We start from the raw sequence: 65,293 nt of genomic DNA on the forward strand, positions 1-65,293 counted from the left end.
CCCCCTCTCCCCCCAGACCTCACCCCCAATCCCCCAACCACCTCCCCCACCCCCCACCTTCCAAAAAAAAACAAAAGAGTCAATTTTCCAAATTTTCGTGACATTTATATTGAGCCCAAGTCCATGCCACCTAGCCTTAGGTTGGGCCTATGTTGACTTAAGGTGGTGTCTGGATTAACTGATCAGCTAGCATTCCATTCTTCGGAGACATCCGATAAAATTGAAGCTAGCATTCCATGTCACTCAAAAATGATGGGGGAAGAGAAAATATTTTTTTTCAATAAATGATGAAAATTTTAAAAATATGATGGTCAGGAAATTAATTGGGCTGTTAGTTTCTCACGTAAATTGTCAATCTTCACATACTTCATTGGCTCAAGCAATGAAATAACCATTAATAGGTTAACTGGTGCCTCTTTTTTTTTTTTTTGCATCAATGAAGCTTATTTAAAGATAAAAAATAGAAACTAAAATTTATCATACAACACTGAAGGCTTTTTTGAAATTAAATTAATTACCATTCTAGGGCTTGGATCTTAAAGTCTGAACGGTCCAAAATTGGAAAGTTTTGGAATTAACTTGGTATGAATACTAGTCCAGCTTACAATTAGGCAACTATTTGTGGCATGTCAATAGAAATCAATCTCCACACAAGTTGGAATGGAGTTCTTGATTCCTATTAGATATGGGAACTGAAAGCATATATAGGTGGTATGGAACTTCCATAAACTTCCAATAAAAGTTCAGACAGATGGATTAAAAGAAAATGAGGGAAAGAGATAAGAAAGAAAAAATTGTGGAAAAACTTCTTAATTTCCAAAAACAGACCTCATGGTCCAAACTGAGCCTAATTGGAACCCTTATTTCCTCTCTTTTTGAGACTACAACCAAGTATATATAGAGGCTAAAAGAGCTCTTCATCAAAGAATAAATCATTGAGGTAAAATGAATCAATCAACTCCATATCAATGTCGTCGAAGCTGTTGCTACCCTCTGAAACAATAACATCTGCATGGTCCAACTTCGAAGTCGATGGTAACACCGATGATGGCATGGTTGATTTGAATTTGGTTAGATCATCCTGTGGTGGAAGATATTCTGATGAGGGTAGGTTGTATTCTTGTTCTATTGAGGGAAAGGGTTTCTTGTGTTCTTCCTTGCTTGAGGGGAAGAATGATAAGAAGAGAAGAGGCTCTTGTTTGGTTGTGGTGTTTGATTCAAAGTTGAGTAGAACACCCTCTTCAGCTGTAGTAGAATCCAAGATGCATGAAGCCTGATTGAGGACATGATCTTGGCATGTGTGGTGGCCTATGTATTTTGTCCAGAACTTTGGGGGTGTATCTTCTGTTCTTTGAACTTGTTTGGTTGCTTCACAACCTTGATCTAACTTGTGGGTGCACCTGAAGTAGCACCTGTTCATCAGGACAACCTTGATTAACTTATTTTCAATCAAATCAAGTGCATGACCTAAATTTCCAAAAGTGGGTGCAACTCTCTCTCTCTCTCTCTCTCCAACTTAGCTAGTAATGAGGAAAATGAAGACCTTAGATGCTTGGCATTGAAGATCTCTTTCTGCCCATATTTTCTCCAAGCATAACCATCTTGAATGGGCATAGAAGTAATCCTGGTCCATGTCTCTTGCATGTTTCTACAAATCAAGAAATCATTAATAAGCAAAACCTGTTTATATAGCTCAACTAAATTAAATAGGGTACTCAAGTGCACTTGATTAAGCCTTCTCTTGAATAAGATGCCCTAATTAATAACTAGTTCACTGATCACTACATTCTGTATATATTAAAGATGAATAATGGATGCAATTAAGATCACCTTCTCTTAGATCCCTTTCTACATTGATCCTGACAAGGTGAACTTGCAGGAACCTCACCGGACTTAGTGTAACTCAGTATTGCAAGAGCCTCAGTGAACGATCTCAATATCTTAGTAACCAGATCCTTGGCCATGGCTGAGTCATGACCAGATCCAGTGAGCTCATGGAGGACTAGTTGAAGTTGGGTAGCAAATTCACGACCCCTAACAAGTTCTTCCATCATCTTTTCCTGCACAGTATGATTATGAGTAGACTCCATTAAAGTCTTTCTCCAGTCTCTAGCTCCCTCCCTCTCTCTTTCTGTTTCTCTCTACTTCTCTCTCTCTCTCTCCCTCTCTCCCTCTCTCTCTCTCTCTCTATATATATATATGGCTTCTTTTTCTTATAGGAGAGACAATGGATTTATGGATTTCAGTCTTCAGAAGTGTGCGGAAAAGTCACGACCATTATTAAAGAAGGAAAAAAATTGTTCTTTATTCCTTTTTTTTTTTTTTTCGAATTTTTTTATTATATTGGGGAAGACTGAAGAGGAGGAAGTGATGAAGGATGAAGGAGATAGATTTTCCTTGGTAGATGGAAAATAAAGTATTTCATCATCAACAACAACAACTCCTCCATTAATATCGAAGTAGGAACCTTGTCATTCTAAGTCAATAGCAGCGCGTACGTGAATCTATAAAAATCACTTCACGTACGTACAGTTTCCCCTTCCTCGGCTTTGCATGCCTTACCTAACTTATTAGGGTTCAGAATTCAGATGTTTAGCTTGTTCTTTTAGTTCTTATACTTGTTTCTATATTCCCCTCTAGAGGATCTCAATTTACCAAATATATATTTATATATAGAATTCCCATCTAGACCTTTGACCTCTTAAGTGTTCCTCTATGTAGTGGTCTCAACCACTTTTTATCGATCGAAATTTAGTTGCTATTGGGTAGTCGTCAAGTTCTTACAACTCAGAATCACAGCTAAAAAATGGAATCTCGAAGGATAGTTTGGAAAATACAAACACCTACGACGATATTTATGAACCCAAAGGAAAATGGATTATTTTGTTTCTTTATCCATGATGAGTCTTGGTAGAAGGAACTTGGCCTCCTTCCAAATACTAAGGCCTTTTTTTTTTTTTTGAAATTTTTTCTTGATACTTGGACTGCAGAAACTTTTTTTTTTTTTTTTTTTTGATGAATAAATTTATACATGAACTTTTCTTCTATTTGGGCTCAAAGCGAAAGAAATTAAATAATTCACAAATAAATACCCATTTAATTTGGATTTACAAATATCTTTCTAAGTTTTGAAGTGTCCAAAAAATCCTTCAAGATTCTATTTCTTTGACTCCGTGCCCAAGTAGCAACAATATTTCAGATACTTTCTAGAAAAACAGAAAGAAAGAATTCAGATACTTGGCTTGGATCCCAGTATCCCACACTATTCTACAAAGTCATAGGATCAAGGGAAATAGGGAATTGGCTTGATAATTGATAATAATTATTCAACTAGAGACAGTGATTAGTGTTGTCTCTACATTGCAACTTGCAAATGTGAATGTCACACAATCCGTCAACATTTGAGACTTTCATACCTTGCCCTCCACAGACCACCGTCCACACTTCTCAATAAAAAAAAAAAAAAAAAAAAAAAAAAAATGTAATATATTAAGAATCCTCAAAATGAAGAGGAAAGTGTTACAATGCATCGACCACGAAAGCAGAGATAGAAACAAAGAGATAACTAATCTTTATATAACAAAAGCATGATGGAGCCATCAATATTAAATCTTTATATGGTTAAAAAAGAGGATATTTCCATGAGACATGAAATATAGTAGTTGGGATTCATCGCCTCAGACTAAAAGATGGATGATATTCTTGATCAGCCATTTTCTCACTTCTAGAAGCCACGGTCTTACCAGGATTCCATTCCTTATTAAAGATTGTGATCCAAGCAACGACCCAATAGATTTCGACTGATAAAGCTTCTTTGAAAAAAAAAAAAAAGAAAAGAAGAAGAAGAAGAAGAAGAAGAAAAAAAGATGGAAAGACTGACTTAATGAGTTTGGATGTGATTTCTTTGTCCTCGAGAAATTTGGGACATGGTTCTAGAATTCGGATTGGATTGATCAGTATCAATTAGATTGAAATGATATTGCCTTGATTGATCTTTTAAATGCTCTTGAGTTTAGAAAGAAAAAAACTTTTTTCTCCAAATCTGACGTTAAAATATTGGTTTTTGATAGACAGTAAGCTTGGTTTGACCATGCTCTGATTTCTTTGTTATTTTCATAAAATTGTCATTTTAGCTCAATTTGATGAAACATAACACCATTTAAAAGGTCCTGAATAATTTATAAAAAAAAAAATCAGGTTAGAATCATTAAAACTCATCTTTTTACATTATTTTTTTTTTAAATAAATAAATTTATTAAAATTAGATAAAAGAAAGAAATTAATATTACCAAGCAAAGATGCCACCAAAAGGCACTAGGCGCAAAACAAAAAGGAAAAAAAGGAACAAGAACATTAATCGGAGAATCAAAACTGGATCACCCTTATTTTAGTGACCTTCCATATAACACATCTTATTTTTCAATCAGTAGGGTGAAGAAAATACGAGGCAAACCTTATTCAGAGACTCTTCTTTACATAAGGAAAAATAAAACCGAACCGGTAACACTCCAATAAGGGATTGATAAGGTACTCTTAAAGAAAACCAATAAAAGCCCAAAATCGATCAAACTGAAACCAAGCAATTCCTTAAAAGCCTGGCTTTGATTCAGGTTGGTTCATCCATTGAAACCAGACCAAACCAACCGTTTGACATCCCTGGCCCTGAGTGTCGTGGATTCATTAACAAAGTTAAAAGATGAAGGGGTTTGGGGATGAAAGTCCAAAATGGGCTAAAATGACGAATGGATATGTAAATGGGCTTTAGTTTGGACCTGAAAATTGGCCTCTGCTCTTTACCAGAAATGTTATCAAGAGCTTGAAAGTGCATCTTGATCCATTTGCCTAAAAAATACCTCCCCTCCCCCTCCCCCCTTCAAAAAAAAAATATATATATTAACATATATTGAACTTTTGGGTGTTTTTTTACCTATTTTAAATTGAGAGAAAGTATCTCCTCCTGGTATTTGTCTCTCTCCTCTCCTCCTATAAAATGATATTATCTATCTCTTATGTGAAAGGAGAGAGATAGATATAGGGAGGTACTAGCTTCTGCTATAGAGCTGGATAGGAAACTTAATCCTAAATATATATTACAAATTAGGTTATTCTTCTCTGTTGCTATATCTAAACTTAATCCTAAAAATATATTACAAATTAGGTTATTCTTCTCTGTTACTATACCTAGTAAAGTATAAGCTTACTATTTGCCATATGGTAATACATGGATGATCAGTTTACGTGATAGAAGATTAAACAAGCATTTCATTGGTACAATTTCAACTTCAAAGAAAAAAACAAAAAAAATTACAAAATATATAATTTGTGTGTATTAAATAGTGAAGAGTTATTCATGGGATGGAAGACCTCTTAAGCATTGTAGCCTCCTTCTTGCCTGATGTGGTTAATAAATCTTCCTTGAGATTCTTTTATGCCAAAAAATAAAATAAAATAAAATAATTAATCACCGGGCGTCATGGTTGGGAAGCCAACATGACGTCAACCCCATTTGGTAGGCTTCGTAGGTAGCACTTGGGTTGTTTTGGTATCCGAATCTTGATAAAATGCTTCTTTTGGCATTGGTCCCAATCTAATATACCATATTAAAGATAAAGTTCAAAATTGTATAATATATTTCACGATATCTTGCCATCCTCCACAGTCCACACCCACATTGGAAAAATAAAAATATTGTAAATTCTTTGGCCAACAAATTCAGAAAGAGATGAGTTTAGAGAATATTGCGATATGGTCATCGAGTCTCTCGATATTTATGGGATAAGAATACATAATTTTTATTCTGTCAAACCTTACACATGCAGGAGCTTTGTGCACTGGGTACGCCCAATTGACTTTAGGGAGTCCCCATTACATATAAAAAAAAGGAAAAATACGCTTCTTAGTTGTGCACCCGTGAATCAACACCGGTCCAGTAGGGAGGGGTGGGTTTTTGAGTTTCAGTAGGTTTGGGTCCATCATTTCACCGCCTTCTATGTGCCTTCTATGTTTGCACGTAAAGATTGCAAAACTAGAGAGCGTTCATCCCCCTTCTGACACCTTGATTGAAAACACTTTTCCCTAATCTAATCTAAGGTTGTAAATGGGTCTGATTTTGAGAACATGGCTTGGTTCCAAACCTAAACGATCAGGACTCAGAATCAAAACCGACCCATTTATCTAACTGATTTCAAACTTGAGAATCAGAACCGTTTAAAAATGGGTGGGCTGGTTCTGGTTCTGGTTCCTAATCTGCACCAGCCACTATCTCCATGTCTAAATTCTAAATTTTTTTTACATAAACATACAAATAACCAAATATCCATTCTTTAAGTATACAAATAATCAAATATCTATCCATAAAGATTGATTTGCTTTCATCTACATCTTCTTAACACTTGGATTATCTCATTTTGGATTTCATTAGGACAAAAACTTTGATAGTGAGATGCCATTCAAAACTATAAATAAAATCAGACTATTATCCATAACTTGATTGTTCTTGTTAATTCACAAACTTAAAGTAGGTAAATAAATCCAACAATAAAAATAGATTGCAACCAAATATATATAGGCTGAAATAACTCTTAATCATAGAATGCATTATTGAGATAAACAGAATCAATCAACTCCATATCCATGTCGAAACTACTGGAAGAGCTGCAGCTGGTACCCCATGAAACTACCTCCCCATGGCCCGATTTCGAAGTCGATGGTAATGCTGATGAAGGTATGGATGATTTGAATTTAGTTAGATCTTGTGGTGGAAGATATTCTGATGAAGATGGGTTGTATTTTTGTTCTATTGAAGGAAAGGATTTCTTGTGTTCTTCCTTGCTTAAGGGGAAGTATGAGAAGAAAGGAGGATCTTGTTTGGTGGTGGTAGTGTTTGATTCAAAGTTGAGTAGAAGACCCTCTTCACCTGTAGAATCTATGCTCATTAATGAAGCATTGAGGACATCTTGGCAAGTGTGTTGGCCACTGTATTTAGTCCAGAACTTTGGTGGTTCATCTTCTGTTCTTTGAACTTGTTTGGTTGCTTGACAACCTTGATCAAATCTGTAGGTGCACCTGAAGTAGCACCTATACATCAAGAAAATTGATTAGACACACACATTCATCTCTCTCTCTCTCTCTCTCTCTCTAGACCCTAGCTAGCTAGTAATGAGGAAAATGAAGACCTTAGATGTTTGGCATTGAGGATCTCTTTCTGCCCATATTTTCTCCAAGTATAACAGTCTTCAATGGGCATAGAAGTAATCCTTGTCCATGTCTCTTGCATGTTTCTACAAATCAAGAAATCATCAGTAAGGAAAAATGTTTAAACATTAGAAATCAAAACACCTAGTTACAAAATATATCCTCTAAAAGTTAGAATCCCTCCCCCATCCTAGGCATTGATTAAAGAATCAAACAAGAAGAGATACATAGTGTAAGGAATTAGATCCATTAAAGGGCTTAATATTGTCATTAAGGATAATAAAGTCGGTATGTCTCAACTAATTTAAGATCTGGCTAGGGTTTGCTCAACTCAACTAAACCTCATTAAAACTAAATGAGGTCAAATCCACTTGTATAAACCTCATCTCAACTAAATTAGATCCAGTAATGTTGATGATTCTACTAAAGGTTTACTACTCCAAGCTTAGTAACCAACCTTGCACACAAAAAGTAACCAATGGCAACCAAAGCAAGCAAAGACCAAAAAGATGAATATATGTAAATGTTTTCAATCAATTACTAGTCACTAATCACTACATTCTATAAATTAAAGATGAATAATGGATGCAAGATCACCTTGCCTATCATGTTTCTCGAAATACTTGCACAAATAGCTATATCAAATAGGAATTGTCTCAATGATCAGCAAATAAGGAGATTGGAAGGAAATCAACAGAATTATTTAAACAGAGTTCCCCGGAGTATAATCCCTAGGAAGTTAGAGAAGAAATTAAAAAATAAACAAAAAAGTAGTCAAATTTCACGGGAAGGGGTTCGGTGGGTTTTCGACCATGCATTTTAGGGATAAAATTAATAGGGAGAGAACCAAAAGGGTGGGTATTATCAATGATTCGTCAAATAAGGGGCGTGTGTTGTTCAATTTCTTCCAAATTTCAATTCGAAAAATGATTTCTTCTTCATCAGTTATTTCAAAGGTACATTTGTACAACAACCCTTCCTATCTGATAGAAATGGATCCTATGATCTTAAACCAATCTTATTTAAGATCGCAAATCACAAGTTTGTCTATGAAGAAAAGATAACCATTAAAAAATCATTAGTAAGCTACCTATTTACATATTAGAAATCAAAACACCCCTCCCCCTTCCCTTGCCATTATATATAAAAAAACAAGAGATGTAGACAAAAGAGTATGTCTCAAGATCTAGCCAGTGATAGCTCAACTGAATTCAACTGAACTAAGCTTTTATTTTAACTAAATTAGGTCGACCTTCCAAGCTTAGTAACCAAACCTCCCAAGACTGAAACCAATGGAAACTCAGCAGCAAAAACGAAAAAGACAAATATTTTGTGTCCCTGGTCCCCCACTAAGATGTCCGTAATTAAATTTAATTACTAGTCACTAATCACTACATTCTAAAGATTAAAAGATGAATTAATGGATGCAATTAAGATCACTACCTTTTCTTAGATTACTTCCTACGTTGATCCCGGCAAGGCGAACTCGCTGGAACCTTGCTGGACTCAGTGTAACTCAGTATTGAAAGAGCCTCCATGAACGATCTCAATATCTTAGTTACTAGATCCTTGGCCGTGGCTGAGTCATGACCAGATTCGGTGAGCTCATTGAGGACAAGCTGAAGCTGGGCTGCAAATTCATGACCCTGAACAAGTTCTTTGATCACCATCTCCCGAACAGAAGCTAAGTTTCCGGCGAGCGAAGACTCCATTAATGGGTTCTTTTTGGTATAAGAGATACAATGGCATGATGGATTTTAGTGTTCAGAAGGGTGGAAGAATAGCCAAGACTTTATTAATAAAAAAGTTCCCCCTTTTTATTTTGGGTGACTACAGCCCTGGTCTTAGATATCGATATGGGTATCGGGTGATATCGGTCGGGGTCTATACTTGATAAATTTATTTTTTATTTTTAGGATAATTTTTTTTTTTTTTTCTTTTGGTAAAATACAAAAAGTGTTCCATGATTGTGATCATAATCCTAAGACAAGCTAAAATATTCGAACCCACAACCAACCGACTTGAACAACTATAAATTAAAGATATATTCACCACTATGTTAAAAATCCAATTGTTAATTTTTAAGATAGTCATACCCATTTCAATATCATACCCTAAAACCCATGACTACAACTCCAATTAATTTAGGAGTTGGAGTTGGAGATGGAGATTGGTCGTCATGGTTGGGAAGCCCATATGACGTAGGCTTAATACGTTGTATTATAGCGTCAGCTTTGTCGGTGGTGGGCGCCGTCATCCCTTCTTCGCTCGAGGAATCCGGATCATATAATGTACGGTTCAGATAACTGCTTGGCTTGGGTCCCACCATCATATATAAAAACGTGTACATTTTTTTTATAAAACCGATAGGATTAAGGAAAATAGGGAATTAGATTATAATATAATGTTAATAATTAAGACGGCGATCACCGACTCTGCATTGCCAACGTGCTAATATTAAAGTCACACAACCCGAGTACCCGACAAGATTTGAATTTTGGTCTCGTCTCGCACGTTGCCTTGCCTTCTACAGTCCACTCCTTAAAAATAGATCAATCTAGGGGCGTTTCAAAGGTTAAGGTCATGGTTTCAAGTATCAATTTCTGTATTGAACTGCAATTGGTAGGGGTGTCAAACCTTAAACCGAATTGATAAATTGGTTATTTCAAGCCGATAATAGTTTGGACTAAATCAAATCGAAGTCTATTGGTTTGGTTTTGGTTTGGAGTATTGCAACCTTAAAATCAAACCGAAGGACACCAAAAACCGGATGAACCTAAAATCAAATCGAAATCGAAATCGGTTCAAAACTTAGACCGAAACCAAAATCAAACCTGTAAGAAACCGAAAGTAGTCCAAAATTCAACTAAAAAAAAACAAATGTTGCATAGTTTTGTATATATTAAATTGATATAAGAAATCGAAGACAAACTGAAACCAACCCGATTATAAATCGATAAAAGAAACCAAAGACAAACCGAAACCAAACCAAACCGCACCAAAACCAAAACCAGAACTTCCTTATTGATCCGGTTTCGATTTCAGCATTCCCAAACCGAAACCGACTCAACCCGGTCCAAAATCGAGTTGGACCAACCCATTGACACCCCTAGGTATCGGCTAAGACCAATCCCTGACCAATCCAAATCGGTCATCAGTATCGTTTCAGGGGTGAAATAGTAAAAACTTAATATTTTTTTTTAAAAAAGCAGGGGCAAAATTGACTGATACCACCAATCCAATCCGATATGGATCGATATTGATATTAATATCGATAAATACCAATACCGTCCCCTAAATCCTTGGTTAGCGTAGAAGGGAAGGGAAGAGAAGGGAAGCATGGTTTCAACTTTCAGGTATTGGTATGGTATCGATTGTATTAGTCATATTGTATCTGTATTAGTATACTTGATTAATCCAAATCGGTTGGTTACCTTATCTTTTTAGGGATAAAAGAGTAAATAGATTGTACTCTTTTTGAAAAAACAATAGCAAAAATGATCGATACTCACCGATCAGATCCTTGTAGGGAAGAGATGTAAGAAAAGAATATGACAATAGGTATGCATGAACTATTGTATAGGTATGTATGGGTCTTTTCATGTATATACATGTGTACTTGTATGGGTCCTTTCATGTATACACATATATACATTGGAATTTGAATTTCAAATTTGAATATTGTGTAAAAAGAAGCAATCTCTTGACCTGTCGCCAAGACCCGACCCGACTAAACCGATCGGGACCGACAGTTTATAGACCGACCCGGCCCGGACCGTTTATTAAACGTGTCGGGCTTGAGCCCGGCCCGTTTATAAATAGTCGGTCTCGGTTTTGCTACTTGGACCGTAGGGCGCCCGACCGAGACCGACCGAATAATGCCCGACCGAGACCGGCCTATTATGCACCGACTTGGCCCGACCCTTTAATGATTGTAAAATACCTATTTTACCCCCCAAATTAAAGAATAAAAACTAAGAAGTAAAGACATGTTCACATTTTAAATAATGGTTATATTTGGTATCATTTATTGATTTATTGTCATTTTTTTGGGCTTGCATGAGTGGGCCGGAATATAATAGCACATTTTAAAGAGGGCCCGTTTAAAAACCGATTAAAGCCCGTTTAACATTAAACATGTCCGTAGCCCGGTTAAGGCCCGACTAAAACCCGATTAAGGTGGCCCGATTATAGCTCGAGACCGACCGACCGAATATAAAGTGTACCATGCCCTCAATAACTAAGCCCGATTAGTTAAATGGGCGGACACGGTGTAGCCTTTGAAAGTCTTCAAGCCCGATTAAGCCCGACCGAAACCGAACCGGCCTGACCGATTGACACCCCTACTCCACACCCACCAGGAGTATGGCCTATGCTAATGCTCCTATGTATCTATCTCTCTCCTCACCATGTGAAAAGACAACTTTGTCCCTCGTTTAGAGGATGAGAGAGAGAGTTGTTGTCATAACCCTTCCCCACCCCTCCACACCCACCAAGAGCATGTCCTACGCTAGTACTCCCATATATCTATTTCTCTCCTCACCATGTAAAAAGACAACTCTACCCTTCATTTTGAGGGTGAGAGAGAATTATTGTCATAACCTTTCCCCATCCTAACCCCATCAAGAGCTTGGTCTACGCTAGTGCTCCCATGTATCTATCTCTCACCTCACCATATGAAAAACCAGCTCTACCTCTCATTTAGGGGGGAAAACGATAAACACAAACAAATACTCTTGATCACAAAATCACTTACCAATGAAATAGTTTTAATTTGCTCAAGTTCCTACACTTACGAAGGCTTGTGGAGCCTCAAGAATTTTCTTATTATTTTTATATTTTTTACAAAATCTAAGAATTAAAATATATATATATATATATATATATAATATGACAAGACATCATCAAATTTTGTCAAATTTTGTTCTCATGCACTAGGAATCCAAATCTGATGTTAAAATATTACAGAATACTTTTTTGACCATCCTTTGACTTTTCTAAGGAAATGTGTGTTATTTTCATAAATTATCACTTTAGCTCACAATTTTGTGAAATTGTTTTTGCTCAATTTTCTTTTGAAGGTAACACCGTTTGAAAGGTCCTGGTTAGTTGAAAAAAAAAAAATCAGTTTAGAATCAAAGGGTGTAAGTCTTATTAAATTCTGAAGAAAATCTATCATTTCATTAAAGTAAACTAAAAAATAAGAAAAAAAATTTTTCTCGGGGAAAGATTTGTTCTCCGAAAAAAGTTTCCCACCCCTCCTGAGTGGGAAAATAAGCTAGTAAAGGCATGAGAAGTGATGAAATTGCATGTCTTGGGATGTGATGTTTAAACCCAAATTTGAAAGTTTTGGCAATCAGTGAACTATTTATGGCATCTCAATAGAAATTAATCTCCACAACTTTGGATGGAGTTCTTGATTCCTATGATAAAAGTACGAGAGAGAGAGAGAGAGAGAGAGAGAGAGAGAGAGAGATGTGCAGAGATTGCTTCTTAAGCTCCAAGGAGAGGTATTTGGAACCGTTATTTGTTCTCTCTCTTATAGGCAACGACCAAATACATATATAGAGGCTAAAAAAACTCTTCATCAAATAATACATCATTGAGATTAACAGAATCAATCAACTCCATATCCAAGTCGAAGCTGCTAGAAGAAGAGCTGCTGCTGCTACTCCCTGAAACAGCATCCCCATGGTCCGAATTCAAAGTCGATGTAGGCATGGATGATTTGCATTTGATTAGATCCTGTGATGGAAAATAATCCGATGAGGATGGATTGTATTCTTGTTGTATTGAGGGAAAGGATTTCTTGGGTTCTTCCTTCCTTGAAGGGAAGGATGATGAGAAGAAAAAAGGCTCTTGTTTGGTTGTGGTGTTTGATCCAAAATTGAGTAAAACACCCTCTTCAGCTGTAGAATCCAAGATGAATGAAGCCTGATTTAGGACATCTTGGCAAGTGTGGTGGCCACTGTATTTGGTCCAGAACTTTGGTGTCTCATCTTCTGTTCTTTGAACTTGTTTGGTTGCTTGACAACCTTGATCAAACCTGTAGGTGCACCTGTAGTAGCACCTGCACATCAGGAGAATTGATTAGCTAGCTAGATATACACATTCATCTCTCTCTCTCTCTCTCTCTCTCTCTCTCTCTAATGAGGAAAAAGAAAGAAGACCTAAGATGTTTGGCATTGAGGATCTCTTTCTGCCCATATTTTCTCCAAGCATAACCATCTTCAATGGGCATAGAAGTAATCCTGGTCCATGTCTCTTGCATGTTTCTACAAATGATCAAGAAATTATTAGTAACCAAACTTGTTTACATATTAGAAATCAAAACACCCAAATGGAAAATATCCTCTAAAAGCTAAAACCCCTCCATGATTAACTAATTAGTAGTCAATAATCACTAAAATCTGTACATTAAAGATGAATAATGGATGCAATTAAGATCACCTTTTCTTAGATTGCTTTCTAGGTTGTTGATCCCGAGAAGACGAACTTACAGGAACCTGGCCTGACTCAGTGTAACTCAGTATTGTAAGAGCTTCTGTGAACGATCTCAATACCTTAGTTACTAGATCCTTAGCAGTAGCCGAGTCATGACCAGATCCAGTGAGATCATGGAGGACAAGTTGAAGTTGGGCTGCAAATTCACGACCCTGAACAAGTTCACCGATCACCTTTTCCCGAACAGAAGCTAAGTTTCCGGCAAGGGCAGACTCCATTAATGCCTCTTTCTCTCTCTCTCTCTGTGGCTCATTCAACCTCTACATATATATAGAGGGGCAAGAATTTCTTAATAAAAAAATATTTTTTTAAATCTTGTGGCCATTTTTTATTTTTTTTGGTAAAACATGTGGCCATGTGGGTGGTAGGGCCGTAGGGAGACTGAAGGGGAAGAAGTGATGAAGGAGAGAGCTATCTATCCAAAAATATGCGACGTTGGAGAATCGTCATGGCTAGCTAGCCCACATGACGTAAGCCACGATTTCGTAGGCTTCATACTAGCACTTCAGCGTCAGCTTGGCTGCCGATTGGCCTTTGGCTTCGCCGCCGCGGCCTTACGTGTTCAGAATTCAAAAATACGAGTAGGGCCCAAATATATACTGCTTGTCATGGTCCCACCATACCATATTAAAACGCGAATGTTAATGTCAAACAAACGTATAATAATTAAGTCAATTTCACACCGTTGGTTGAGATCATCTTCAGCGACTCTCCAACCAGACAATTAACAATTCCAGGAGTTAATAGTACAAGAGAGTAATGTACGGAAATGAATTAGGATACGTATGAATCGAATTCGTATTATTTTGACTATTCAAATATTGTATCCTTGACACGTGTAATTTGGACCTTTCTTTCATTGACAAGTATGACTCATTTTCAATGCATATCTCTCAGTTGTCTTCTAAGTTTTAAAATCAAGACTGGTCAAACCCAAAACCATTTTTGTATCATTCGAGAACAAAGTGGATCGGATCTTAGTAGACAAATCTACTCCTTTTTTTTATGATAATTTTACTCTTAACGTTACCGATGGAATGAGATTGAAAAGGTCAGGATCGGAGATCGATACCATTTTGGTTCGACCAATATTGATCGTATGTTCTATTTTTTAGAACTGCAGTTGTCTTAGCTCTATTTTTACTCATTCTCTAGAACTTGTCAAATCTCCAAGAACTCTCAAAATCATAAGTTACGTAACTATTACGGAAGAGTTAGTGGTCCAATCACGTGACCCTTGCACCAATTCAGGGCCAATGGGAAACATATAGAGGAATCCAACAAAAGGAGTGGCGAGGTAATCCTTTTTTTTCCCTTGTGTGTGAGTGTGGACAATTCGATTGGACAGAATTCTTTTTCCCCTAATTTTTTATTATTAATTGATATCTATTCAAATCAATAGATTATATTCGAATTATTCGAATTCAAATCCTAATTGATTAAAATTTTGGACTACCCAATATCCAATATCCAATATCCAATATCCAATATCCAATTTCCATTCAGGCGATTCACACAACGTCATGCTTGCGAAGCCCACATGACGTATACCCGCATTTCGTAGTGGCTTCGTATAATATTTGTTGGCATGGGTACCACTGTTACCAATTATAAAACTCAGAGAATTAATGGGGGTAAGGGAATGCCTTAAGATAATGACAATGATAAAGATAATGCTAATGATGAGGCCATTAAGTCTCTCCATTACAATTTGCAAATATTTTTTATTATTAATTTTTTGATAAAAACAATTTGCAAATATTAATATCACAGAAAGCGACAAACTTGGTTAACCTTACCCTCGCCTCCATGGTACAGAGTAGAATAAAAAAAGAAAGAGGGCTTGCATGGGCTATATTTCGTATCATCTGTATTTTTGTTTTTGTTTATAATTTATTTTAAAAAAATCATTAATAAACAAAATTTTTATTTAAAAAATATTAAAAATATTGATAATCATAAGACATAATAGAATATGGAATGAGAAATCATTTGATAACTACCTACTTGTAAATAATTTTTATAACATGTTCTTAAGAAATGGATTCCAACTAAAGAAATTTAGCCTTTAATGGACAAATGGACCCAAAGCTCATATATAGTTTAAATAATGGGTGTAGGGTTTTTCCCATTCACCCATCTTCCATCTCAATTCATTTATAAAATCATGAAAGAGAGTATTATGCTAAAATTATTATTTTTTTATTATTATAAAAAATGAAGAGTATTTTCTAATCTAACAGCATAGGGGAACATAGATTGAAATCTTCTATAGCTACACACCCTGTGGCGCATACCCAATGACCAAGAATGTCTTGGATTGTGCTTAAATGCTTTGAACTACATATTTGAGCGTTCATGTTCGCTAGATGTGTACTACACGTTTTGTAACACTAAAAAAAAGCCCTAATACACTAATTTCAGCATTGTAAGAAAGTATTATATCATTCTCTATTTTTAACATGTGGGGAAGAGGAAGAAGTCATGAAGGAGATAGATCTCATCTGCCTAGGGAAGTCAATCGTCAATCCTTTCATCAATAACAATTCTGTCTCTATCCATTAACATAAAAGTTGTAGAGCAATCGTCATGGTTGGGACGCCCACATGACGTTAATTCCTATTTCGTAGGCTTATTACGCACCACTCCAGCCGTTCAACGTCAGCTTTGCAGGTGGGGTCGGACTTTCGCGTTTTGTAACGTACGGTTCAGATACTGCTTGGTCTGGGCTCCACCATATAAAATACGCACGTTTTATAAAACTCAACATGGTTAATGGGTAATTGGGGATTTACCCTTAATATAATATAATAACATTAATTAACGGCCAACCGCCAGCATATTGGCTAATCTTATTGTCACAAAAGCGACAAGATCTGAATTAGTTTCACACGTTGGTTGACCTTGATTTGCCATTCCCGGTCTATACCATAAGTAGAGGAGAGATTCAAATTTAAGATGTATATTTGAAATCTATTTGTATCATTATTTTTTTATTCAATCAAATTATATTCGGGTTTTTGAGAATTAATTATGCGATTCAATTAGATAATCAATTAATGATTTTAAGAATTAAATTAGGGTTTTAGAGAATTAATTATGCGAAATTAGATAATCAATTAATGATTTTAAGAATTCTTAAACTTTAGAAGGTTTAGAGAATAATAAAAATAAGTTAATTAGGGAGAGAAATGTTTGGATTACATAAGTCAGAGAGTAAACGGATAGTCAAAAATCTGAATTCAATCTATATCCGCTTAGGGGTATTCGAATCCAATCTATCTGTTTAAGGGTATCTAAATCCAATCATATCCAATACTATCCATTTACATCCCTAATTCAAATGCACTCCCCCCCCCAAACTATACTCACCTTCACCGAGACATCAAAAGCAGAGGTGATCGTTCAGAGCACCGAAGATCATGGCAGCGGCAGCATCAGCATCAGCGAAACAAACCCTAGCTTCTCCTTTAATTCCTCGTATAAAGCCAGAACTCCATCTGGATCTAATTTCTTCACTAGCCCCAACATGAGATGATTATAGACAATTGAGTCCGGAGCGAAACCCTTCTCAAGCATCTCATTTTTCAGTTCTACAGCCCGATCAACCTTGTTGTTATCCACAAGCCCCTTCACAAGAATGCGATAAGTAGTAGGAGAAGGATTAAAAGGGGCATCATTGATAAGCTGCTTATAATGTTCAAGAGCAGTATCAGTTTTCCTACAATCACAGTAGGCGTTAATGAGGAGATTGTGGGTGACGACGTTAGCAGCGACACCAGCCTGAGTGATAAATCGATGAAGCGAGAGGAGATCGGAGTATCGAGATTGGCGGAGGAGAGCGGCCATGACAGCGTTACAAGTAAAGATGGTGGGTCTGCAATTGGAGTAAATGGAATGCCGAGTGAGGAGTGCGGCTTCATCCAGGTCGTTCTGGCGGATGAGGGTAAGGATTCGGTTGTGGAGGTTGAGGCGATTGCCGGTGAGGACAGTGACGGATTCTGGGAGTTTGGGGGCATTAGGATTAGGGTTAGGGTTTATGGGACGTTGTTGGGGCTGGGTGTGACGGAGGGAGTTGAGAGGTGGTTCTATTCGGAGGCGGCGCTTGCGGCGACGACGCTCGGCGGCACGGCGAAGCTCATCTGATCCGTCTCCATTATATGATTTTCTGGTTTTTCTCTGTTCTTCCACCTTGTTCGGCTGAGAGAGAGAGAGAGAGAGAGAGAGAGAGAGAGAGAGAGAGAGAGTTACAGTTAAAACCTCTTTCATGGTGATTAGAGCACTTGCAGCGGCCATGGTACCGGATCGAGCTTTGAAACCGAACAGAGTATTTGGAAGGAGAATTGAAACCCCCCACCGAGGGTTCAAAATCAGGATTTCAATACAAGAAACGAAGTGCGGAAGAATCGAAAAATAGATGATTTGGTCAAAGGCGACGATGGTGGGAGCACTTGGAGGGTCACGGAGGTGGAGAGTGAGATCTCCGGTGGGGGAGGAGGAGTGGTTCGGTGAGTTTGGGGAAATTCAGAAAAAAAGGCCAAAAACGAAAGAGAAGAGAAAGAGATACTTAGAGCAAGGGTATTTTGGTATTTTAAATAAAATATTATTGCTGACATCAGCATATAAGGTATATTCTTTAACAGTGACTGACGGTAGGGGGTCCGAGGCTAATTTGGTGAAAGAGAGGGGGTGTCCCTCTAATATTGGAATTCTCCAGGGGGTGGCGTTGTAAATTACCCTAAAAATAACTAAGATAACTTAGAAATATGGATTAAGAATAAATTGTATTAATTAGGGAGAGAAATGTTTGGATTACATAAGTCAGAGAGTAAACGGATAGTCAAAAATCTGAATTCAATTAATATCCGCTTAGGGGTATTCGAATCCAATCTATCTGTTTAAGGGTATCTAAATCCAATCATATCCAATACTATCCATTTACATCCCTAATTCAAATGCACTCCCCCCAAAAAAAAAAAAAAAATCTTATGAGCAAATCCGAACCATTGAATGAAATGAAAGCATTATTTAAAAATCATGTGTCAAAATTGCGACCATAATTTATTTGTGTAACTCCCTTGACTTGCATTGCCCATTTTCTTGACAATGGTAGAATTATTCAAATCTTTAAACTTATATTCATTTTTTTGGTTTTACTATTTTTTTAATAGAATCAAATTCAATTCAAACTCAACACATAAGTAAGAAGGAATAATTAATACTTCTCGATTCCTAAAGTGCCATCATGTTTGGGAAACCCACATGACGTAAACCTCAATTCGTAAGCTTCATACGTAGCACTTCATGATTTTGGCATGAGGTATGTCAATTTTTATTTATTTATTAATTTTTATTTTTTACAAGAAACCCATCTTATAACGTATGGTTCAAATAATTGCTTGGCATTTGGTCCCACTATTACCGTATTAAAACGTGTACATTAGAGAATTGCCTTGATACAATAATAATGATAATGATCATGATGGAGGTGATTAAAATTTGTAAATATTAATATGAGAACAAGATTTGAGTTAAATTTCACACGTTGGTTGACCTTACCTTTGCCCTCTATAGTCCACTCCACACTAAAATTCGGAAGGGAAGGATTCTTTTGACGTTCCCCAAATGATGAAGAAGCACAAGTCACAACCACTGGTGATTTGGAACTATGGTTTAAAATATCAAGGTTGGTCTTGGGATTGGAAAAGAAATATTTCAATTCAGATTAGCCTGGATAGAAATATCCCTTCTTGTCATTGAAAAAAAATTCAAAATTCTTACCTTATTACCCTTCATTTCTACTGATCCAATGATATGGTATCAACTAAGAAATGTTACATTCGAATCCAAAACAATTGATTGAGATGAAAGAATTGAAAGAATTATTCGTAATATGCCAAATTTGGGACGAACTGAAATGATCCGGAAAAAAAAAAAACTGAACCAGGTTATGGATTTTTGTTTTTGGGAAATCGGCACAAAAAAAAAAAAAAAAAAACAGAAATCAACTGGACCTTAATCGAATTAGACCAAAACTGAACAATCCGTTAATAATTCGGTTTTAATTTGAGCTGGTACATGCATAAAACCAATTCAGCCCAATTAAAACCGGACATTTGACAACTCAAGATGTGATTTCATTAACAAGAAATGTTATCAAGAGCTTGAGACAGCATCTTGATCCATTTATCTACACTAAACAGAAATTAAAACAAAAAAGAATATAATGGAGAATTAATAGTTTCTGAATCACCATCTAATATTGATACTCAAACCCATAACACAAGAACCAACAAACAGATTCTCTAATTAATTTCCCAAAATTGATTTTTGGATAGAATCAACAATTATTTATCTCAAATTGGTAAATGAACTTAAATGAGGTACATAAATCCTAACTAAAAAAAAAAAAAAAGATTGCAACCAAATATAGGCTAAAACAACTCTTCATCATAGAATACATCACTGAGATAAAATGAATCAATCAACTCCATATCCATGTCGATACTGCAGGAAGAGCTACTGCTACCTCCTGAAACAACATCCTCTTGGCCCATCTTGGAAGTCGATGGTGATGCCGATGTCGGTGGGGATGATTTGAATTTGGTTAGAGCCTGTGGTGGAAGGTATTTTGAGGAGGATGATTTGTTCTCTTGTTCAATTGAGGGAAAGGATTTTTTTTGTTCTTCCTTGCTTGAGGGAAGGATGAGAGGAAAATAGGCTCTTGTTTGGTTGTTGTGTTTGATTCAAAATTTAGTAGAACACCCTCTTCAGCTGTAGAATCCAAGATGAATGAGGCCTTGAGGACATCTTGGCAAGTGTGGTGGCCCATATATTTGGTCCAAAACTTTGGTGTCTCATCTTCTGTTCTTTGAACTTGTTTGGTTGCTTGACAACCTTGATCAAACCTGTAGGTGCACCTGAAGTAGCACCTATACATCAGGAGAATTGATTAGACACACATTCATATCTCTCTCTCTCTCTCTCTCTCTCTCTCTCTCTACCCTAGTAAACAATTAGGAAAATGAAGAAGACCTTAGATGTTTGGCATTGAGGATCCCTTTCTGCCCATATTTTCTCCAAGCATAGCCATCTTCAATGGGCATAGAAGTAATCCTGGTCCATGTCTCTTGCATGTTTCTGCAAATCAATAAATCATCAGTAAGCAAAACTGTCAACATTTTAGAAATCAAAACACCCAAAAGAAAAATTTCCTCCAGAAGATTGATTCACTCCCCCACCCTTGGCATTGGCCAAAGAATAAAAATGGAAAAGATGCAAGTCTTATCTCAACTAAATGAGGATAGCAAAGAGTATGTCTCTATCAATTTGAGATCTAGTGATAGCTCAATTCAATTCAACTCGACCAAACCTTATCTCATCTAAATGGGGTCAAGTTTACTTGACTGATTATTCAAATCTACAAATTCCTCCTTAATATCGATGACTACATCTGCCCTTTAATTACTCAAAATAGTCTTTTTTTTTTGGTAAAACTCACTATAGTCTACACCTTAGCAAATTTTCTTAAATTTTTAATCATACATTTTTTCCCCCTTTTAGTATAACTTTTATTTTTTCAACGAGTGTAAATACTATTTTTTCATATGTATACTTGACAAATATGTAAGACATTGATAACTTTTATAATGATATAATGTTAAGTCACTTTGAGGACAGATCTCAATGCAAGCTCCATTACAATTTAGTGATTATAATTTAGTGGTTGTGGGTTTGAATTGAAAAACAACTTTCTTACAAAGCAAGGGTAAGGTTGTGTACATTATTACCCTTCCCATACCTCACAGGCTCGCAGTGGCGTGAACCTCTTCCACTGGGTATGCCCTTTATAATGTTAAATTACTTTTAAATTATTTTAAAACTTCTGGGAATCAGAGATCAAACAAAAAAGGTTAAATGTTCTAAATACTGCTATAGAGGTGCCATTTAGGCAGCCTATTAAGTAAGAGATGAAGACTACATATATATGCAAGATTACCTTATCTTAGCTCGCTTTCTACTTTGATCCTTCGAGGTAGGAATTTCCTCACTAGTCCTCCGGTGATTCCAACAAGGAGAGCTTGTAGGAAACTTGCCGGAATCATTGGAGCTGAGTATTGAAAGAGCCTCCGTGAAAGACCTCAATATCCTTGTTACCAGATCTTCAGCAGTGGCTGACCCTCTACCAAATCCGGTTAACTCATGGAGGATAACCTGAAGTTGGGCAGCTAATCCACGACCTTGAACAAGTTCTTCAATCACCTTTTCCTGAATAGAATGTAGGTTTCCAGCAAGGGGAGACTCCATTGCCTCCTTATGTCTCTCTCTAGCAATCTCTCTCACACACCACCTCTATGGCTTCACTTTTTTTTTTTTTTTTTTCTTTTATGAGAGAGACTATGGCTTGATATATAGATTCCGGAACAGTGGAAGTGTTAATTAATTAAGACTTTAATGAGAGAGATTGTCTAGTAAGTGGGGAAGAGGAAGATGCATGGAGATAGCTAAATAATGGCCGAAGTCTTTCATCAACAACTCTAACTCCAAATTAAGGGTGTCATGTATGGGAAGCCCACATGACGTTAACCCATTTCGTCAGCAACATGGTACTTCTACGTCAATTCCCCCGGTGATTGTCTTTTAACTATGCTTGATTTTTGTGATGTATATGGTTTAGATAATGCTTGACTTCGATGTCACTGATCGTATTAACACACGTTTTCTAAATCCATAAAGTATTAAAGGAATTCCCTTAATAATAATAATAATAATCATTCACCCATCTACATTGCAACTTGCAAATATTAAGATCACACAAAGTGACAAGATTTGAGTTAGTTTCACACCATTGTTGACCAAAATGTACAGATGGACAAATTCTTGACCCCCGCGAATTTTGGGTCAAGGGTTTAGGTGAAGGTAATGACTTGTTACTAATACCCATGATTAGAAGGGAAATAAAGAAAGTCAAATAAGTATTAAGAAAATTTTTTAAATCACCACCTAACATTATTGTATAATTAACTCAAAAACATACAAAATCTAGTCATTGAATTTTATTTTTCGATTGCAACCAAATCCATTTTATTGAAAATGAAATAAAGATAACCTCTAAAAAATAAAATTATTAAATACAATAAGAGTTTTAAGTAGATTACATAATCATGATATCAAAAATTTCTTACAACTACGAGAGTTGTAGAAAAATATGTTAACTGATCAATCATCAAAAAAACAAATTTTAAGGAAAAATGTTTTATGGATGACTGTTTACTACATATCTATCAGCTTTCATTGATCTTAATCATACACCAAAATCTACTTAGTTAATCATACACCAAATCAACTTAGTGAAGCTTCAATCAAGATCAAGTGAGGTCATACAAAGCCGAATTGGACCTCGCTATATCCTTCCTTTTTTATGGTTCTATAAATATGTGTGTGTGTGTGTGTGTGTGTGTGTGAAGCAAACGATACAGAGTGTAGCAATGAGGTGCGACAAAATGGTTTTGAATATGGGAGGGCAAGAAGGTCATTTTATATGAGAAGAGAGGGTGGTAGCATGCCCTTCCATGGTGACTCAAGGAATCTTTTTTTCATAATTATAATTATGGGTTAGGGATCACTATCTTGTCACATGGGGCAGGGCCGAGCCACACCACTAGGGAGCATTCTTGGCCCTAAATATTTTATATGGGAAAAGAAGTTTGAAAGGCACTATGACCCTTAAACCCACACATAATGGAGTGAAATGACCGCTACAACCCTCATGAAAGATAGAAATCCCACCACTTTTGATGCTTCCATACATGCTCCCAATGTAGGGGCCACACTGCATTGGCCGAGGGGCATTCAGCCTGCTCAACCCCTAGCCTGGAAATCTCAGCCCACCCTATTCCGAGCTTGAAAATCGCAGTCTTGGCCCATCTATGTGATATAAAAAGCCCAGACCAGACCATGCCCCCTATGGGCTGGGCTGGGCTGGGCTTTCCCGGGCACCCGTAATTGCAGGTATGTGGGTATCTCTATTCTCAAGCATTGCGAGCTTTCTTCTTCCGCTTTTCATAGTTTCTGTTTTAGTCCTTTAGGGTTTCTGTGAAGGAAGAAGGTGAAGAAGAGAACACGATTTTGCTCGCGCGTTGACTTTCTACCTAGCGTCAAGCTTCTTCATAACCGAAGCTTCAATTCAGCTACTCCGTCGGCCAAATACGACAATGTTTCGTTTACTCTGCGGAAGAACTTCTCAGCTCCGATGGGTTGGGGATTATTCATCTCGTTTATGTTTTCTTCAAACATCATCTCTCAGATTCAATTCAAGCGCGGCAAACGAATCAACTCTAACTTCAGATTTTCTTATAAATTCATGTGGGCTGTCCCCAGAATCAGCTCTCAGAGTCTCCAAAAGCATTGATCTCAAAACGACAGCCAAAGCAGATTCCGTCGTTGCCCTTTTCAAGGACTATGGATTCACGCAACCCCAAATCTCCAATATCATTACCTTCAACCCAAATGTACTAAGAGTCGATCCTATGAAAAAACTGAAGCCCAAGATCGAATTGCTGCGTGATATGGGGATTTCAGGTACCAACCTCGCAAAGATCCTTACCAGATACGCCAATTTCTTGACGGCCAGTTTAGAAAGGGAACTTGTCCCTAACTTGGAGTTCATCAGAAGTTTCATTGACACTAATGAAAGATTTGCTATTACTCTGACTCGTTTAACGTGGTGCACCCGTCTTCCTGAAATAATGACGCCCAACATCGAGATCTTGCGAGATCATGGTGTAACAGAGTCCAACATTTCGAGGCTAATGTTCCTTCATCCTCGACTATTGATTTGGAAATCTGAACAGTTTAAGTGGGCGGTTTTGAGAGTCAAGGAAATGGGTTTGGAACCTTCGAGTTCCCCTTTCATACCAGCCTTCCGGGTACTATCTGGTATGAAGAACCCTACATGGGAAGCAAAGTTAGCTGTGTTCAGTAGTTTTGGATGGTCGAGTGACGATATTCTTTTTTTGTTCCGGAAGCTACCCACTATTTTTGGCCTTTCAGAGAAGAGGATTGGGGCCGGACTGGATTTCTTCATGAACAAACTGAATTGGACGATTGCTGATATCATGAAGTATCCTGGCATATTACAATTGAGCTTGGAGAAGAGAATTTTTCCGAGGTTTTCTGTTATTCAAGTTCTGCTCGTGAAGGGTCTAATGAAGAAGAAGAGTATCGGCACGGCCATGAGATTGACCGAGGATAAGTTCCTGAACAAGTATGTGTATAAGTATCTACATAAGCAACCCCATCTGCTGAAATTGTATGAAAGTAAGATGGGTATTCTTGAATCATAAGGTGATTTTTAAAATGTTTCACTTTATAATTAAGAAATTATCTGCATTTCTCATTCATGAGGTCACTTCCTCATGTTAAAAATTTGGTTACAATCTCGTAACTTACATTCCCGGAGTACAACTTTGAATTCGACCGACATTCATGATCTGGAATGAAAAAATCTCTCTTGAATTGTGGACAACCATAAAATGTACTGTAGCCCATTAGGAAGTCTATCATATGACCAAAAGTCTATTTCACTGTTAATAACTGTGTGATAACTTATGTGAGGAGGACATTCTTCTGAAGCTGCACTGACATTACTTAATTTTCGGTACTTGAATGTTTCCCAACTGTTCTGGTTCATTTACTGTTATTGACTCTGTGAACATAGTAGCTAATTAATCCCGACGTGTTACATAGGACAGATATTGTATAACTGTTCGGTTTTCTGCAAATTTTTCCATCTCTGTGTAAATAACTGTAAGCTATTGTTGGGAAATCTATCATATTCTTATGTGAGGAGGAGATTCTTCTGAAGCGGAGGAGCTGACATTTTTTACTTCTGGTGGTGACAGTTGCATTATATTAGTGTAAGATCTTTGAACAATATACCCTATCATGTTAGCTAAGTGATCAGTCAGATGACTCTGGCCTTTGAAATAAAGTAGAAAGGACACGTTGTGCATTTTCTCTTGTGTTATGGCTTCAACTTAGTGTTATATATTTCAGGGAGAAGGAACCAAATAAAGGATGTAATCTGAATTTTTCTGTTTACCATGTATGTTGATGCCAATTACTAAGAGCTTTGAACGTAAAGAAACTATTTTGCATTTTGAAGGAAAGCCTTTGAAGTTTGAAGACTAAAGTGTCCTTATTTGTTAATTAAAGATTGTTGAACTGCATTGGACGCCCAAAATCACATTTGGAGAGGAAACAGCTGGCGGCATGGCTTTGGTTTTTTTATTAGATGAATGTCAATTCTTTGATTTCATATGTATCTCAGTAAGTTGACAGCACAATTCTGATGGATGCTATACTTAAAGGTTTAGGTACGGGTGGTTCCTTCCCCCCAACAAACAGTGATGCTAAATTATTTTGAAGACATGTAGCTATTATGAACAATATAATGTGGACTCCAGATTTGTTGCAGTAAAGCAGATGTTCCAAATAACTCTGGGTCGTACAACCAAAATGCGACCTACTGAACTGCATCTCAAGTGGCAGTACAAAGCATGAAATGATGAGGTTTCATCCTACATGTTGATAAATAGAACAAAGTACTGCAACATATATTAATATTGTAAGCTTGCACTTCCTTGTGTAGTTAATACTTTCTTTCTGCTCCAGAGTGTAAAAATTTTAAAAAGATGTGGTCCAAAGTTGCTGGAATTTGTAATGGCTTCAATCTTGTGTCTTCCTAGTCTGAACAAAACTGAGAAAAAGGATTAAATTTAATCTATTGAATGCTTCAATTCCATATTTTTTTCTTATTTCTTCCTGAACTGAATGAAATTGATTGAAAGGCGGTGATTGTGAATGGTTTCAAATCATTATTTGGTATGCAAATTCTTGTGAAATCCTACAATTGGATTGACAAGTATGAGATGATACAGCTAGAAGCTGAGGTTAAAAATAGATATCATGGCTAGAAACCTAGAAGCAAAGAAAGTTTAGTTCTTCAAGCACCTTGTGGAAGTCAAGTTACTGGGTGTTGTCAAACTTTAAGGCTGTTTCTGCTGAGTGAGTAGCTAAATGTCTGAATTATTAACAAATGAAATTCTGAAGTTTGAGAAGCTCTCTAAAAAGGTTGGGTTTAACCCATTATACTACTGCATGAATTGGAGCAGTATAATTGTTGAAGACCCAATCATTCCTTGGTCTCCAAGACACCAAATGACTGAACCTTGAATTAGAAGCCTTTTACCCTTCCCCTGAAACTGTTGGCTGATCCATCTTGGAAAGAGAACTGAAATGTTGTCTGGAAGTGCCCAACTAATCTCTCTAGAAGCAGTACCTTTTATCCAAACTTAAGCTGCAGGAGAGTAGGTATGGAGGAGATGATACTTGCTTCAGCAGTCCCAAGACAGAGAAGGCAATATATAGCAACACATGTCCTAGGAGATTAGATGATCAATGGTGTGATACTGTCATTCTATTTATTTATTTATTATTATTATTATTATTATTATTATTATTTGAGTTTTTTGTGTTTTCTCGTATTGGGACCCTATCACTTCGGGTTTTCTTGTCTAGGTTCATTTTCTAATGTCTTTAAATTTCTCAATTAAAGCTTCTAGACTGACTTGTTATTCAAATTTCGGCATAAAAAAATGATTTTATATATGTTGCAAAACATTTCTTAGAAGGAAATCAATCACTTTTAGCATATAAATATGTCATACTGCTGAGGCAATCTTTGAAAGCCTCTATAAGGGCCAGAGAACCAGAAAATAGCCACGTGGAAAGGAGGTAGAGTTTTGAATGCCCAGCATTAACTCTAATTCCTGAAGAAAAGAGCTGCTATGATTCATGATACCTCTCCAAACAATTTTATATATGTTGCAAAACATTTCTTAGAAGGAAATCAATCACTTTTAGCATATAAATATGTCATACTGCTGAGGCAATCTTTGAAAGCCTTTATAAGGGCCAGAGAACCAGAAAATAGCCACGTGGAAAGGAGGTTGAGTTTCAAATGCCCAGCATTAACTCTAATTCCTGAAGAAAAGAGCTGCTATGATTCATGATACCTCTCCAAATACCTGTTACATATGAAGAGTTAAACAGCTGAGTTTCCCTACTGTTTTACATTATTCTCACATTTCTCTAATCTGGAACTCACCTCTAAATGGTGTAATAAAATGAACCTTCTTTCAATAAGTAGTAGAGAATGGGACTCATGTTTGTATCTTAAACAAGCATCTACGTTTTGAAATTTCTGGGGTTTAAAACAACTAATTCACAGTTTGTTGTTAATGAGGTTACAAAACAGAGAGTTTTAACAGATTTCTCACTTTGACTCTATTCTCTTTATTTTTGGTGGTTAAACAGATATATGATTGTTATAGTGGGTAAAGGCCGACCCCATTAAGTTGGGATAAGGTTTTGGATGTTGCTGTATATTAGTGGGTAAAGATGCTAAAGGTATATCTGGATTTCAAACTTGTCCATGCCAGGTCAGTGTACATGGAGCATTGCAATCTGGCATACTTCCTAGTTGATTTTTCTAACTGACAAAAAAATCTTCAGCCTTGCTGCAGGTTTCAAAGTTTGTTTGCTTAAACTTAGTGAGCCTTAGTGAGGTACAAGAACTTGCAGATATCAGATTCCCTTCCTAAAGCCTTCTATAACTACCCTGACATACTTTAGTGTTTGACAATGTCTGTATCCCTTTGCTTGTTTGTTGATAGAAAGAAGCTATACAAGGCTGGGCATGAGAAGAGGTGAAGGAGCTAAACAAGGCTATGCAGGAAAAGAAGTATCCTGCTTCCATATCATCCAAATGTGCCTTTGGGAGTAGCTCCTGTTACACATTTCCTTTCTTCTAAGGTCAAACTGTACCATGAAATGGGCAGGTGTTAGGCCCTTGTGCTCCATTAATATCTTAAAACATCCTAATGTGATTTGTGGGTTTGCTCTGTGTGATCAAGAAGTCGATAGAGATTATGAAAATGATGTATTTTGAATGTTAATAAAAAATTACAGTTCTTTATAATCATTTGAAATGCTTATTCTAATGCTTTTGTTTCTTCTTTAATAGCCTGTTTGGTTCTGTTGCCATTACCATTGCAAATGTGGGTCTCTAACACTAGTTGGTTGATCACTTTGAATGAGAGATGGTTGTTTGAATCCTCTGAGATCCTTAATTTGATTACAATTCATTCTATTTAATCATTTACCTATTTGATTGAGTTCTGAGGATCATCATCAACTTGTTTGCTTTTCCGGTCTGGTTGTGAAATTTCCCCATTGATTTTTGTCTTCAGTCGCCTTGCCTTTGTTGTTCCAGATAGTTCCAAGTTCAAGATCATTTCATGTTGTTGGGGGGGGGGGGGTGAGGGAGAGAGAGAGAGAGAGAGAGGATGCTAGCATACCTCCCCTTGTGGCTTGCGGAAGCATTTCTCTTTAACAATTGTTAGATTTGGTATTTTATTTTATGGTTCTCACCCAAAAAAATTAAAGTCTGTTATTTTAGGGCAGAGGATGAGCATGCCACCCGCTTGGGAGTGTTAGCAACATGCACCAATGGAGAGTACAGGATGAGAGAGGTGGGGGGTCATTTCCTAATGGTGGAGAGAAACACACATGGTTGAGCGCATCGTTGAAGTGCTCAACCTTTTCCCTTTATTTTACAAAAGATGACACAAGTGTAAATTCAATTGTAGAAGGAGAAAGAATACTATCCAATAGTGTTGCATGAGCCCATAAGTGGAGCTGGGACATAGGCAAAAGAAGTCTAGTTCCACTCAGTAAAAATCCTCTCTAATTAATTGGGCACTCAATTAGTGACCCAGCGGTTGGGAGAACTTGGGGATACATACCCATATATAGAGATGAATGACCGTGGTTCTCTCAGCCTTTGGATCATTAATTGGGCATCTAATTAATTGGAGAGTAGTCAAATCACCAGTTCTCGTTAATTGTATCCTGGTAGTGGAGGAACTAGTCATGAGTGGTCTGAGACTCTGAGTGGTCGGCGTGTTCATTATTTGACTTTCTTGTGACACCTCTCTTACTGTTAGGTAGTCGTATTCCTATGAGTCTGTATAGGTTTCTTGTTAGCTGTCTCTTCATGACAACCATAACACCCTTAATAACTTTGAGAAGTCCACCTTCTGCTATGTACTTGCAGCCATTTGAGTCAAGTGCCCCCAAAGATATTAAGTTTTTTCTTAATTCTAGTATGTGTCTTACATCTGCTAAAGTTCTTATTATCTTATCAAACATCTTGATTTTGATAATACTTATCTCAATGGTCTTGCATACAGTATCATTTCTATATCAGAGGTCATTAGTAGGGTTTCGGCAACATCAATCACCACTGCCAGTCAGTCCCACGTTGTATTTTGTAGTCCTAAATCAGTCCAAGCCAAAACCACAAAATGCTTGGTTTGGTCTCCAGAAGACTGTCTCAGCTCAGATGGGTTGGAGATTCATCCACCCAACGCTGTTTTGTTCAAAGATCATCTCTCAAACTCCTTTCAAACACCACAAACGAAAACAAACGGCAGTCTCTCTCTGTAGATTACCTCGTTAACTCATGTGGGTTGTCCCCAGAATTAGCTTTCAAACGATACGCTCTCAGCGGACTCTATTCTCACCCTCGTCAAGAACTACGGATTCACTCAACACCAAATATCTATCATTATTTCCCACAACCTAGATGTTCTCAGATTGGATCCTGACAAAATCTTGAAACCCAAAAGTGAATTGCTCTGTGATATGGGCATTTCAAACTCAGTCCTCATGAAGATCCTCTCAAGATGCGCTAACTTCTTGACCATCAATTTAGAGAGAACACATTCCTACCTTGGAATTCTTCAAGAGTTTCATCCACATGAATGAGAAGGTTGCTGTTACTCTTAGTCGTATGAGCTGGTGCAGCGGTCGAATTCCTGAAAGAATGACGGGCAATATTGAGTTCTTGCGAAATCAGGGTGTACCAGAGTCCAACATTTCGAACCTAATATTTCGTCAACCTCGACTACTTACTTGGCCAGGGGAACGGTTTAAGGGGATCGTCATGGAAGCTAAGGAAATGGGATTGAATCCCACGACTACCACTTTTATCCATGGCATTTGCGCAGGGGCAGGGATGAGTAAACCTGTTTGGGAAGCAAAAATAGCAGTTTTTTGTAGTTTTGGAGGGTCAGAAGATGAGATATTTTCGATGTTACAGAAATCTCCCACCATTTGTGCTCTTTCTGAGAAGAGGATAAGGGAAAGACTGGATTACTTCATGAACGAATTGAATTGGACAGTTGCGGATCTTGGGAAGTGTCCTGCTGCGTTTCAGTGTAGCATGGAGAATAGGATTGTTCCAAGGTGTTCTGTTCTTCGAGTTTTGGTGGCAAAGGGTCTGATAAAGGTGGAGAAAATGGTTAGAGCTATCCAATTGACTAATGATAAGTTCTTGGATAAGTATGTGTTGAAATATACAGATGAATTACCTGAACTATTAGAAATGTACCAAAAAGAGATGGGAATCTGGGAACCAGAAGTGGAATCGGAGATGGAGATTGGGTCTGACATAATGAGTGGGTGGAGAATTTCTAAAATGTTTTGCTTTATAATTGGGAAATTATCCACATTTTTTCCATAATGATTTTGGGTTTGCTAGTCTGAACCACTAGGGGTTGGGATCATTGATTACAGAGTGTAATGCTGCCTTGGTTATTAAGTGGATTGAAAGAAGTGGCCCTTATTGATATCATCATCCCATTAGAAGGGCCAGATTTCTCAGTGCTTATTAAAAAAAAAAAAAAAAAAAAAATCTCTTTACAGTGAGTGCCATGTGACCTGCTGATGGCCTAGCTGATGAGTAAACTAAACTAGGGGTAGACAGAAGAATCTGTTGTTTGGGGCGTTAGTTCATCACAAATTGTAATGTTTCTCTTACTCTGTTTTTGGTTCTTGTTGCCACTTTTATCTGTTATGTCATATCTTGCTTTGGTCTCAATAAATATTTATGTGATTTTATCAATAAAGGGGAAAATATTTCTGCATTTTGAGGGACAAATCTTTGAAGTTTGAACAGTATATTGTCCTAATTTTGTTACCTAGAATTTGATGAACTGTAGTTGATTAAATAATGTATTGTGGATGTTAGGCATTGCAGGTGAGAAATTTCGATAGCTTTGTAGAGGGAGCAACTGTATGTCTGTCTTTCATTGTTTGTGCAAGCTTGACATCAACTTTGGCTGATGGATGCCTAAAATTTCTGCATATTATATAATCTAAATTTGTATGAGTTTCAAAACTAATGCAACACTATGGCTATCTTATTTTGTACATTTTTTTATGATGTATTTTTGTGTGTGGAACTTCAGTAGAACTTTTGAATTAATATCTGCCAGCACTGATGCAGTATGATGGGTCTCAAAGAGGGGCCACACCAGCCAGCGCTGCTCCGTTGAGCTAGCCCAATTTTGGCCCCCCATATGGACCATCCATGGGACCAGTGTGGCCAGCATTAATAGGTCCTGTGGCCTGAGTCTTAGGCACATTAGTTAGTTGGGCAAGGTTTCGGCTCATTAAGGGACCCCTTTAATTGACTTGCGTGGGAGTCGTCTAATCAATTTCTAATTTCTACTTTTTTTCTATTTTGGTAGATTACAGCAGAGTCTTTATCTTGTAACTAGTTTCTATTTTTATGTAACTAGTAGTAGGGAACCATATTAGAGTAGTTTCTAAATTGATTAGATTGCAATTAGGAAGGCATGCAAGGAAGGATCCAGTTTCTGTGCTTAATAAAAACAAGAGCTGCATCATAGTACCCACGACTTGAATTTTGAGAAAGCTTGGCTTTGCCTTCTGTGCTGCGAGAGACAGTTGGTGTGAGACCAAGTTCAGTGTCTCCTTCTTCCCTTTCTATTATATATACACTCCAATTGTGTTCTGTTGGAGACTACTGAGGCTTCACTGGAGATCATCTAAGGTGTTGTTTATGTGCTAACATGTTCCATCAAGTTCCATTAAGAGTCTAAATATTGGAGGCTAAGTTATACCCTGCAGCATCTTCTGTTCTGGAGATTCTGGGTAGAAAACTTCTAGCTTGTAGATTTTACGTCCAACCATCTCAACTGAAGCCACCCTTCTAGTATGATGTTCACCATATTCCCGCCCTCCTTCAACAGTAGTTTCATACTTTCATGATCGTCATCCATTGGATGCATATAGCTGTGACTGTAAGTTTACTAATTATTACCTCTAGTTTTTAATTCTGTGCAGGAGCCATTGCTCCACATCCAGCCATCCTTTGAGGCTGATCTTTTGAATTGTTTTTCCATTATCCATGTCCTTTTAATGACTTCAGAATGGACATGATCTGACAGGTGGTTTGGGCACTCCTGATAAGTTTCTAATTCTACTTCCAAGTTGCTATTTCTGTTCATGTTGGCCTGCCGTATGCACTGATATCAGTGGTTAATATTGAAGTATTATCTTCCGGTAGCATCTCTCTGATTGTAGAAGTTCAGGTGGTTACTAATTTTGTTGATAGTTGCTATATTGTGCTTCCATTAGTCTACGCAATCTGTCCGTGGATTACTGTGGGTTTGATATATATTACTCTCACAATTGAGTGGATGGTCTGTTGTTGATTTGATGGTGAGCTACTGTGTTGATGTGGAGTATAGCTAGTTTACTAATTCTGAAGCCTAACTATTATTTTGCTGACCTTACAGTGTCTCTCCTTCATACCGTTGGGTTGAAATCAACTTTTGGAATATTGAAGGACCTAGAGAGACCTACAAACAACAACTCACTCCGCCTTATCCCAACTAAATGGGGTTGGTGACATGGATTCTTTTCTTCTATTCCACTCTATTCAAAGCTATACAAGATTCCAGCCCTAAGCTATACATTATTTTCTATGGTTATTTTAGGCCTACCTCAACTCTTTTAGCTCCTTCAAATTGAAATAGATCACTTCTTCAAACTGGAGCATTCGACAGCCTCCGTTGTACATGCCGAGGTTTGCTCTAATTGGTTCATTCTTTATTTTATCTTTCCTGGTTTTACCAATCATCTATCACAAAATCCTCATTCGGAGCCTTACCTTGTCATAATTTGTTATGTTTTCCATACTCATTTTTGGTCTTGTTGCCAGCTTTATCTGTTTTTCTGTTATTGTAATATCTTGCTTTGATCTCAGTAAAAGCTTGTGCGATTTTACCAATGACACGGAAAATCTTCAGCTTTCTGAGGGACCAATCTATTAAATTGGAACGGTAGATTGCCTTGATTTGATTGAACTGCAGATGATATGTATACATAGATTATAAATATTATTGTTCTATTATAGATTTTCTTATTCTGTCGTCGTTTTCTATTACAGAGTTTCTTATCCAATATTGAATAACTTAATTCTTTGAGTACTCTGTTTAGGTGCTTACTGAGATGACCAATGGGGGAGTTGACTGGAGTGTTTGAGTGTTCCGGAAATATTGATGTCATGATCTCTGCATTTGATTGTGTTCGTGGTGTATGTCCTGACCAGAATCCCATTCTCCTATTTTTGTTTATTTACGTTCCTGAGTCATTATTCTTCTCTTGGTTAAGTGAAATTTACAATCTCTAATGATATTGGTTTCATCTCAATCAACAGGGTTGGGGTGTTGCTGTTCTTGTTGATGTTCCACAAAAGATGCCGTATTCAAGATCCACCCCATAAAAGAAAGTAAGAGCAACCCAATGCACGAGGCTTCCGCTACTGCGGGTCTGGGAGAGGCAAATGTATGTAGGAGAGACTGTTTCCAAGTATTAAACTTATGTACAACATGTTGCACTAATGCACTATGTTGCAATAGCGTCACATGCTCACCCTCTACAACTCTAAAGGGAACATTCTTTGGGAACTAAAAGCTGTGTTCGGATCTGCCCTCTGTTGTATAAAAATACACGAGGAATGTGAGACTTCATTGTGTCCGGTGTGCAGGAACTTGAGCTTGAGGAGTTTATAGCCCTTTCGGTCCCATTCTCCGACATCATCAAGGCCTTCGAGTTGATGCTTAATGGAGAAGGCCTCTGACGCATCATCCATATGGAAGGTTAAATGGGAAGTATGTAAACATCTCAATCTAAGTAATCGAAGTCCATGTGAAGTGAAATAGTGTTTAGGTGCTTGCTGAGATGACTACTGGGGAGAAGATGACTGGAATGTGAGAGTGTACTAAAAATATTAATACCATGATCTCTGCATTTTAATGTGTTCATGATATATGTTGTGAGGAGAAAATCCACCATTGTTGATGCTTCTATGCTCACTCTTATTAGCCCCGTGCTAGCGTAGAGGTCTAGCTGCCTTTTTTAAGGAATTTTTTCCATAGAAACTTCGGAGATGATTCCAAAGAGGTAGTGTGGCTTCTGACATAGCATAGGGACCGGTGGGAGTGAGTGGAAGCATCAATAGTGACGGAACTTCTGCCATTTTAAGGGGGTAGGGTGGTCAATTTGCCATCTCACGTGTTTAGGCATAGGGGTTATATTGTCTTTTAGGATAGGGAGAAATAATGCTGCGCCATAATATTGCATACCCTCCAACACACATGCTGACTATTTTGTATTTCACTGAGGTGAGAGTGTCATTTCGCCCGCAATGTCGGGTCGCAGGGCCCACACGCCATCACCAATTTTTGGATGATCAAGCGATCGAACTGCCAAAACTATATCACATTATAACTCCACATAGCTCAAATAATTGACACGTGTAGAGAAGCCCATAGGAACCATGAGGGTTGAGAGAACCAAGCAACACTCAATGGGAAGAAATGGCGTTGGAGAAGAAGATATGGAGAGGCTCATGCCTTCAATTTCCCCAAACCTGAAGAGCCAGTGACCGAGAAAATGGCCATTAGGGTTGAGAAATGGCGAAAATTTGCAGCTCCCATGGCCATCAGCACCATCAGATGCAACCCTGCAACTCATCGTCAGCTTCTCCACAACGGCCCAGACACATTGGAGGAGCTATTAGAGAGGCACGTGGTGAAGAAAGATAAGAATAGCGTTGACGACGAAGAAGACGCGATTTTAGCTCGTCGTCGCCTCACAAGCACCCGCAGAGAGGCTCTTAGTCTCTACAGAGACGTCATAAGAGCCACTCGCTTCTTCGTCTGGCCTGATTCTCGTGGTGTCTTGTGGCGAGATGTTCTGAGAGAGAACGCTCGTAAGGAATTCGAAGAAGCCCGGTTCGAGAGGGACCCTGAGGTCATCACGAGATTACTTATTTCTGGTAGAGATTCTGTTCAGGCTGCCATTGATAAGCTTATTGAGAAGCAGAAGCAACAGATGGAGCGCGAGCGAAACGATGGAAATCGTCGTTGATGATACATGTAACAGTTTTTTTTTTTTTTTTTTTGAGATCGATATAATGAATAATAAACTAATGTTGATGTGATATGATGTAGTTCTTTAATTCAAGAAACAATTATTTGATTCGATGTGCAATTATGAATTTCTTTAGTGATTTTGTGGTTCTTCAATGCCCTAAATTTTGATTTTTGAAGAAACTCAAATAGGAAACAATGTCAGATTGTGGGAAATTGGTGGTAATGTAAATTATGAATCTTTCGATTAATTTTATGGCAGATTTGGTGATTCCCCTTGTGAATTCTTTTGAAATGAAAGGTCTGCAGCTTCAACGTCTGTTGAGTGAGTTTCAAAATGGATTAATCTTAGGACATTCTGAATTAGGAAGCAGAAGAGCCTTAGCATTTACCATCGATTTCAGGGGTTCGCCATCTTCTATATAGGCTGAAAACTCCCAAGAAGTGAGATAAGAAAGATGGATGCTGAGGAAACTGATAAAATAAAAATTACTGAAGAATCAGAGGTGAAGAGAACTTTAAGCTTCATAGTCCTGTTTTCAAAGATTCACCTGCTGTTGAGGTCTATTTTGATTGCTTTTAATCTCTTTTTGTGGGAAACGGAATAGGTAGTCCAGTCAAACCTTGTCTAACGAGCAACTGTTCCATACTCTTCTTTCTGGCAAATTTAAGTGTCCCTGGACATGGTAGCTTGATTTTTTCGATCACTTACATTGAAAACTTTCTTGAGAATAGAAACAGATGCAGCACAGAAACAGTCAAGGGGTTATTGGTGATTAGGCAACTAATTGTTGCTTTAGACCAATGTAGGAAATAATTTTATTTTCCTTCAGTTCTTTGTTTTAAATTTAAAAAATGGAAATCATAGGGACAGCCTTGAGACATCCCAAAGGAAATTGTAGTGCTTGAGATCGTTATAAAATTGTTTTTGGTTTATTTAATTGATAACGGTGTATAAATGCAACCATTGCTTCAAGTGATTTTTTCCTTGTTAACAGGCATAAGAGTTGATGGATGGAGATTTTGGTGAAAGAACCCTATACTACGGCAGAAATGATATGTGGGTTCAATTGATTCAATCATTATATGTTTTAAAAGGGTTATTTTCTATCAGGAGATGTTAAAAAACTACAACCTCAGCCCCTGCTATGTCCTTGTGAAAAATGGATGAAACTGCAGATAGCTCCGAAAGTTTCTGACCTAGAGAAAGAAATGGTGTCCAGGGATAAAAGGGCTCAAGCCTGGGACAGAGCGATCCATCCGTGCAATTCAGTTAGTGCCCAACGAAGGGGAACTTTCTTTTGGGGTGGTGACGAGCCCTCTGAATAGGACTTCGGCAATGCTGGCAACAATCTCTGAGCTCAGTTTTGTTATGTGGTGTTGAAGTTGATTCATCGCCTGCGTTAACCTCCTCACTATGTTAGCCATCTGAACTCCTTTTCTTTATCTTCACAAAAACTCAGTAGCCTGAACCTTGAAACAGGGGAAACATAATTGTGTTCAATATGATATTTAGCACATCATAGATCATGTTTATTTCATTGTGGGACTTGTGCCCATTGACAAAGCTTCATGTTTTACTCAACTTAACAAAGCTGCATCATAGATCATAGGTCTTTTTGGTTTCATTATACATCTTCCTACCTCACAGCTTCAGCAGCATATGTCTCGTTGAACAAAGATGTAGAAACCAGTCTTCCAAACTGCGCTTAGATGGAAACTCTGCTAGTTGTAATGTCTTTTTGTTTGAAATTTCTGATGGATGTTTGCATTTGTCTACTAGAACTCAGTAGAGATCCCACCATCCTCTCTTAGGACTGATGGCATGTCCTTAATAAAATATCTTACTGCTTTAGGATTTATACTGCAACATAAGAGTATCTTGCATTGATATTGGTCAAATTCAGGATCAATGATAAAGTCTATTGTCATGTATAGAATTACTCCCATCCTTCATCAACTACGCCAGTGATGCGGCAAGATGATAACTCATGGAAGTTACCATATTCGGATTAGTGCCCTTTCCTTGCCTTTTAGAGAACAATTTGATTTCAAATCTATCACACCCCATGATTTCTACAGATACGCCCATGATTATTACGCTTCAGGAAATTACATCCTGAAATGAGACGACTTTCCTGCCAGAGGACATGCTATCTAATTTTTATATACTTGCATTTTCAAGAAGAATTTTAATTTAATTTAATATAATTCATACCTGACTCTAATTTTGACTGTCCCTCAATGGGGCTCGTAGCTAGGATACTTGGTAATCACAACATTATCTGGTTTGAGTGGCCGTGTCTGTAGGTTATTGAATAGTTAATGGTTTTACAGGGTTTCCATTTTAAACCATTGCAAAGACCATAACTATCTGAGAGCAATCACTATAACTCACTGCTTTCCCTTTTCCCATATGGATTGATAGTATCCATCCATAAGTTATTAATAGCTTCAAGCCTGCCTCAGGGTCTCATTCCCGGTTCTTTCTTAGTTTCTGTCAAGAGATCTTCCTTCATTGACTTACATCTTTGCATTGCATATAGAGAGGCCTAATAGAAAAACTGGACCTGTGCTGTAGGTTGATTCGGCTTTATGAATTCTAGTTTTAGTGTTATTATGTCTATTGCTTCTTGACCAAACAAGAATGTGAGGAGCCATACAATCAGAGAAGTTGAGTGGATAATGTTGTCAAATTCCCACCGGATGTCCATCTATGCCAACTTGTTAATGAGCTTACAACAAAAACAAAGAATCAGAGGCCCTTCACTACTGTTGACTGTCACTGGTATGATAATACTTTCACTGACTGGACATATAGTTCTGCAACAGGTTCTTCTCTCTCTCTCTCTCTCTCTGCTTGAATTGCTTCTGCTTACCACTCATTGTTTAATCCGTATACTTTCTTAATGAAATTCTTTTTGAAATTTTTAGCCAATGATTGATGGCTTTGATGGAGATGTTGAGTCTGCCTTAATGGTGACATACCTTGACTTTGGACTTCCATTCACCAATGACACCATAAAACAGAAGCATGTCCAGCATATTTCTTGTTGCCCTTCATACACCTAGTAGCTTATCTAGACTGTTACTGTCTATCCAATGGTAGGGATTGCCAAATCATTTAGTCATGACAACATTGTGTGGATCATCAAGGGATGCTTATCTTGATGGGTCGAACAGGGATATAGTCTCTCTTGTAAGGACACCTAGTTCTGACCCTTTATAGGAGGATGTGGCAATTCTTACCATTAGATAGACAGGTCAATGTCCAGATTGGCCAAGTGTCAAACCCCAATTAATATGCCTTTGGAGGATTTTTAATGTTTGTTAGTTAAAAAAAAAAACAAAAAGATAAGAGAGTACAAGGCAAGTATCTTCCACATTTGATACCATACGGAATGTAAGCGACTATTCAACTAAAGTTTAAAGCCTCTGTTCACCCTATGTAATATTCTTAACCAACATAGGTTTCATTAAAGCATACTATCAAGTATCAAGCAATACACACCTCTTTCTCTTAGAATGTTAATTCAAGGATTGAGTTAGAGCCATACTTCTATTAGAAGAATTAAGTTACAAATGATTTTAGCCTAACCTTATTTCTCATAATTTGTTTTCAACTTTTAGGAGATGGTATTTTGCACAAGGGGAATAGAGGAGGCCACCAATAAGCAAGGTGTGGTAAAATAGTATTGTATAGTGGAAGGCAATTAGGTAATTTCAGAGAGATAAACATAGAGGTGCTATAATTTTTTTTGGTAATGAAAAATGGTGCTCAACGGTATTGATCACAGCCCTAGGCCGAAATCCCTATGTGGTAAGCAGCGTTTTTGTAGGACCAACGAACGACAATGGAACATGTCGATTCGAATCCACAATAAGCTGATTCAAGCAATGATGAGGCCAAAGCTTCTTTCACTAGGCTACCAACCCCATTGCCGAGCTGCTATAATAAATCCTTACAAATTTAAATTTTGCCCTCATTGCTACTTGATCCAGCCAAAGCCGCCGATCATAATTCTGGTCGATCACATTTCTAGGGAGAAAAATCCTCTGATATTCTTAATCTTGCAATTCCTTATTATTCTCCCTTGCAGAAGACGACATGTGGACTACTTTAAGTGAACGATCAAGATTAGTAGTTGATTGAAGTTCATACAAAACCGGTTTGAGGTAAGCGAACCAATCCATCCGAACGAATCAAAACGGACCGGTCTCGTTTGAATCAAAACATTCAGAAATTCCGTACCTGTCTCGCACGACACTCCCTCTATCTCACCCGTCTCTCTGTCTCTCACACCGGACCGGTCTCTCTCGCATCTCACACTCTTTGAATTCAGCGACAGAAAGAAATGCAGCAATGGGCAAGGGTCGGACATGGCCCAAAATGGGGTTGAAGTTGTTGGTGAAAGATTTATTTTTTATGCCTGAAGAGGTCAAGTGATTCAGGAAACCAAGCTTTGAAAATCGTCCAGAAATCCCTGTAAGTCGATCACATCCATATCGTCGAAGCTTCAAATGTTTCGTTTATTTTGCAAGAAACTACTGCAATCATCAACCAATCTCCCATTTCTTCAAGACCCATATCTTAGATCCATCTCAAATGCCAATATCCAACCTTCCTTCAGCATAGATTACCTCAGAAATGCTTTCCGATTGTCCCTAGATTTTTCTCTTAAGGCCTGTCAAAAGATTTTTATCAGAACCAACAGCACCAGCAGACCTGAGTCAGTACTTGCACTCTTCGACACCTATGAATTCCCCAAACCCCAAATCCCAAAGCTCATCACCAAGTACCCATCACTGCTCTTTGCTGATCCTGACAATACCTTAAAACCCAAATTAGATTTTTTCTCTAACATAGGGATTTCAGGCCCCGATCTTGCAAATATCCTTTGCAGGGATCCAAGCGTTTTAGATTGCAGCTTGGAAGACCATGTCATCCCTTTGGTCAACTTCCTTAAGAGTTTCATTCACAGAGATGAAGATATGGCTGTTGTTCTGGGTCGCTTGAGATTGCTGAAGGGAGTCCCTGAGTTAATGGGTCCAAACATTGAGATCTTGCGAGGTCAGGGCTTTCCTGATTCGATCATTTCAGAGCTAATATTACGCCGACCTCAGTTGTTAACTTGGAAAGCAAGCCGGTTTAAGGAGAAGTTACTGCAAACCAAGCAAATGGGGTTTGACACCTCAAGTTCGCTGTTTGTTCTGGGATTTCATGCGGTTTCACAGATGAATAAGCCTACGTGGGAAGCAAAATTGGAGGTTTTCAGCAGTTTTGGATGGTCGGAGAATGAGATTCTCTCTCTGTTCAGAAAGCAACCTGGTTATTTGACTCGCTCTGAGAATATTATCAGGACCCATTTGAATTTCTTTATGTACAAACTGGATTGGACAGCTGTGGAAATGATCGAGAATTCAGAAGTTTTACACCAAAGCTTGGAGAAGAAAGTTATTCCAAAGTGTCTGGTTCTTGGAGTTCTTTCCTCCAAGGGTCTGTTTGAGAAAGAAAGATTGGGCAAGGCACTGAAGATGAATGAAGTGAAGTTCTTGAAGAAGTTCGTGATGAAGTATGAGAAGGAACTACCTGAGCTGTTGAATTTGTACAAAAGTATGGCGGAATCTCCCAGACCAGAAACTGGATCTGAGGAAGGCAGCAGGGATGGTAACTTGTAGAATGTACACTTCACAATTTTGAGAAAGTATCTACATTTTCCTGTTTGATGATGCTCATGTAAACATTTTAGTTATATAAGTATACATTCACATTCTTCTCAAGCAAATGTTATTGTTTTAAGTTCTCCTTAATTGGTAAATGATGATAGAAGATGTCTGCCTGCCTTGTTATGGTTATCTGCCTCAGTGTGCTACTCTTAGATGCTCCTGCTTTTGCTAAACCCTCTGAATATTTACATGTTGGTTAGCTGATTTGAAATTTGAAAAAATTGTAGGAGACTCCTTAGTTTGCCAAAATTTTGAAGAACGGGTAGGAGACTTCTTAGTTTGCCAAGGATCTCAAACTCTGTCAGGAAACAATCCCCTACATTTTGCTTAATATCTATGAACTTTTTTATAACCTGAAAAAAGTTCTAAATCACATCTTTTCATTTACCTTTCTTTATATGAATGAATTGGTTGTCAGCAGTTAAAGACAGGACTTGAGCCCAGTTCTAGGGTTTGAAGCTCTACAGACTTTAACAACTAGGCAAGCCAGTATCGATAAAGTTCAAATTTTATGAGAATTCATCATTTGTGTTTTGGAGAGCACCCATGGAAGGAGGAAGTGCACAAAAGATCTTTCTGTTTTCAATTATTCCGTCACATCCACAGCCAGTCTGCACCAGGAAGGAGTCCCGATTGGGGAACTATGTACGTGATCGATGACCATCTCCTTAGAAATCTCATATATAAATGAAAATTTTACTCTCAAGCATGTTCTGGATTATCTACTTCAAGATGATACTCTAATTTCTGGATCCCTTTTTAAGCCATAATCTTACATGTGTGAGTTGATTAAATCTTGCAAGTCAAATTGCTCTTTACTTTGCTAAGGATGCTCATTTGGGCATGGAAACCAAATTCTAAACTAGTTTAAGTCACTTGCATCTCCAAAACTTAAAGTTTCTATCATTACCATATCTCATGTTTCCAACATAACCTTGAGATATGTTACTCAAAATAAGGACCAGAGGGATTGGCCCACCCAAAACTACATTTTTCTGATGCTTCGTTGTTGTCTTAGTTTAGTCCCCACATCTCCAACCAGCTTTCAGTTTTGTGCATCAAATCAGGAGGACCTTATCTTTCAGCGAAGGTATAAAACCAACCATTAGTTGAATGTTTTTGGTAGTTTGATTCTGGCCATGATTTCTTGTTTAGCTTCAGAGAAAATACATATTTAATTGCCTAGGCTTTTCGACCCAGCTACTCCTTCCAAAATACTCAGTTATTTGAATGGAAAAATCCTTATCCTAATAATCTGAAACTCAAGTATAGATGCTCATTCTGCAGAAGTTATGGTGAAGGCGGTAGCGGTGGAGTCTGTTGTAATGAATTCGGTGAGCTTTTATCATGTATTGCTTCTTTCATTTCATTGGTCTCCATGATCAAGTGTTATAAATGATTATATTTGTGGTTGAAGCTTTGTGAGGAGTTTTGCTGTCAGTGATTGATGTGGTTCATGATTATGTAATGTATTTGGTGCTGATGTGGATCATGATTATATTATGTTGGTGAACCTTTTGGAATCAAGTGCTGTTCAAGTTGGAGATTCTGATACCTTTTGGAAGAAATCTTGAATGCCTCTCCTTCTCATGCTCACAGAGAATGCAATAAGGTGCACTTGTGCAAGAAAGCATAAACAATGGGTTGTGGTTTAGATTCTTTGAGGCATCTCTCCAAACCCCTTTTCTAGGTTTAGTTTCACTCTTCTAATCATTAACATTCTGTAAACATTTAGTTTGGATATTATTATAGTCAGAAGCATGCACAACCCTAGAATGGTGGATTCAGAATGACATTTTGCTTCTCTGCAGAGGAAAAATGTGAAGTGTGAACATGCTATAAACCACTCACATGTGACAGAAAACAGGATGAAACCTACCTTCATTTCTATTGCTTTTTTTTCTCTGCTATGATTTTAATGGAAAATGATAAACTTTAACAAAGGTGTCCAATGCTTAGAGCTCTGCCTCTTCCTCTTCTTCTCGTTCTTTTGCATCATAGTTTTCCATCTTTCTTATTTTCTTTTTCTTCTTTCACACTCTGGATCAGACATCACAATTATCATGCCAGAAGCTGCTGCTCTGTAGTTTCATTATCTAATTCTTCTTTCTGTATGGTCTCTCCCTTCTTCCCTTTACCTACCCCGCCCCCCAAACCCCCAAAAAAAAAATAAATAAATAAAAATAAAAATAAAAAACTGTCTCTATAGACCCTCTTCCTCTTTCTTTTCTACATTTGTGTAGAACTAATCTTGATGCAAGGAGAACATGTGACTTGAAAAAAATCAGAGGAAACTCAATGAGTTGGGGTGGGTCTTTTCAATAGTCGAGGAGGTTTACAGAACTTCAACAGAGCATATATTCTGCTGAGAATAATAATATAATTCCAAAAGTCCCTCTTCCAGATTCATTCTTATTAGGGAGTTTCATTTATGACCTTAAAGAGTAAGAAATTTCTCCCAAGATTACTATGCCATTTGAGACATTCAAAACATAAACCCAAATCTAGACTCAACTAATTAAGTAATGATTTTAATTTCATATTCCTTGGGACTCTTAATAACCAAATATTTTCCCTAAGCATATTTGGATTTACAAAAAAGTTACAGAAAAGGCAGCCACTGAAACTCTAAAAGTGGTGTCTCAAAGATCATTTTCTACTTGGAAATAATGGCTTGCTGTATCGGGACCATGCGGGCTTGGGCTTGCTGTAACTGGCTTAGTTCATTCTCAAAGTACCCAGCAAATTAGGCCTTTAGAGGCTGGCTTGAGATTCAGTTGGGCCATGCAAGGGCCTACACCACACATTTTCTTCCCTGGATCCCTCCCTTCCATTCTTTATCTCAGGAATATGGTGAATGGGATTCTAAGGAGTCGTAATCTATTCCTACATGATGTAGTTAGAGAAATTCTTAAAAATTCAGCCCTCATGTCCATAATTGCAAGAAGTTCCATGTGCCCCTTTCCTAGGTCAGGTTTCCAACTTTTTTTTGGGTTCTTCCGGGACTAATGGTGAAGATTGGATATGGGAAGCTAGGCTCTAATTTCAAGAATTCTGACAATGATCAAAATTTTCTTTTGGAAATGTCTGAAAGTTACACTAGAGGTTAGAAAACTAACTATAATATTTATGTGCCCTTTCTGTAATGACAAGGCGGTTTTTTTTTTTTTTTTTAGATTAAATTCTTTATCAGGGTTGGGAGTCAAAATCTTATACCAAAAAACTGTGTTGGATCTTCCTTCTTGAGTATTAAGCTTGGTTTTTTCAAAATATTAGTATTTCTTTGCTGCCTTTCATTGAATCGTATTTGTTATCCTGTTTGGATGCCCTTGTAGTGAAGAAGTTTTTGAAATGTTTGATTTCATCCATTGAAAATAATGTCCAAGTTCAGTTATGCAATGAACTTGGTTTGTTCACAAGATTTTTTCCAGTAAATCTCCCAAGTAACCCTCCCTAGGCAGTTCATACTTTGAATATGGTGTTAAAAATCATTCATTGTGCATTGAATTCAGCTGTTGAATAGTTTTCCCAACAAACCTAACACTATTTCTTGGGCTTCTCATGGAGAGTGGATGAAGCTTTACTCTCTCTACCAAAAGCAAGTCAAGCTGGGTTTGGCTAGATACATTGAAATGATGAAGCTTCAAATTTTTTTGCAGAATCTCAATATGAATTTGCTGGAGAATGGTCACCCAATTAGTGGAAACTGAGGCTCTCTCAAGATCTCAAGGAAACATGCAATCTGAAAGTTCAGAATCATATTGTGGGGTGTCTTGAAGAACTTGCAAATTAGTTGCAGCAAGTGGAGTTCCATGGTTGATAATGGGAACTTGTTTAAGTCAATTCAGTCTATTGCCATGCCTTTTATTCCTATTTAGTCATCACTTCTTCCAATTTTCTAGCTATACACAGCTTGTAGCAAGAGTAGGTCTGGTCTGTTGTACTTTAGCCAGATTGAAAGATGGCTTTTGATGATGAATTGTTACTGGGTTAATCTGAACCAGTTCAGGGTAGGACGGGACATTTTTGTGACTTAACACCCTAGTTAACTTGTGATGGAGCCAATGAAATCCGGTTTTGATAATAAGACCTGCTACTTTTTTATTTTAATGGTTTAGAAAATTCTAACTCAGATTAGGTTTTCCTTAAATTTCTCCACCACTAGTGGTGTGACCGTGATGAGACTCTCCCATGTTATCATCAACTCATGCTCTCTATTGAATGAGTCCAAATTACCCTTCCTCACGCTAATCAAATGGTCAGATCTCCATGGTGAAGAGATTCTCTCTTCTGTCATAGGTGAAAGAAATCTTCAAAAGGGTCCAAATTCAAATATACAATCTCTATATTTCCCAAATCATAATGGATGTAGTATCAGCTGAATTAGACCAAACATCCTATATTGTCAAAGAGAAGAGAACATAGGTTAAGGGAAAAGATAGCAGCGCTGTCCTAGTGTAGATTTCTATATACCTCTCTCATATGATAAAAAACAAATAGGGTTCACATTGACACACACACTCACTCTCTGGGTTCACATTGACACACACACTCACTCTCTCTCTTCTTATGGCCACGTGGACTTCACACGGATGATGTCATACTCTAGACTTTACAAAATTTTTAGTTTAGTTGGTCCAGTCTGATTCAGTTTTCTGTTGGTTCAAGAAATTCCAAGCAAAATTTTATTGGTCCTTTTTTTTCCAGTCAATTTCAGTTGGATCATCAAATTCAAATGAAAATTGACACCCTAGACTACTAGCATTTGAATAGGAAGTTTGACACATGTTTTTCTATACCATTCTCTACACATATCCAATAATCCTACAACAATTGGAATTACTTCATCAACTTCCACTTGTCACATTTAGATGTTAAAAAAAAAAAAAAAAAAAAAAAAAAAAAAAAAAAAAAAAAAAAAAAAAAGAAGAAGAAGAAGAAAGAAAGAAAGATATATCCAATGTAGTAAAACTTTCACTACCATGGGGTCTTGAAAAAATCATAATGTACATAATTTTACCCTCACTTTACAAAGAGACTATTTTTTAACTCAAACTCGTGACCACTTGATCACATTAGAGCAACATCACCATTGCACCAAGCTCCACCCTATGGCACAACTATATGTGCTCCATGAAATTCACGGACAAATTATCAAACAAAGACTATCTTTTGATCATCTTAAATAATCCACCTTTTAATCTCCACTTCCCCAACCCAACCACCACCCCGTTGGATTGAACTGGAAGGAACCGTTAGACGGTTCAGTGCTAGCCCAGGATGATCTATGGATAAAAAAATTATTTAGACCGGATTTGATCACGTTTATCTTTGAGCAGGATCCGGTCCAAACTTGATAAGTCACCATTGGTTGTATCTCATGCCTGCCCTTTTGCCGTCCAAAATTCAAAACCTTGGTTTTCAGCTTCTCCCCTGTGCTCATCTCACTGAGAAGACGAAGGGAGATTGGGCTGTCCATGCTTGGGACCTTTTCGATTCCTAACACTTGTAAGTCGTTCTACTCTAACACTCCCAGAATGTTTAGCCTCTGTTGCAGAAATTTTTTTCACATAAAGTGGTGTGGTGGTTCATCAACACGTCTCTTTTTTCTTCGGAACTCATCTCTTAGATTTAGTTCCAATGCCACAGAAATGCCGTCTCTCACGGTAGATTACCTCATAAAAAAATGTGGGTTAAGCCAAGAATCTGCTCTTAAAGCCTCCCAAAGGATTAACATCAAATCCACCACAAAAGCAGACTTAATTCTTGCCCTCCTCAACAGATATGGATTACTTAAACCCCATATCTCAAATCTAATCAAGAAGGAGCCAACAATACTCTCAGTAGATCCTAAGACGCTCTTGGCCAAAATGGAATTTTTTTCTAATATGGGGATTTCGGGCCCCAACCTTGCAAGGATCTGTTACAGAGACTCAAGTATACTAGCGGGTGTAAGTTTGGAAAACCAAATTGTTCCTTCCATGGAATTCCTTAAGAGTTTTCTTCATGATGAAAAGAATGTTGCTGTGGCCTTGAGTAGGTTAAGATGGCTTAAGGGGATTCAAAGAGTAATGGAACCAAATATTGAGATCTTGCGAAATCAGGGGGTTCAAGAGTCTGGAATTTCGAAACTATTTATACGACGCCCTCAATTACTTACTTGGAAACAACCTCAGTTTAATGAGATTGTCCTGCAAACCAAGGAAATGGGGTTAGACCCCTCGAGTTTGATGTTTATCCATGCCCTCTGCTCGCTGTCACAGATGAATAAGGCTACATTGGAAGTGAAACTGGAGGTATTTAGGAGTTTTGGATGGTCAGAGGATGAGATTCTCTGCTTGTTCAGAAAACAACCCTATTGTTTGACTCGCTCAGAGGAAATTCTTAAGATGAGATTAGATTTCTTCATGAACAAAATGAGTTTGACTGCAGCAGAAGTTGCCAAGAACCCAGTCGTTTTGCTTCTTAGCATGGAGAAGAGAACTATTCCTAGGTATTCTGTTATTGAAGTTCTTCTGTCTCAGGGTTTGATGAAGAAACAAAGTATTTGTTCTGCGTTGATATTGAATGAAGATAAGTTCTTCGAGAACTTTGTCAGGAAGTATCACCATGAGCTACCTCAGCTGTTAAAGGAGTACAAACGTAATGTGGAATGACTTGGGAAATGGAATTGGTGATCTGCATAATTTGTTCTTATAATTTTGACAGGTATTTGCATTTTTGTACTTGATGATACCTGGCCATGTAAATGTCTAGGTTCTTTACTTGCTTCCTTTGCCTACAGGTAACATTCTCTTTAATTTATATTAAGGCTCCATTTGTTTCCATTTAAAATTTTAGAATGATACGTTGGCCCCATAGTTTTCCCCTTGAAAATTTTACAAACCAAAAAACAAACAGTGGAAATTTTGATTTTACAGTGAAAGTTTCTTTTCTGGCTATTTTGTGATGAAACAAACGGAGCCTAAATGGCTTATGTTTCTGTATGGGGTAATGTAGATAATGGAACATAATGGCCCACTGGAAATGGGAAAACTCTCTATTTATAGGCATATTAATGGTACAAGTGATGATCAGACCAAAATGAACACAACTATATGGGAGTTACTGAGTAGATTCTCCATTTGACTCCTTTAGTGTAAGTAAGTTCTCAGTTGACATTCAACCTAAGTATGGCTAACCAATGGGAGAAGAGTTATTCTAAATTTACTGCTTTCTCAATTCTCATATTGGCAAGTCAGTTACTTGTGTTAGATATTTCTTGAGAATGATAGTACCAGGTAGTGAAGAAGAGATATAATGTGTGCTGTTCGATTATTTTCTGATTGGCAGTCATATCCTGCAAGTCAATGATTTTTATTGAGACCATGTGGGTTTGCTTCTTATTTTCTTGCAACCTAATGTTTCATGTTCTGGGTTGGTTATGTATACTAGTTAGTTTTCTGTTATTGATATCTTTGAAGACATTAAACAGCTGTAGAATATAAGCCTAAGCCTTTGAGGACTTGCACATCCTTATTATGGAATTTGAAATTGGTCATTGCAAAAAGCAATCAACAAGTTGTATTAGAAGCAGTAGAACTGTTAAACTTGAGTGAACTTCAATGGTTTCTTTGAAAGACAATGTTAGTTTTTGTAGTACGACCTACTAAAATTCTGAAAATTTTTCAAAAAAGTTAAAAGAAAAAGTCTTAAACACTTAGCATGACCATTTTGGAGGATTATGGTTTCTTGGATACAGTTTCCTTGTCCATTTTTCGTGACCTTCTCACATGATGTTGGTCAAATTTGTTAATATATATGAGATACAACAATGGTATAAATGCATGTGTCATATATGTTTCCAGTATCGAGCGTTACTGGATAATTATCCATTTTTTATCTTCTATAGAATTCATGACCTTATGTGAGATGATTTCATCGCCACTTTTACATTCTTAAAAAAAAAAAAATGTTGACAAACTCTTTGTATAGAATAGAGTGAATTTTATAATGGTCAGCCAGGAATGTGAAGGATCTTTGTTTCCTGACAAAGTGGATGCTCACCCCCAAAAGATTTCAGGATAGATCCAGCCAATATCCAAGGCAAGAATCCTGATGAGGTGTGCATCAATATTGACCATCAAGCTGACTGCAAGGGATCTGTTCAAATGCAGGTGTCTGGGAAATATCTACCTGGCATGTTATTATGTATTATCTTATGTGCTTCGTTATGTCTCAAAATTATCCCCATGTTCTTCTTTGTAAACCAGTTATCACATAAATGTTACTTAATTGGTTCAAGTCCGCTATTTAGTTTACATAGTTTTCTGAACTCTTTCCATGAACAGCATTGAAATTCTAAATTACTTCCTCCCTTTTTTCCTTGCACCCCCCCCCCCAAAATAAATAAATAAATAAATAATATTAATTCATGTTTTTTCTGTTTGTAACCATAATGATTGATGTTGCCTAATTGATTCAGATCTCTGAAGAACTAGATTTTCAAAAATAGATTAGACGAGCCAGTAAGTACGAGTCCCATTTTCACAGGTCATGGGAGATTTCAGTTTGCCTGACTCATGTTTAGGAAATGTCATAGTACTGTGGTTCTAAATCATGTTCTTTTCCTTCTTTGAGGGGATGGTTGCAGACAATCAGGTAAATGATCAGTTTTTAGCTGTTAGGGGCAAGTTTTCACAGGTATATAGTATGAAACCGTAAAATAGTAGGCACCTATGGCCCTAGACATGATTATAATAGTTTCTTTTGTTTATTAATATTTCTTGTTTCTATTATATCATGTGTTTTGATTTTTTGGATTTCATTCTACGTAGCTTTGTTGGTGGGGGTCTTTGTTGGTGTGAAGCGTTTCACTAGGGTTTCTATCAGTCGAGACCTTTACATCGATGGTCGAGAAAGATTGAAATTACCAAACTGTCTGTTGAAACTTAAATAATTGAAGAAATCATATAGAGAAGCAAGGAGGTTTCTTGCAAGGTAGGCAATGTGTGAACATAGTATTCATTGAGGTCTCTGTTTGGTTTCATTGTTGTTGGGGTGCACCTTTGGTGTTACTTGACACTATTTGGTATGCATAAGAGCACACAGAGCTTATGTTCTTGTTAATTGTGCTTCAGTTGGTGCTTTTGATTGCTTGAAGTGGATAAGGTTGGGCAACCGCTCTCGACCTTCCTTCACAATTGTGTTTAGGAAGCTTTAAATCCAAATACAATTTGCATATGATTCATTATTTCTTTGTAGTGCATCTCACTTGCAATTAAGTTACCTGAAATATTTTCTTGATTTTGGCTACAGATTTAACAGCGGATTTGGTGAATAGAAAATTAGTAAGTGAATATTAATAACTTAAACATTTCATAAGGTGTATTTGGCTAAGAAAATGTGCATCTGAAGAAAAAAGAAAAAAAAAAAAATCTATTTCCTGCATCTGAAGAAAAAGAAAAAAAAAAAAAATCTATTTCTGGTAAATGGCTCTGATGGTTTGGGGAAGAGGAAGATGGTTTCTTTGAAATAAATCCTAACCTCTCTGTTCACAGAAAAGAGGTTCTCAGATTTTAGCTGTATATATTGATTCATTAGCTGTCTCTTCATCTGGCCAAGGCTACTGAGATATGGCCCTGAGCTTTTGCACAGAGATGGTGATACAAGTGTTGGCTGAATATTTAGCAGCAACCTTTGCAGTAGATTGGCAACATCTAACTACCAAACCGATACTCATTAATGAACAGAAGGAAGCTGTTCTTGGCAATAGCCAAATCAGTGTTATTGAAGAAAAATGAACAGTATATTCTCCAATGTTTCTCCCATGACCAGAAAATCATGGTTGTTTGGTACAAGATTGAGGCTGGAACTAAAGTTTAGTCACCCAATGCTTCTAATAGCAGCAACTATCCTAAAGATGGCAGAATAGCATCAGAGGCTGCATTTTGCAAAAATCTTATCCCTATCCACCACAGGTTTAGAATTTGATGATTAACTAGCACTTTATTTACTCTGAACTCTCAGATAATCCATTCTTTATCTTCAAAGGAGCCTTGGTTCTTCATTCTTTATTTCATTGCTCAATGAAAGCTTAAAATCATTATGAATATTGCAGGTTGTACAGTTAAGTTTGATCAGTCGATTTGTTCAGGCCATCAGTGGCTAGGTTCAAACCATCCAAGGTCTGGTCTATTATTTATTTTTCGAGAAATTAACTGCAAGAGTACTGAACACAGATTGAAAGATGGAATTTTTTTGGGTTATGTTTGGAATGCAAGAAATGTTAATAACATGGTGTATGAATTGAATCTAAGGCTATATTTTCAACAATTGGAAGTTACCTCACCAACTTCCATATCATAAAACTATAGTGTGTTCTTTTCCAAAAAAAAAAAAACTAAAGTGTGTTCCATGAAGTCCATGGAAGACAAATAATGAAGAGAGACATCTTTGGGGTGATTTTCCCACACCCACTGCCAAATAGCTATTTGATAGCAGTGGGATGAGTGTAATAATGACGGGAGAGGTACTGCGGACATTCATCATATAAGGGAAGTAATTATGGCTAAGGGTGTTAATCGGTTCGGTTTTGGTTTAAATAATGTGGTTTGGTTTGGTTTACATTTATTTAGTTGAAATCAAAACTGCACCATTTACTAAACGGTTGCACTTTCTGAAACCGCAACCGTTTAGTAAATGGTTTCGGTTCCATGGTTTTTAAAAGGTTTCAGTTTCACGGTTTTAAACGGTTTCGATTTATCCATACAGTTTCTAAACAGGTAGCAATCGGTTTGCTAGTTTACTCGCATATTTACTAAAATTTGTTTTTGGTGATAAATGATTCAATCTTGAGAATGTGAAATGCAAACCATTATGTTTTGTTAAAACAACCAAACAACTAAGTAAAAGAAAATATTACATTGAAAGTGAAATGCAAACAAAACTACTAAATACTAATGAACACTGATAGTAGTGGTGGATGATGCTAAAGTAGACGTATAAGGCTCTGAAAACATATCTTCCAAGGCTTCAAATAATTCATTTTCATTTGTCTTAGTTATATACAATTACTTGGAATATGAAACTAATGTCCAAAGAATTTCATACGAGGTTAAAAGAAAAAATATTACCTCCAAAAGTCGCATCGTACATCCAATCACGCAAGCATACCAAAGCTTCAAAATCCCTATCGATTTTATTTTAGGGGATTTTATCTTTTTGAAAATGATATACCGATTCTGCCCTTGCCTTATTTAATCGTTAAACGGGTTAATCGGATCGGTTTTGACGGTTTAAACGGTTTGGTTTTGACTGTTTTAATTTGGTTTGAAACTAATGGTTTAAATGGATCGATTAAGTTTCGACCCGTTTAGTTAAACGATTTTACGGTTTCGATGTAAACGGCTCAATTCAATTTCGATAAAAGTTTTTGGTTTTAAATTTACATCCTTAATTATGGCTATAGGTCGGAGGTTTTTAGGAGGGGGAAAATTTACTCCTTTTATCTTTTGATCATCTTGAACCATCCACCTATTTTGTATTGGGAAAATTACAAGATTGAAATTACCCACCCAATATTTGGTTTAACCAAAGTACCTAAAATAAAGAATGGTATTGCAGAAGTACCCAAAAGAGTTCCTTTACTTTACATAGCTATGGTTTTTTACATATTTACCACTACCATCTTCATCATTTTCTTCTTGGCCCTCTTCCGCCATCGTCTTCCAATGCCGCTGCTTGGAGTAGCCTCACTCATTCCTTTCCTATTTTCAGGAAACTTATAGCAAAGGAAAAAAAGGTGAAAAAGGAAACTAGAAGGAAAAGGAGAGGCATTCCCATAAAAAAAATGTAGTCCCATGAGTCCATACATACCTCAATTATTGTTTTGGGTATTTTTTTTTGGTAAGGGTTTTGGGTATTTATGCAATGGAAAAAAGATCGTTACCCACTTGTGTTTCTCTATTCCTAGACATAGGGAAGCGCAAAAAAAAAAAAAAAATGGCACCATTGTCCTATGCATTAAAGATGCCTTTGTGTAACTTCTCATTGGTTTACGCACTAATATAATGATCACACAAGTGAATAGCGTAATCTTGCCTGCAATTCAATACACATTTCTTTTGGGTAATTTAGGAACCCGAACTTGTTGGTAGCTTTTTTTATTTTATTTTATAAATAGGCCATGCAATTGCATTCCATGTCTTTTGTTCCTATTCTTCTCTATCAGAAAATAGGATTCTAAAAGAAAATTAAAATAAAAAAAGCTACCAACAATGTGGAGTTAGTGAATGCATTCTCCATTTGACTCCTTAGTGGAAGTAAGTTCTCAGACATTCAACCTGAGTATGCCTTACGAATCTGTTGGGAGAAGAGTTATTCTAAAATTTACTGCTTTTGTCAATTCTCATATTGGAAACTCAGTAACTTGTGTTAGATCTTTGTTGAGAATGACATTATAAGGTGGCGAAGAAGAGATACAGTGTGTCTTGTTCATTGATTATTTTCTGATTTTCAATCATATCATGCAAGGCTATGATTTTTATTGAGATCAGGTGGGTTTACTTCTTTTATACTTGCAACCTAATGTTTCATGTTCTGGAGTGGTTACGTGGACGAATTAGTTATTTGTTATTGAGATTTGAAGACATTACACACCCTTATTATGGCATTTAAAACTGGCCGTTGCAAAAAGAAGTCAACAAGTTGTATTAGAAGCAGTAGAAGTGTTTAGCTTGAGTGAACTTCAGCAGTTTCTCAGAAAGGCATTGTTTGTAATGTTTTTTTGTACAACATAATGAAATTTTTTCAAAAAAGTTTAGAAAAATTTTAAACAGATTGCTTGACTACTTTGGTTTATGTTTTTTCAGATACACATTGCTTGGCCTTGTCTAATTTTCTTGAGCTTCTCACATTATATGTTCTTCTTTGCAAACCAGTAATGACATATTTAGTTTGCATAGTTTCCTGGTCTATCCACTAACAGAATCTTGGTGCAGTTCTAAATTACTTCCTTTCTTCCTTCCCTCCCCACCCACCTGCGAAAAAAAAAAAAAACAAGGTTCTTCCAGGGAAGGGCGCAGATGTATTTAGTGGTTATTTGTTATCACTGTGATACTCTATTCACTCATGTTTTTTTCATTTTGCAGCCATAATTATTCTTGTTGTGTAATTGATTTTGATCTTTGTGTTGATGTATACAATTCCTGCCTCCCTTCCTAACAAGTTCGAGCTTTTAGGTGAAGCAGTAGTGAACACGGTATTAGAAAAGGGAGTTTTGAGTGGTCGACTCCTGGGAAGTGCCAAAGGGAGTTTTCCACTTCTTTTCCCTCAGAGTCAAAGTGTGGGCACACATGTGTGTCACGTGCAAGGACAAAGATGGCCTACACTTGCATGAGAGTGTTGATTTATGCGTTTCCTACCTCCCTTCCATACAAGTTCGAGCTTTTTGGTGAAGTGATAGCGAACACTCTGAAGTATTGGATTTATCAAAAATAAATAAAAATAAGGGCAGTAACCTGGTATGAGTCCCATTTTTAGAGGGTCCAGGGACAGTTCAGTTTGCCTGGGGATCTCAGATGCTGTCAGGGACTCATGTTTAGGAAATCTCATACTACTGTGGTTGTAAGTTGTGTTCTTTCCTTCTTGGGGGAGATGCTAGCAAACAACAACACAACTCAGTCTTATCCCAACAAGAACTGTAGTTTTCTAAACGCTAGCAAACTAGAAGGTAAATAATCAGCTGCTAGCTGTTAACCGAAAGTTTTTCCAGGTATATAGTATGAAGTCTTAAAATAGTAGGCAACTATGGTCTAGACTCTAGACATCATTATGTAACTTAATACTCTCTAGCATGTTCTGGATTTTTTTGCTTCAAGATGGTACTCTAATTCCTGGATTCCCTTTTTGATATATAATCTTTTATGTGTTAGTTGTTCAAAACTTGAGTCAAATTGGTCTCTACTTTGCCAGGGATGCTCATTTGGGCATGGAAACAAAACTCCAAACTAGTCATAAGTCACTTCGTACGCCTCCAAAACTTCAAGTTTCTATCATTAATCATTGCTCATGTTTCCAATGTAACGTTGAGAGGTGTTACTCTAAACCAGGACTAGAGAGATTGACCCACCCAAAACTACATTTTCACTTAGGCCCCATTATTAGTTGAATGTTGTTGATAGTATGAGTATGGCTCCCACCACTGCGGGGTCTGGGAAGGGTAATGTACGCAGTCTTATCTCCGGTTTGTGGAGAGGCTATTTCCCAATTCGAACCCATGACCACTAGGTTACAAAATACTAAGTTATTTGAATGGAGAAGGCCTTCTCCTAATAAAGTGAAACTAAGTACAGATGCTAATGCTGCAGAAACTATGGTGGAGATGGTGGCAGTGGAGTCTGATGGAATGAGTAAGGAAATATTTGGCTTAAAAAAAAAATTGAACTTTTAATAAAATTAAGGGCAAAACTGTTCATAAATTCGTGTATTATAGACATATATGAATGTATGATTAAATTTATTATTTATTTATTTTAATATGTATACTTGCAAAGATACGAATTTATTCACACATTTTAAAGACTATTTTTTGGTGAAATACAAATTTTAAAGATTAAAATATGAAAGAAAGAATAGCATGTAACTGGGTCAAGACGCAGCGGGTGCAAACTGATTGCATTTCCACATGCTGAAGATGCTCATGTGCATGCATCTTACGACTTATAGCAGCTGGGTACACACCCCTAACCGTCGCATGCACATTGGGTGCATTGGTGCGTTACAGAGGACCTGGTTCCATCATGTGTTCACATTGCAATATTTATATTTGAAGTGTGTAGGAACTAGGAAAGATTAATACCATGATTGTGAAGGAATTATTTTTTGTGATTAGACGGTTAGAGTTGGGTCTAAAATTTGGACCATAGATTCTAAGGTCCATGTATCATCGAATTAGACCAAAATGGTCCAATAAACCAAAAAGTCCATGGATTAACAGACGCAGTTCTTCTTCTTAGTGTTGATCGTTAAGAACTTGTTTATTACCTAGGTGAGCAAAGCGCATGTTCATCTCGATAAGAAGACGTCACTCCGCTGGGGTACGGCAGCTGATCGCTAGCTAGTTTAGCCTAACTACGAACAAGAACAACTAGCTCCATACCTAGCTCACTCGAACAACAGTTCCCCGTTCATGTAGTGAACCGCTACGCCCCTCTAACTCACAGTAAAGTCGGCCTTTGCTTCGCTTCGCTTAGCTCAACCTTCAATCGAAGGTTCCCTGATCGTAGAGCACATAACTATGATCATAGACCTGATCGTTCAGAGTTTGCTTATAGCTACCTAGATGAACGACATCTGTCGTTAACAGATTTTTGGGAGAGAAAAAAACAGATGGAGGATCCGAGTTGTGTTTCTCGGGTATGGGTTGCACTTAAGACTCATGGGTGGTTTTTTATAGTTTTTGAGAAGCAATTAGAGCCATTCGATCTGCAAGGGATGGGTATCGCTTACCAGGTAACTATGGGCAAGCTGTAGGCGATCAGCGCTAGCACTATAGAGAGAGGAGCCAGCGCTCCGTTTAGTACAAAACCTGAATTCCTTTTAGGGCCAACCCTCAGAGAATCGAGTGAGAGGTTGAAGAAGTAAGCTTAGCTGATCGGATGAACCTTTGAAGTAGTAACTGAAGGAAGGATTCAATCCCTCGTCTGTGAGTAGCAGTGACTTCAAGACATCGTCCCTCTCTCGAAGGGGAAAATCTAGAGCCGATTCTTTAGGCTTATCTCCAATACAAAGAACCTGGTAAGCTCAACTGCGCCAAAACTCTCTTTCTCTCTCTTTTTCATTTATTTATTTTTTATTTGTATAATGTATGCATTTTTGAATTCCATGAATGTGTCTTCTTCAAATTTTTATTTTTGGGTTGGTCTGATGGAGCAACAATGTGACGGACAGTGGTGTGTTTGATGAAATGCGAAAAAGAGCAGGTTTCTTATTTGAATTAAATATGTGTCTCAAGTCTCAACTTATCTTGTCCGTATCGTGTTACGTTTTTGAATTGCTTATATATATCAGCTTCTTCTGTTTATGAGTCTCTTATTTGGATGTAATTTTGTTTCCTTATTTATTTGTATACGGAATCACAGACATAGTGATGATTAATGTTGGAGGCAGTTCAATGGGTATTGAAAGTGGTTATGCAGGGAGGAAGGGACAACTGCTTCTTCGTTTAGGAATTTTGGGCGGAAAATTTCATCAAAAGAAGAAAAAAAGGAAAAAATATATATGAAGTCTGAAACATTTAATTTTTGGGGGGCAAACCAGAAATGGCCATAAAAATGAAATTCACAGTAAGGTCATCATATAACCTTAAACTCCTCAGAACTGTTCAATCTTCACTTTCAACCCAATGAATTCGTTCAAGTCAATTTAGCTCTCTCTGTTCTTCTCTTTTCTTAGTTTTAGTTCTTAATAAAGGAAGAGATTTTTTTTTTTTTTGGGTGGGGGGCTGGGGGTGGGGGTGGAGGTGTTAGGGAAGGTGGAGAGACATTTTTCTGTTCGGATACTTTTTTACTTTGGTTATGGGGAAATGAACGCTCCCTGGTCACGTGGCCCCTGCGCCTAGACATAGAGGGTGGCAAATGATGCCCCCACCCCTGTGAAACCGGAAAAACCTATCTGCTGTTGATGCCCATGTTGGCCCCCGTGCTGGCGCAGGGGCCACATGACCAGTGAGCGTTCTTTTCCCCATTGGTTATATTCACTATTTTTTTAGTATGAATCTGGACTTTGTTTTTTGAGCTTTAGTCATGGAAAAATGTGGTAGGTTTTGTCTTAGGGTAAGATTTTCTTTAAAGTACATATTGCCTTTGCATTTAGTCATCACAATTTCATTTTTTTACTTGATTTACTTATAAATATGAAAATGTTTTGGCTGAAATTGTAGATTTGGTTTAAGAAAAATTACAGCTTTTAAGCTTGTTTTGTTGAGTTAATACATTGACTTGTTATCTGAACAATACTTCTCATTTTTGTCTTATGTACTCAGATTCTCAGTTTGATTGGCGCTGGAGTTTGGTGGAGGGAAAGATCTCTATAACAGTATTTTCTGCTGATTTAATGGTTTTACTGTGGAATTTAGTTTTTGGATTGTAATCTTGGAATGAGTCCTGCTTTGCTTCCCAAACATGTAGCTGCCGTAGTGAAATATCAGAAGGATCCTATCCGGGCCCTAGAAATGTTTAATTCAGCTGCCAAGGAAGATGGGTTTAAGCATACCTTTTTCACCTACAAATGCATGATTGAAAAGCTTGGTTTTCATGGAGAATTTGAAGCAATGGAGGGTGTTCTAGCGGATATGAGGTTGAATATTCACAGCAGCCTAGTTGAAGGAGTATACATTGGAGCCATGAGAAACTATGGAAGGAGTGGAAAGATCCAAGAGGCTGTTGACACATTTGAGAGGATGGATTTCTTTAATTGTGAATCATCTGTTAAATCATACAATGTGATCATGAACATCTTGGTTGAAAACAACTATTTTGATCAAGCTCACAAAGTTTATCTGAGAATGTTGGACAAAAAGATTTTTCCTGATGTGTACACCTTCACGATTAGGATGAAATCCTTTTGTAGAACAAGCAGGCCTCATGCTGCTCTGAAGCTTCTTAAAAATATGCCTTCCCAAGGGTGTGAGCCTAATGCAGTTGCATACTGTACTGTTATTGGTGGGTTTTATGAAGAGGATTACCGAATTGAGGCCTGTGAGTTGTTTAATGAAATGTTTGTGAATGGTCTTTGCCCTGACATATCAACATTTAATAAGCTTATACACACACTTTGCAAGAAGGGGGATACCCTAGAGAGTAGAAAGCTTCTCAACAAGATCCTAAAGAGGGGGATCTCCCCAAATTTGTTTACGTTCAACATATTCATTCGGGGCCTTTGTAGGGAGGACAAGCTGGATGAAGCTACCTGTTTGCTTGACTATATAGTTATGGTGGGGCTTTCCCCTGATGTCATTACATATAATACACTAATCTGTGGATTGTGTAAGAGCTCTAATGTTGTGGAGGCGGAGAGCTATCTGCATAAAATGGTAAATGAAGGGTATTGCCCTGATGATTTCACTTATAATACCATCATCAATGGACATTGCAAATTGGGTATGGTAGAAAATGCATTTAAGATTCTGAAAGATGCTGTTTTCAAGGGGTTTGTTCCTGACCAGTTCACTTATTGCTCCCTGATTAATGGGTTGTGTCAGGAAGGTGACATAGATAGGGCTATGGAGGTGTTTAATGAGGCACTGGCAAAAGGGCTGAAACCTAACATTACAATCTACAATTCACTAGTCAAAGGATTGTCTCAGCAGGGGCTTATCTTGCAGGCATTGCAGCTAATGAATGAGATGTTAGAAGATGGTTGCAGCCCAGATATTTGGACTTACAATATTGTAATAAATGGGTTATGCAAGATGGGTTATGTATCTGATGCTCATAATCTCATGAATGATGCAATAGCAAAAGGGTACCTTCCTGATGTATTTACCTTTAATACTCTGATTGATGGCTACTGTAAGCAGTTCAGGCTGCATAATGCGTTGGAGATTGTTGATAGGATGTGGACCCATGGAGTTACTCCTGATGTAATCACTTATAATTCTGTGTTGAATGGTCTCTGTAAGGCTGGGAAGGCTGAAGCTGTCATGGAAACATTCAAAGAAATGGTTGGGAAGGATTGTGTTCCTAATGTCATCACATATAACATACTTCTAGAGAGCCTGTGCAAAGTGAAAAAGGTAAAAGAGGCTTTAGAGTTGTTTGTGAAGATGGAAAATGAGGGACTATCTCTAGATGCTGTAAGTTTTGGCACATTGATTCATGGATTTTGTGAGAATGGTGATCTTGAGGGAGCATACGAGCTCTTTAGAAGAATGGACCAGCAAGTTCACTTTCGCCCCGTGACTGCAACATATAATGTCATGATAAATAAATTTTGTGAGAAACTTAACATAAGCATGGCTGAAAAGCTTTTCTGTGAAATGGGGGACAGAGGCTGCTCACCAGATGCTTTCACGTTTCGTGTCCTGATTGATGGCTTCTGCAAAGCAGGGAATGTTGATTCAGGGTATATGTTTCTGTTGGATATGATTGGTAGAGGATTTATTCCTTCTTTGACAACATTTGGACGGGTAATGAACTGCCTTTGTGTGAACCATAGAGTTGATGAGGCAGTTGGTATCGTTCACCTTATGGTGGGCAAGGGTATCATCCCTGAGATTGTGGACACAATCTTTGAGTCTAGTAAAAAGTTGGTGGCTGCACCTAAGATCCTTGTGGAAGACTTGTTGAAGAAAGGTCATATAACTTATTATGCATATGAACTTCTGTATGATGGTATTAGAGATAAGAAACTACTAAAGAAAAGGCAACAAAGAAAGCGATCTCAAAATTCTCACATCTAAAGTTTTTATTTTTGTTTTTGATCATTGGATTTCAATGCTATAATGGTTCACCTTGATCTTCCAAAACTCGAGGGTGGTAGGAGTACCATATACACAGTCGACAAATACTGGGAGTGGAAGTATTCTTAAAAGAAGTCTGTGCAGAACCATTGGTACTTTTGAGTGCTCTATGATTTTGTACATGTTAAGATCTTATTCAATGTATTATGCTGATGACTTTTTTTTTTTTTTCAGTTCAAACAGAGTGCATAGAAGAGTTTAAATCACCAAATTACTGGCTGCTGCTCGAGTGAAATCCTTTAAATGGTATTATTTATCTTTTATATGTGGTCTGATTTAATGATATAACACATGATTTGCATATCTTTTAAGGTACATGAGATTTTTATGTGGGGTGTCTCTATTTTTTACAGTAAATTTGTTCTGCACACTTCCTTGCTCTTGTTGTTTGTATTGGGTTGTTGCTCATACTAGAATCCTGGAGTGAACATGAAGCGATTGCAACCATAAAGAAGGGAAGTCTCATGATAAGATCAAATAAGATTGTAGTAGAGTGAGCGAGCTTTCACAATATATCAAGAAGATAGACAAGATATGTGCCATATATTTTTGTTAACTTTTACAGGATGCCCACTAAATTGATGATTAGCTAACTATTTATTGAGCAAAGCTTAATTTTGTGCTCGCAACGTTTTGAGATTCATAAACTCATTTCCTATGTGTTGTTTTGTCTCCATTTTCTACTTCTTTCTGTTATAACATACTGCTTCCTCAACCATCAGATTGGAGAATTGTCGTGGCTTTGTTTTTTTTTTAAATTCCTGCTACTTGCAGACAGGGCATTGTACACATTGGTTCAAAATATTCTTGCGTAGAATGGTCTAAAGGGAAAAATTCCCTTTATTTTTCGTGCATCTTCTCATATCAATAATTTCTATATGAAAAAAAAAAAGGAATAAAATTATAAGATTAAGCACTGTAGCATGAGTTTGAATGCGAAATAGATTAATCTTTGTTAAGAGTATGAAATTATCAATGATTTATTGAAAAAAACAGGTCTTTCCAAGAGCTAATTTTGGGTGAGGGGTGTTGGGGGTATTGAGATAATTGATATTTAAAGTAGAGATAATTGACTATCTGCCATCACCTAATACATATGGTTTACCTGCAGAAATGGTCAACTGAAAAGAAGATGATGTTGCAATTGTTAGCTGTAATAAAACGCTTGAAGATTGAAAGGGGCAAAGGTGAGAAATGTTGGAGCTTGTCCAGGAGTCACATACATGAAGTAATTGAACAGGTAACGATTGTGGAAGTGCCCTCTTTTTTTTCTGTGGGTGACCTCATTGGCAGATCCTGTTTTAGCAAACATCTGAGAGTGGAAATTTAGATGCGACATTTGATGTTATTCTCCAGAAAGGGTATGGAAGTTGGATCTATACCCTACTATCGCCTTTTGCTGGATGACAGTCTTGGAGAAAGTCCTGCAAGTCATTTATATGTATGTTAACTTGTATACTGAATGAATTTAGGGGTTTGACGAACTAACATACCCCAATATGTAGATTGTTTTTGTACACTCAGCTAATTATTTTTCCCTCTTTGGTGCATAATTGATGACATTGTTGTAAAATCATGAATTTTTGTAGCCGATTTTGGGCATTGGGATGAATAAGCCAGGGGCTTATTGAGAGGTTCTGTTTTAGGTAAACTGTTTTCCCTTCTTGGTGCAGAATTGAGCAGGGGCTAGTCTGTTAAGTTGATCATTCTTGTTTTGAGTCAAATTCTGGACTGGGTATAGGTGATACTGGTTGGGCCCAATCTCAGCCACTGAATTGCTAGCATCTTTTTGATTACCGGATACCCCTCTCTGCATCTGAGTCATTCAACCCATCAGTTGTTGCAATCCCGTCCCTCTAGCACTGCTACTCGTTCTCTCTCCCTGCGACAACTGATCAATGCCGCTTTCCGGTGACAGGAGATTATATTTTAACTTGCCCCATCATCTTTCATGTGGGGTTGTAAACCCTTCAATGGGTCGTTTTCCCCTACTGCCCGTCCCCATCAACACCATACTCTTGACACCTGCTGCAGCCCCCCTCTACTGTGATCAGCTCTGATCAAGTTAAGTTTCAAGAGTTTGGAGGAGACCGACTGAGTATAGTGAGTGATTCTCACCAACAGTAGTGGAGTGGAAGGAATCTACGATGTTCCTGCAGGTAGGTCTTCACCTCAGAGATGAAGCTTTTGAAGATGTTTGTTACGTTGTGATGGACATATTTGCGTAGAGGGGGAGACACAGGGAATGGGGGAGGCAGAGTTGGCGGGTAAGCTTATGTGGCAATCATTAGCACCTGTAAACAAACCGAACTGGTCTAAGATCTATTGGAAGAATCCAGTGAAGGGACATGTAGGCTATGGCTACTGCTGTGGTGGTGGTTATGGTTGAGCTTGCACATGGCAGGGGGAGTGTCGAGGATGGGTGGGAGGAGGTGGGGGCTACTGGGACATGCATGAGAAGGTGAGAGTTGCTGGGGTTGACGGAAGTTGCAGCAATAGGAATGCGGGGCAACGACAGAAGAGGGCATGAGTGGGGTTGAGTGAAATCGAGGCAGTGAGAGGGAGATGCCAAGGACGAGGGAGCCTAGTTATTTAATTCTCCGATTGATTCGGCCAACAGAATTTTACCGAATTTTACAAATAATTTGGTTCGAATCTGAATCAAACAAAAAATTCTGAAAATTTCTCGACTTTATAGATTTTGTTTTTTTAAATTCATGAATAATTCATCTGAATCGAATTTTATCTGAATTATAATCGAATTTTATTCCATTAAAAAAAAAAAAAACTCTATCTTGAATAAGTCAATGAGCCATAAAAATAGTGTAATTATTATACCAATGTTACTTTTCTTCTTGTTTTTAATTGAAATTGACAAAAGTTATCTTTCTTAATTGAAATTTCTCACATTTCTACCAATTTTTTATTCTCACCCCATTTTAGTTTGATTAAGTTTTATAGTCGTTACTATCTCTAGCCTTTAAGGTGAACACACATGGTGGATGACGTGAGTTTAGTTGAATTTATCTTCAATCCCCCCTCTCAGTCTCTATCTCTCTCATTGAATTATTTGAGTAATAAAAAATGAGTTTAGAAAAAAAAGAAAAAAAAATAACTAAATATATTATTTTTATCTTTAAAATTTTAATTTGTATATCATTTGTATGCTATGTATATATTATAATTAATAGATAATATGAAATAAGTATTATAAATATTAAAAGTAACATTCAAATTTTTTGTCCGTTTTTTATTTTTATAAATGAATAATTCCTGAATCTGAACTTGAATTTTATTATCTTCGTTTTTTTGACCGAATCATTGAATTACCGAATCCTAATTAAATAACTATGGAAGGGAGAGCCAGCAAAGGAGGGGTGAGTTGTAGGGGGTAGTCATGGTTATATGCCTACTTATGTTGTGTGGCAAATCAAATTAGACTAAAATTTTGTAGACAATTAAACCCTAAGGTTCTTTGCTCACATGTTAAGTTTTAATCTAATCGCAATTAGTCCGAAAAAACAGATTACTAAAAAATCTATGAATTTGACATATCTGCAAAAGACTACAGAGGGATAGATAGAGTCGATATAGACATACACCTAAGAGTTTATGTGTATGCTAACAATGTATGCAATACATGGGGGATTTATCAAATTTGAATTTGAAATTTAATATGTGATCTATCTAACCCATCTCCATCTCCTAGGTACCCAATGATCAAATTTATCACTCAATCTTTTCAAGTGGTGAAATTAGGGGAAAAAGATCCTCTCCAACACGACCCTCCAACTATCCATCCAAGGGTTGGAAGTGTTTAGGCACGTATCCCCAGGTGTTGGTAGATGATGGAATGCATTTTAGATGTTCCCCCAAAGGACTGCCTTGCTATCTGTAACGGTAGATTTTTTTTTATTTTTGCCAAAAAATAGGTAATATCTAATGACAGATTATGGCTCAGATCTTCTCTAACAAACGATATGAACAAACCACA

At 37.3% G+C, this 65,293-nt stretch overlaps 9 protein-coding genes across 23 annotated transcripts; 6 read left to right on the forward strand and 3 right to left on the reverse strand.

The window, feature by feature from the left end:
* Nucleotides 1–904: 904 nt before the first annotated feature.
* LOC122089029 (WRKY DNA-binding transcription factor 70-like) lies at nucleotides 905–2,090 on the reverse strand. The gene is made up of 3 exons (XM_042658445.1): nucleotides 1,831–2,090; nucleotides 1,544–1,648; nucleotides 905–1,412 (listed from the first exon to the last, which is right to left on the reverse strand). Exons 1-3 carry the CDS (start codon nucleotides 2,088–2,090, stop codon nucleotides 905–907), a joined length of 873 nt encoding a protein of 290 aa, XP_042514379.1.
* Nucleotides 2,091–6,581: 4,491 nt separating this feature from the next.
* On the reverse strand, nucleotides 6,582–8,906 carry LOC122089030 (probable WRKY transcription factor 38). Its single transcript, XM_042658446.1, has 3 exons — nucleotides 8,653–8,906; nucleotides 7,176–7,280; nucleotides 6,582–7,077 (listed from the first exon to the last, which is right to left on the reverse strand). Exons 1-3 carry the CDS (start codon nucleotides 8,904–8,906, stop codon nucleotides 6,582–6,584), a joined length of 855 nt encoding a protein of 284 aa, XP_042514380.1.
* Nucleotides 8,907–12,670: 3,764 nt separating this feature from the next.
* Nucleotides 12,671–22,005, reverse strand: LOC122089031. Its single transcript, XM_042658447.1, has 8 exons — nucleotides 21,698–22,005; nucleotides 20,734–20,838; nucleotides 20,464–20,618; nucleotides 17,156–17,840; nucleotides 15,155–15,296; nucleotides 13,645–13,958; nucleotides 13,365–13,469; nucleotides 12,671–13,264 (listed from the first exon to the last, which is right to left on the reverse strand). Exons 1-8 carry the CDS (start codon nucleotides 22,003–22,005, stop codon nucleotides 12,766–12,768), a joined length of 2,313 nt encoding a protein of 770 aa, XP_042514381.1. The 3' UTR covers nucleotides 12,671–12,765.
* A 1,747-nt stretch (nucleotides 22,006–23,752) lies between these two features.
* LOC122088196 lies at nucleotides 23,753–28,763 on the forward strand. 7 transcript variants are annotated; one of them, XM_042657383.1, is made up of 4 exons: nucleotides 23,753–24,964; nucleotides 28,078–28,170; nucleotides 28,276–28,328; nucleotides 28,437–28,763. In XM_042657383.1, the coding sequence occupies exons 1-2, from the start codon at nucleotides 23,913–23,915 to the stop codon at nucleotides 28,115–28,117; spliced, it is 1,092 nt and encodes a 363-aa protein (XP_042513317.1). In that variant the 5' UTR covers nucleotides 23,753–23,912; the 3' UTR covers nucleotides 28,118–28,170; nucleotides 28,276–28,328; nucleotides 28,437–28,763. The 7 variants fall into 7 exon arrangements, with proteins under 7 accessions (XP_042513317.1, XP_042513318.1, XP_042513314.1 ...); XM_042657384.1 differs by having other exon boundaries at nucleotides 28,287–28,328; XM_042657380.1 differs by having other exon boundaries at nucleotides 23,754–26,326; nucleotides 28,078–28,202; nucleotides 28,287–28,328.
* A 1,298-nt stretch (nucleotides 28,764–30,061) lies between these two features.
* Nucleotides 30,062–34,681, forward strand: LOC122088181. Of its 2 annotated transcripts, none has more exons than XR_006143011.1 (3): nucleotides 30,062–33,536; nucleotides 33,633–34,231; nucleotides 34,355–34,681. XR_006143011.1 is itself a non-coding variant. In XM_042657361.1 (3 exons), the coding sequence occupies exons 1-2, from the start codon at nucleotides 30,584–30,586 to the stop codon at nucleotides 34,177–34,179; spliced, it is 588 nt and encodes a 195-aa protein (XP_042513295.1). In that variant the 5' UTR covers nucleotides 30,062–30,583; the 3' UTR covers nucleotides 34,180–34,231; nucleotides 34,355–34,681. The 2 variants fall into 2 exon arrangements, 1 of the variants encoding a protein (XP_042513295.1); XM_042657361.1 differs by having other exon boundaries at nucleotides 30,062–31,126; nucleotides 34,135–34,231.
* Nucleotides 34,682–35,428: 747 nt separating this feature from the next.
* On the forward strand, nucleotides 35,429–37,638 carry LOC122088182. Of its 3 annotated transcripts, none has more exons than XM_042657364.1 (2): nucleotides 35,429–36,077; nucleotides 37,070–37,638. In XM_042657364.1, the coding sequence occupies exon 1, from the start codon at nucleotides 35,593–35,595 to the stop codon at nucleotides 36,067–36,069; it is 477 nt and encodes a 158-aa protein (XP_042513298.1). In that variant the 5' UTR covers nucleotides 35,429–35,592; the 3' UTR covers nucleotides 36,070–36,077; nucleotides 37,070–37,638. The 3 variants fall into 3 exon arrangements, with proteins under 3 accessions (XP_042513298.1, XP_042513297.1, XP_042513296.1); XM_042657363.1 differs by having other exon boundaries at nucleotides 35,430–36,077; nucleotides 37,063–37,638; XM_042657362.1 differs by having other exon boundaries at nucleotides 35,431–36,084.
* Nucleotides 37,639–40,142: 2,504 nt separating this feature from the next.
* Nucleotides 40,143–45,885, forward strand: LOC122088179. 5 transcript variants are annotated; one of them, XM_042657359.1, is made up of 4 exons: nucleotides 40,143–40,557; nucleotides 40,948–41,739; nucleotides 43,086–43,132; nucleotides 45,458–45,885. In XM_042657359.1, exons 2-4 carry the CDS (start codon nucleotides 41,064–41,066, stop codon nucleotides 45,506–45,508), a joined length of 774 nt encoding a protein of 257 aa, XP_042513293.1. In that variant the 5' UTR covers nucleotides 40,143–40,557; nucleotides 40,948–41,063; the 3' UTR covers nucleotides 45,509–45,885. The 5 variants fall into 5 exon arrangements, 4 of the variants coding, with proteins under 4 accessions (XP_042513293.1, XP_042513290.1, XP_042513291.1 ...); XM_042657356.1 differs by having other exon boundaries at nucleotides 40,145–41,739; XR_006143010.1 differs by having other exon boundaries at nucleotides 40,163–41,753.
* Nucleotides 45,886–47,686: 1,801 nt separating this feature from the next.
* Nucleotides 47,687–48,454, forward strand: LOC122089032. The gene has a single exon (XM_042658448.1). The coding sequence runs from the start codon at nucleotides 47,687–47,689 to the stop codon at nucleotides 48,452–48,454; it is 768 nt and encodes a 255-aa protein (XP_042514382.1).
* An 8,723-nt stretch (nucleotides 48,455–57,177) lies between these two features.
* LOC122089427 (putative pentatricopeptide repeat-containing protein At1g74580) lies at nucleotides 57,178–62,852 on the forward strand. Of its 2 annotated transcripts, none has more exons than XM_042659159.1 (4): nucleotides 57,178–57,575; nucleotides 58,822–60,902; nucleotides 61,474–61,545; nucleotides 62,411–62,852. In XM_042659159.1, exons 2-3 carry the CDS (start codon nucleotides 58,936–58,938, stop codon nucleotides 61,499–61,501), a joined length of 1,995 nt encoding a protein of 664 aa, XP_042515093.1. In that variant the 5' UTR covers nucleotides 57,178–57,575; nucleotides 58,822–58,935; the 3' UTR covers nucleotides 61,502–61,545; nucleotides 62,411–62,852. The 2 variants fall into 2 exon arrangements, with proteins under 2 accessions (XP_042515093.1, XP_042515092.1); XM_042659158.1 differs by having other exon boundaries at nucleotides 57,181–57,575; nucleotides 58,822–61,391.
* Nucleotides 62,853–65,293: the final 2,441 nt, after the last annotated feature.

The sequence above is a fragment of the Macadamia integrifolia genome, chromosome 9 (genome assembly GCF_013358625.1).
Source record: "Macadamia integrifolia cultivar HAES 741 chromosome 9, SCU_Mint_v3, whole genome shotgun sequence".
NCBI lineage: Eukaryota > Viridiplantae > Streptophyta > Magnoliopsida > Proteales > Proteaceae > Macadamia > Macadamia integrifolia.

Bases quoted from the DNA above. Each gene is read 5' to 3' on its own strand.
- LOC122089029 (XM_042658445.1), bottom strand. From the start codon at position 2,090: ATGGAGTCTACTCATAATCATACTGTGCAGGAAAAGATGATGGAAGAA. The intron at 1,649-1,830 runs GTGATCTTAATT...CTTGATTTGTAG, and splicing joins AGAAAGGGATCTAAGAGAAG to AAACATGCAAGAGACATGGA. The intron at 1,413-1,543 runs GTCTTCATTTTC...CCTGATGAACAG, and splicing joins TTCAATGCCAAGCATCTAAG to GTGCTACTTCAGGTGCACCC.
- LOC122089030 (XM_042658446.1), bottom strand. From the start codon at position 8,906: ATGGAGTCTTCGCTCGCCGGAAACTTAGCTTCTGTTCGGGAGATGGTG. The intron at 7,281-8,652 runs GTAATCTAAGAA...CTTGATTTGTAG, and splicing joins TGCCGGGATCAACGTAGGAA to AAACATGCAAGAGACATGGA. The intron at 7,078-7,175 runs GTCTTCATTTTC...CTTGATGTATAG, and splicing joins CTCAATGCCAAACATCTAAG to GTGCTACTTCAGGTGCACCT.
- LOC122089031 (XM_042658447.1), bottom strand. From the start codon at position 22,005: ATGGAGTCTCCCCTTGCTGGAAACCTACATTCTATTCAGGAAAAGGTG. The intron at 15,297-17,155 runs GTTTGTTTCGCT...AATTGGTAACAG, and splicing joins GAATTAAAGGAGAAGCTAGG to TGGTACCCATGCCAACAAAT. The intron at 13,265-13,364 runs GTCTTCTTTCTT...CCTGATGTGCAG, and splicing joins CTCAATGCCAAACATCTTAG to GTGCTACTACAGGTGCACCT.
- LOC122088196 (XM_042657377.1), top strand. From the start codon at position 23,913: ATGTTTCGTTTACTCTGCGGAAGAACTTCTCAGCTCCGATGGGTTGGG.
- LOC122088181 (XM_042657361.1), top strand. From the start codon at position 30,584: ATGAATGAGAAGGTTGCTGTTACTCTTAGTCGTATGAGCTGGTGCAGC. The intron at 31,127-34,134 runs GTTAGAGCTATC...TACTCTGTTTAG, and splicing joins TGATAAAGGTGGAGAAAATG to GTGCTTACTGAGATGACCAA.
- LOC122088182 (XM_042657364.1), top strand. From the start codon at position 35,593: ATGGCCATTAGGGTTGAGAAATGGCGAAAATTTGCAGCTCCCATGGCC.
- LOC122088179 (XM_042657356.1), top strand. From the start codon at position 40,593: ATGTTTCGTTTATTTTGCAAGAAACTACTGCAATCATCAACCAATCTC. The intron at 41,740-43,085 runs GTAACTTGTAGA...CTCATTCTGCAG, and splicing joins TGAGGAAGGCAGCAGGGATG to AAGTTATGGTGAAGGCGGTA. The intron at 43,133-45,457 runs GTGAGCTTTTAT...ATTTTTTTGCAG, and splicing joins AGTCTGTTGTAATGAATTCG to AATCTCAATATGAATTTGCT.
- LOC122089032 (XM_042658448.1), top strand. From the start codon at position 47,687: ATGGGGATTTCGGGCCCCAACCTTGCAAGGATCTGTTACAGAGACTCA.
- LOC122089427 (XM_042659158.1), top strand. From the start codon at position 58,936: ATGAGTCCTGCTTTGCTTCCCAAACATGTAGCTGCCGTAGTGAAATAT.